Source organism: Bos indicus x Bos taurus, chromosome 3 (genome assembly GCF_003369695.1).
Source record: "Bos indicus x Bos taurus breed Angus x Brahman F1 hybrid chromosome 3, Bos_hybrid_MaternalHap_v2.0, whole genome shotgun sequence".
In the NCBI taxonomy this organism is placed as follows: domain Eukaryota; kingdom Metazoa; phylum Chordata; class Mammalia; order Artiodactyla; family Bovidae; genus Bos; species Bos indicus x Bos taurus.
Window position 1 is genome coordinate 53,363,261 of NC_040078.1, and position 72,089 is coordinate 53,435,349.

At 37.2% G+C, this 72,089-nt stretch overlaps 1 protein-coding gene across 4 annotated transcripts; it reads right to left on the reverse strand.

The window, feature by feature from the left end:
* Positions 1-19,507: 19,507 nt before the first annotated feature.
* Positions 19,508-54,828, reverse strand: ZNF326 (zinc finger protein 326). Of its 4 annotated transcripts, XM_027536568.1 has the most exons (12): positions 54,424-54,828; positions 51,911-51,955; positions 44,026-44,061; positions 43,818-43,929; positions 41,313-41,718; positions 38,753-38,951; positions 32,683-32,794; positions 30,740-30,887; positions 29,486-29,585; positions 25,697-25,827; positions 24,559-24,654; positions 19,508-20,683 (listed from the first exon to the last, which is right to left on the reverse strand). In XM_027536568.1, exons 1-12 carry the CDS (start codon positions 54,437-54,439, stop codon positions 20,345-20,347), a joined length of 1,740 nt encoding a protein of 579 aa, XP_027392369.1. In that variant the 5' UTR covers positions 54,440-54,828; the 3' UTR covers positions 19,508-20,344. The 4 variants fall into 4 exon arrangements, with proteins under 4 accessions (XP_027392369.1, XP_027392370.1, XP_027392371.1 ...); XM_027536569.1 differs by lacking the exon at positions 44,026-44,061 and having other exon boundaries at positions 20,345-20,683; positions 54,424-54,594; XM_027536570.1 differs by lacking the exons at positions 41,313-41,718; positions 43,818-43,929 and having other exon boundaries at positions 20,345-20,683; positions 43,972-44,061; positions 54,424-54,442.
* Between the last annotated feature and the right edge of the window lie 17,261 nt (positions 54,829-72,089).

Below are 72,089 nucleotides of genomic sequence, written 5' to 3' on the forward strand. Positions count from 1 at the left end.
AAGGACAAAAGTCGAATACTTTTATCAAAACTTTGTATAGGAGTGTTCTACCTTAAAGTCTAAGACAGATTAAAATTAAACTAAGAGTCATCCTGAAATCAACTAATCCTGAGGGGAAAAGCTAGGACTCATGACTAAAATCTGAATTGTCAGGGAAGGTTTCAGTGTGACTATCACCTAGATATGGCTCCTGCTCTAGCCTATTGTTCTATGTCTAAATAGAGAACTGTGAGCGAAACTGAAGGATCTGTGTGAACCTCTGGGTTTCCATTCAGCAAATACTCAACCCCCTTCCCCTTCCCACTGCAGGTGTATTTCCCTGCCCTTTGACTTCGGTCTTACCTATGTGTCTTGTTTTTTCAATTATATTTTTGAGAATGTGACAAAAGCAGAAGCTTGAAATATAGTAGCATGATTGGGTTTCCCCTTTTGCACATGTGCTTCTCATCATGAATGGACTCAGGTGGCCACTGATCCAAAGACGAGGAGAGATACTAGGAACAGACTGGATCAAATCATCAGCTTGAAGTCAAACCTTGTCCAGCCCAGCCAATATTATATCAAACCCAGAAAATTGCAGATGTGAGAAAAACAAAATGGAAAACAAAACAAAACATGTGTATTGCTGTACACCATTGAGTTTAGGGTATATTACTCAACATTATCATAAAAATAACCATAAAAAACTATGTCTCCAACAACTCTATAGGATACAGATGTTCAAGTTTCCTGGCTTTGGATCGCTTTAATACAGTGGTTTTCAACCAGGAGTGATTTTTGCCCCCAGGTAGATATTTGGCACATCTAGAGACTTGGACACAGAAGCCTGGCGGGCTGCAGTCCATGGGATCACTAAGAGTCAGACATTACAGAGCCACCAAGCACAGCACAGAGACATTTTATGGGCTTCCCTGATGGCTCAGATGGTAAAGAATCCGTCTGCAATTCAGGAAACCTAGGTTCAATCCCTGGGTCGGGAAGATCCCCTGGAGAAGAAAATGGCGACCCACTCCAATATTCTTGCCTAGAGAATCCCATGTAGAGAGGAGCCTGGCCGACTACAGTCCCTGGAGTTGCAAAGAGTCGGACATGACTGAAGCGACTTAGCAAGCAGCCAGAGACATTTTAGCTTGTAGTAAATTGGGATGGGTAGCATCCAGTGGGTGGATCCCAGGGATGCTGCTAAACATCCTACAATGCAAAGGACAGGCTCCACAGCAAGGAATTATCCTGCCCAAACTGTCAGTAGTTTTGAACTTGAGAAACCTTGTCCTAAAAAAGTAAAATGCTAATAAGGATGACATATTCTTTCCCATTTTGCCACACACCTCACCCAGCCAAAAGAACAGCTGGGGGTGTATATGTGTGTGGCAACATTGACTGAGTAACTAGTTACATGAATAAATACTTAGTGAATGCCTGTCACCATTCCAGATGCCAAGGAACCAGGGTTGAATTAAAAGAAGCAATTTTTATTTTCATGGACCTTACATTCTCCTGAAGCAGACAGGTGATAAACAAGTAAAACAATTTTAGATCTCGTGCTGTCATGCATGCATGCTCAACTGTGTCTGACTCTTTTGCGACCCCATGAGCTGTAGCCAGCCAGGCTCCACTGTCCGTGGGATTTCCCAGTTAAGAATACTGGAGTAGGTTGCCATTTCCTTCTCCAGAGGATCTTCCTGATGATTCAGGGGTCAAACCTGAATCTCCTGTGTCTCCTGATCAGAAGGCAGATTCTTGACCACTGAGCCACCTGGGAAGCCGTGGTTTTAGATCTAATGAGTAGTAAAAGGGTAATGGGATAGAGGATGATTACATGGGAAGACCTCTCTGAGTTTAATGTCATGATGAGGAAAGAGACCCAGTCATGCCATGGTTTGGGCAAAGAGCATTCTGGGCAGAGAAAACACTAAACACAATGGCCATGAGACAGAAGCAAATGTGGTATCAGTGGAGCAGAAAGAAGGCCAGTGTACCTGCGGCATACTGGGTAAGGTAGAAGATGAGGTCAGAAAGACCTCTGCAGATCATTGCTGGCAGGATACCAAATGCAGACTCAAATGAAGCTCTGAGATGCCACGCCGTGGACAGCTCGGTGTCTGGCAGTGACCACAAGCAGTGTGCCCAAATATGCATGAACACATGGGTAGAATGTTTCCCTGGTATATGTGGAAAGCTGGAGTAGGGGTGAGGACTTTACGCTGAACTAAAGAGAATAAGTTAATAAGCAGGTAAGGGTGAGAGCGGGAGAATTTGAATTATTTTTGTTACCGTATCCCACAGCCAGCCAATTGATCCTAATGAAACTTAGGGAGGCATCTGAAACTAGAGCAGAAAGAAAACTGTTCTGCACTTTCTTCTCTCACACATCTTGTGCTTCCTTGGATTGTGCCTCTCCATTCCTGGCAGGCCCTGTGTTCCGAAGACCAGAGCACTGCCTCCTGACTACTTCCCAAAGATAACCTCACAGCTGTTGGCTCCAGATTTCCTCCTCTGGTGTTCTGGAGCGTGGGGAAAGCTAAAAGAAATCATTTAGGATCTCTGAAGCAGAAGGGAAACCCTGAAAGTCTTGAGGCCAAGTTTATCACGTGCCATATATCCAGAGGTGGTTTCTAGGCACACACAATTTTCATTTTTTTATGGAAACCAATGCTGTCAGATAGACCTAAGTGAGCAGATCTCTCCTGAATTGTAATTGCCCCACTTCAGGCTCAGTAAGACTTCTGAGGACAAGGATTATGTCCATTTATTTTTAACTGTATCCTCAGCTCCCAGTACTAGTGTCTGATATCGAATAAGCACTCAGTGTATGTGAGGTGAACAAATGATGCTTCTTGGACTTCCCTAGTGGTGCAATGGAGAGGAATCTGCCTGCTGGTACAGGGGACATGGGTTTGATCCCTGGTCCAGAAGATTCCACATGCCGAGAAGCAAATAAGCCTGTGTGCCACAACTACTGAGCCCACGATTTAAAGCCCCCAAGCTGCAGCTACCAAGTCTGTGTGCTGCAACTAAAGCCACATGCCTAGAGCCTGCGCTCCACAACAAGAGAAGCCACAGCAATGAGAAGGTCATGCACCACAATGAAGAGTAGCCCCTGCTCCCCACAACTGGAGAAAGCCCATGCAAAGCAAACAGGATTCAGTGCAGCCAAAAATTCATAAAATTATTTTTTTAATGCTTCATGAAAATAGTCTCCAACTTATAAAAGTTAGATAACACAAAACACAATAAAATAGCTGGACACATCTATTCTCCAAAAGGTCTGTATATTTACAGATATATACTTCCAAGAGAAAAATAACTGTAACATTCAGTCATACGACCAGTTCATTTTTTTGAGCACCTACCGTGTACAATGCATTGTACTAGAAGCTCATTTTTTTCCGAGACAGGGAAAAAAAAAGAGTAAGTCATAGATGCTTCTGGGAGGCAGAGGCCTACAACACAGAGTGGAGAAAGAAATACCTACAGTATGGTTTATTAGTGAGTAGAGAGGGAAAGGTCAAAAAAAAGCCCACACATGCTCCTTAGAACTGAATCTAAGGCTGCCTTTTTTTTTTAATCTTAATATATTTAAGCAAAATATTTACAGTTCAAATTCCATACCCAGCTGTTTTTAATATATCTAGATCAGTGGTTCTTAACTAGGGAAGATTTTGCCTCCAAAATGACATTTGCCAATGTCTAGAAACATCTTCAATTGTCATGACTGGCAGTATCCTACTGGAATATATGAAACAGAGGCCAAGCATGTCGCTAAATATTTTAGAATGCATAGGACATTATGTTGTGGACAGCCTTCCACAACAAAGAATTATTCTGTCCAAAATGTCAACAGAGCCAAGATTAAGAATCCATGATCTCGAATGAGAGAAAAATTAGGAAGTACCACAGAGATGATGGAATTCCAGCTGAGCTATTTCAAATCCTAAAAGATGATGCTGTGAAAGTGCTGCACTCAATATGACAGCAAATTTGGATAACTCAGCAGTGGCCACAGAACTGGAAAAGGTGTTTTCATTCCAATCCCCCAAAAAAAGGCAATGCCAAAGAATGCTCAAACTACCACAGTTGCACACATTTCACACACTAGCAAAGTAATGCTCAAAATTCTCCAAGCTAGGCTTCAACAGTACATGAACTGAGAACTCTCAGATGTTCAAGACGGATTTAGAAAAGGCAGAGAAACCAGAGATCAAATTGCCAACATCTGTTGGATCATAGAAAAAGCAAGAGAATTCCAGAAAAAACATCTACTTCTGCTTCATTGACTACGCCAAAGCCTTTGACTGTGTGGATCACAACAAACTGTGGTAAATTCTGAAAGAGATCGGAATACCAGATCACCTTACCTGCCTCCTGATAAACCTGTATGCAGGTCAAGAAGCAACAGTTAGAACTTAACATGGGACAATGGACTGGTTCCAAATTGGGAAAGGAGACGTCACGGCTGTTATTGTCACCCTTCTTATTTAACTTACATGCAGAGTACATCATGCGAAATGCCAGGCTGGATAATGCACAAGCTGGAGTCAAGATTGCCAGGAGAACTATCAATAACCTCAGATATGTAGATAATACCACCCTTATCACAGAAAGCGAAGAGAACTAAAAAGTCTCTTGATGAAAGAGCAGAATGAAAAAACTGGCATAAAACTCAACATTCAGAAAACTAAGATCATGGCATCTGGTCCTATCACTCCATGGTAAATAGATAGGGAAACAATGGAGACAGTGACAGACTTTATTTTCTTGGGCTCTAAAATCACTGCAGATGGTGAGTGCAGTCATGAAATTAAAAGATGCTTGCTCCTTGGAAGAAAAGCTATGACAAACCTATACAGCATATTAAAAAGCAAAGACATTACTTTGCCAACCTAGGCCCATGTACTCAAAGCTATGGTTTTTCCAGTAGTCATGTAGGGATGTGAGAGTTGGACCATAAAGCAGGCTGAGAGCTGAAGAACTGATGCTTTTGAACTGTGGTGTTGGAGAAGACTCTTGAGTCCCTTGGACTGCAAGGACACTTGCAAATCAGTCAATCCTAAAGGAAATCAGTCCAGAATATTCATTGGAAGGACTGATGCTGAAGCTAAAGCTCGAATACTTTGGCCACTTGATGCAAAGAACTGACTCACTGGAAAAGACCCTGATGCTGGGGAAGATTGAAGGCAGGAGAAGACGACAGAGGATTAGATGGTTGGATGGCATCACCAACTCAATGGACATGAGTTTGAGCAAGGTCTGGGAGATGGTGAAGGACAGCGAAGTTTGGCATGCTGCAGTCCACAGGTGGCAAAGAGTCGGACATGACTGAGGGGCTGAACAACAACGACAAAAACAATGGAAATAAAAATACAAGTAAATCATTTAATCAAAGTTTCTCTAATATAATTAATGTGATAATAGGATCATTTAATAGCCAACTCAAATGTAAGTCAATAAAACACAAGTAATGAAACAATCTATTTTTTTGTGATAACTATGAATAAAGTCTCAAGATATGTACAGATTAAACATTTAATCAGCCATGTTCCTCGCACTGCATATCAAACACAAGGTCTTAGGAAAACACTGCTTGATTAGAATTCCAAAGTGAAGAATGTCACACAAACAGAAATTGTGGGTTCTTTTATAGCTTTCAGCTTATAGGATGTAAAAGGCTTAGCACATTCCTTTTGAGTTTAAAATTACATTACATAGTCGTATGTTCAGCATCCTTTAGCTGGATACGTTTGTTCCCTGTAGGAAGTTTATAACTTGTAAAAGGAGTTTTATGCAGAATACAAATTGGGAGTATTACATGACTACCTCTTGAGGACACTGAGTTGTGCAAACAACATCGTTTTATCTGACGTAGTGGCTCTGGATTGGTCTGTCTGTTCACCCCAGGGCTGTCTGGAATTATAGATCAGGGACATCACTGTCATACCCCAGCTGCTGCAGAAAGCTACTGAAAGAAAAGGAGATTTATGAGTATTTTGGTTATACTGAACCAAGGATACAGGAGCTATACAACAGGGAGCCTGGTGGCTTTAAATTGTAGGCATTATGCAAAAAGAAAATGCAGAGTTGGGTGTCAAGGGAGCCCTCCAGGAGCAATAGGACATCTTTGTAAAATCTCTAAAGAATAAATTTAACAGTTATTAAAGAATACCACCCTGTTGTTCCAGGCACTGAACTTTATATCCCATGAAGAGATACAAGGGATTTGCAGGCAAACATCTGTCATTTAACAGTGAGATTGACCTCGGCTCTGACAAGCAATTCAAACCCCAGTTGAGGAGAGTTGTTTAACTCTTAGTGGTGGCTGAGTTTGGAGCTCCAATATTAGCAGGTTAATAATATCCTTAACAGCAGAGGACCTCTGATACTGAAGGAAAAAAATTATTAGGAACAACTATGATTGGTTCTGTTATACGAGCCATTTATCATTTCTCTTTATATCAAACTATCAGGTCATAATTAATTTTGCCCAAAGGCCTATGCAAACATTATGGAGAAACGAGTCGATGTGATATAATCTCCAAAACACATGATGAAAGATCAGGACTTGGTTAAAATAAATGTGAAAAAAAAACCCAAATTTTTGTATTAATTTTACATAAAGATTTACCAAGCCAATACTTCCTTTTCTCTCTTTTTTTAAATGAGCAATTTTTTTATTATTTATTTTTTTAATCTTTTGGTCATATCACAGGGCATGTGGGAACTTAGTTCCCTAACCAGGGATCAAACCCAGGTCCCCTGCATTAGTAGCGCGAAGTCTTAACCACTGGACTGCCAGGGAAGTCCCTTCTTTTTCTCTTTTATCTCTAAGTAAAAATAAATAAATAAACTCTGACATTTAGGTAACAGTAAGAAAAGTAAAATGTAAATGCTGAAAGCCAGCTAAGCACCCCAGACAGTACTAGGTGTTAACTTATGCTCATTTAATCTTTGCTTCAGTCATACAAGGAAAATAGTGTCTTTATTTTATATATGAGAAAACTGAAGCTTTTCTTAATTTAAATGTTTTTCTCAAAATAGGCAAAACTAGAACATGGTACTGCTGCCACAGGGGTGGGGAACAGAGGAGAAGAAAGATCTGTTGCATTCCAAGGCTAAGAAGCGGTGTTACACTGTGCTGCCACAAGAAATTATATTTTTTATTTTTGTCAGACACATGAATATTAAACTCATCACTTGAAAGAGAAAACACTATAAGTTGATTATAAGCTCCCCATAGCTCCATGCCCATGTATCCAACTGCTTACTTGATATCACCATTTCAATATCCCACAGGGAATACCAACCTATCATGCCCCCAAATTCATTTATCATCCACCTCACCTAAACTTGTTCTTTTTGTATCTCCTACCTCAAGGAACAGTATTAACATGGTTATATCCTTGTTTAGAAAACAAACAAACAAACAAGCAAATAGAGTTAAAAACAAAAACTTACTGCTTTCCCAATGGAACTTCCCACTTTACATTTAACACTATTCTTTCAGACTTTTTTCTGTGTAAACACATTTATGCATTTCTATACAAATATAGTGGCCACCAGCCACTTTCCTGGTGGCTCAGTGGTAAAGAATCCACTAGCCAATGCAGGAGACGTGGGTTCGATTGTTGGACAGAGAAGATCCCCTGGAGAAGGAAATGGCAAACCACTCCAGTATTCTTGCCTGGAAAATCCCATGGACAGAGGAGCCTGGCGGGTTACAGTTCATGGGGTTGCAAAGAGTCAGACATGACTTAATAACTAAACACCAACAACATACAAATATATAGTTTGGAATTTACACACACACACACACACACACACACACACACACACACACACACACACACATATATGCACACACACACATGCAGTTTTTCCAAATAAAATTCTAATATATCATTATTAATTATCTAATATATCATTAACTGTAACTTGTCTTTGGATATTATTCCATGTCAAAATGTACAGGTCTCTCCCATTCTTTCTAAGGGCTATCTAGTATTCAACTGTCATGATTGTACTATAATTACTCCCCTTATTATTAAATATTTAGGTTGTTTCCCATTTCTCATTATTACAAATAATATTGCAAAGACCATTTCTTTAGATATATTCTGCTTCAGTAGTTTCTAGACACATTTCCCCCCTCCCCCATAGTTTATCATCTCTGGAGCTAGAATGCATTTTACAATTGATGACTTTTCTTATGATTGCTGTTAACCAGGTGGCATTTTTTTGACACCTTCTCATAACAGTAAAAAAGCATCAACCTCAATACATTTTAGATTAGATGTAACAAGTTATCTTTGCATTCATGTGCATTTCAGATTTCAGGAAAGTGAATAGCTACTTATGAAGAGGGCTGGGTCAAATAATCTATGCTTTTTAAATTTTCCAAGTTACTTCCAAATTGCCCTCCTAGATAAGGTGAAACAATTTATTCAGCCATCCACCATCTGAAAGAGGGCCCACTTTCCTCATCCAAAGTGGCTATGATATTTGAATATTTATCAACATAATGGCTGATAAATTGGAGCTCTTTGACTTAACCTTTGATCGCTTATACATATTACAAATATTTCCTCCACTTCTGTCACTCCTTTCAACGTCATTCAGGGTGTCTTTCACTCTGCAAGTTTCTTTCATGTCCCAAATTTGACAACATTTTTCTTAATGTATTCTGGGGTTTATATCTTGCTTAGAAAGACCACCATCCCAAAATTATAATGATTTTCCTACATTTTAACTTAGTACTTGTGCAGTTTTTTTAACTACGTCTGTTTCATCCATTTGAAATTTATTTTATGTATAGAGTGACATAGGTATTTACCTTCCTCCAGTGTGACTGTTCTATACTGTCAGTCTCCAAATCAGTGTACTTTATCTTTTACCCTTGGTTCAAATTGGTATCTTCACTGTACACTATGATTCTATATATTATATGTCTGTTTCTTTAATCCGTTTCATTGATCTACTGATCTATTTATCTTTAATGTATTACTGTAGTTTTGTTGTTCCTCTCTATTAAGAAACATAAGCCAAATTCTTCTCGTTGTTGTATTTTCAAGTTTGTTTTTCTTGGTTATTTACTTTGTGTATGAATTTTTTAATCAGTGTAAATGGCACATGCTGCTAATAGTACCCCAACATCCATTTTCACCTTCCCTATAAAATCTGAATAAAAAGTCCTTGCTTTTTACCAGAAACAATATAAAATATATACAATTCCCCACCTTCTTAACAGGTGTGTTCATGTGGGTGTTTTAAGCAATGGGATTAATGGAAGTAATATTCACATCCTGAGGTGTGGGGAAGTCACTCTACCTGATACATAATTTAACTTGAACTTTAGGCTAATCAAAACAGCCAGTTTGTGGTCTATTAAACATGCATTGTACACCTGCTTCAACCATTTAAGAAAAGAATGCATTTAAAAATCAAAATGGAGTGACTATGGTTCAAACATTCAAAATGGAGCTGGGTGGCCATTGTGGAAAACCCCTTGGGGTGGTAAATTCATTAATTCATTTGAAGATAACTGACATCTGGACAATACTGAGCTTTTACCAACGAAAACATTAAATGTTTATTTTTTAGCTGTTTTACATCCTTCATTAAAGTGTACAGTTTTCCTCACGTGGATCTTATACTTTCCAATTGTTTATTTGTAAATAGTATATACAATACAGATTTTTATTGCAAGTAGGATTTTTTAAATTACATTTCAAATTGGCTCTTACCAACCCATAGAAAGCTACAGGTTTTTGTATGTTCAACTATTAAACAAAGCTACATTTCATAATTTCTAATAGCTTTTCACTTGAATCTCTTGGAGGTACTACCTCCACAATCACATTACCTGAAATGACATTATTGTCTCTCGCTGATATTTCTATCTTTTGTGGTTAAATGATTGTTGTGTAACCAACAGGCTTGATCCTGACTTGAATGTGGACATTTGCTGAAGGTTTTTGGTAGATGTCCTTAGCCAATTAAAAAATTTTTTTTCTCTATTCCTAGCCTGACAAGGCTTAAATCTGCAGGGAGTGTTCAACTTCAGAAAATATTTTTCCAGCATCTGTTGAGATTATCATATGATTTTTTTCCCATTTAATATGCCTTTTATAAAAGTCATAGTGTTGAATTACATTAAGAGTATTTGGTATTCTTTGAATAAATCCTACTTTCCCATGACCGTAGTCTTTCAGACTTAAGTTGCTAATGTTTTTTTCAATGATTACATTTGTTCCTGAGATTGCTTTATAGTTATCTTTGACAGACAACATTCTGGAGTAAGAGTAATGCCAGTCTCAGAGACCAAATTCAGAAGTGTTTCAAATTTCTGCATAATCTGGAATAGCTTAAATAAAATGGAAATTCTTTCTTGAAATTTCATTTTTATTTTAAAGCAAGCATCACAAGGAAAGTTTTCTGATTTGATTTTTATTATTTTTATTAAATAATAAAATAATTATTTTTATTATTATTTGATTGTTATCCACCTGTTAATTTCTACTTTATTATATTGTGATAATAGAATGGAACCTATATGACTTCTTTGTGGCCTGCTTTATGATTACTTTTCATAGTATTTGAAAATAAATATAACTATTAAAGTTTTAGAAATTTATGATACAAAACCTGTGTCCTCAACTTTGAACTCTTCATCTAATAATTTTTGAGAGCCATGTTCAAATACTTAGCTATGATAACAAATTTATTTCACAGTTTTTCATCACATAATTAATTTGATTTCAGGTTATTGAGACATCACTTTGTCTACAAAGGTCCATATAGTCAAAGCTATGATTTTTCCAGTAGTCATGTATGGATGGAAGAGTTGGACCATAAAGGATGAGTGCTGAAGAATTGATGTTTTCTAATTGTGGTGCTGTGGAAAACTCTTGGGAGTTCCTTGGACTTCAAGGAGATCAAACCAATCAATCCTAAAGGGAATCAACTCTGAATATTCACTGGAAAGACTGATGCTGAAGCCGAAGCTCCAATACTTTGGCCACCTGAATTGAAGAGCTGACTCACTGGAAAAGACCCTGAAGCTGGGAAAGATAGAAGACAGGAGGAGAAGGGGACAAAAGAGAACGAGATGGTTGGATGGCATCATTGATTCAATGCACATGAGTTTGAGCAAACTCTGGGAGATAGTGAAGGACAGGGAAGCCTGGCATGCTGGAGTCCATGGGGTTGCGAAGAGTTGGATACGACTGTGCGACTGAACAAACATGTTATTGAGTACTTAGTATGACAGTTAATTCCCAAATCCTTTCATGTTCTAGAATTTCTAAAATGCATTCATTGTGTACTCTCTCAAAATAAGTTTAACTTGATAGAATTCTAAATTCCAAAAAATTTGTCTTCATACCTTTAAAAGTAACAGTTTATCTTTTAGTATCTCAACGTACAGATAACAAGTCTGCTGCTGCTGCTGCTATGTCGCTTTAGTCGGTGTCCGACTCTGTGCGACCCCAGAGACGACAGCCCACCAGGCTCCACCGTCCCTGGGATTCTCCAGGCAAGAACACTGGAGTGGGTTGCCCTTTCCTTCTCCAATGCATGAAAGTGAAAAGTGAAAGTGAAGTTGCTCAGTCATCTCCGACACTAGCGACCCCATGGACAAGTCTGAGACCAGTGTTATTCTTTTCCCCTTATAAGTTTTCTTTAGATACTTCGAGATTGTCATTTTATCCTGGAATTACATAAACTTTGTCAGGATTTATTTTTCACGTCTCCTTTTCCATTATTTTTTCTCAGTACTTTTTAATAGGCTTTTTAATACGAGATCAATCTCTCATCAGAATTTTTTTTTTAACTGAAGGAAAATTGTTTTACAATGTTGTGTTGGTTTTGGTTATACACCAATACAAATCAATCATAATTATGCATATATATCCCTTTCATCTTAAGCAATTAAATTTTTTTTCCAAATTTTTTTTTTCTGTTCTCACCTTCTGGAACTCATACCCATATACATGCATGAATCATTCATTCAAAAATATTTATCACTTACCAAACACCTGGCACTGTGATGTATGCATAGTGAATTCTCTCTATATATGGCTCCTAAGCTTCCCAGGCAGCCCAATGATTAATAATTCAACTGTCAATGCAGGAGACTCAGAAGTGGGTTCAATCCCTGGGTCAGGAAGATCCCCTGGAGGAGCAAACGGCAACCCACTCCAGAATTCTTGCCTGGGAAATCCCATGGACAGAGGAGCCTGGCAGGGTACTGTCCATGGGGTCTCAAAGAGTCAGACAAGACAGAGCAACTGAGCACACATGGCCTCTAAATTCATCAGGTTTTATTTTAAATGGATGGTATTTACCAGGACCTTCTATGTCTCTTTACTTTTCTATTTTTAACCTATTTGATTTTATAAGATTCTGTAATTATTTCTTAGGTCAAAATTCTAGGTCAGTAGTTTGATTTCCAGTCATGTTTATTCAACTACTTGGCCTAAAAGAGAAATTTTTATTTTAGCAACTATTTTTTATTTTCAAGATACTCCTTTTCATAGCAGTTTGCATTTTAAAAATTAGATCTCTCAAATCTCTTTGAAGATTAAAATACATAACACTGTCCAAGGATTACATATAAAGTTCATTATTATAATTACTAATCATTATTTCACATAATACTAATTATACTTACTCTGAAGTTCTTTTTCCCTCCTGTTTTATTTTCCTAGGAATTACTTTTGCTTGTTAAGATTACTGCCTTTCACATTGCTCTTTCCCTTCAATTTTTGTTGCTTCTAGGTTGTTGTCTAATATGAAAACCTAGGGACCAGCAATATTTTTGTAAAGGGCCAGTTAGCAAAGTATTTTAGGCTTTGAGGGATAGATAACTGTCATGTAGTTCATTTTTGCTTCCTGCTGCTGCTGTTAAGTCACTTCAGTCGTGTCCGACTCTGTGTGACCCCATAGTCGGCAGCCCACCAGGCTCCCCCGTTCCTGGGATTCTCCAGGCAAGAACACTGGAGTGGGTTTTGCTTCCTAAAGCCCTTTAAAAATGTAAAATTCATATGAAAACAGGCAGTGGGAGTCTTACAGATGGTAGTCTGCCAACTACTAGATTCTTCACTATTGTTACCTGGTTTATTTTTATTTCGAGGAAGCTAGCATTCTATAAAATTTGTTGAGGAAGGTGGGAAGAAGCCAGAAAGAAAAATGGGAAATGGACAGCCCCCAGGTTTTCGTTTGCCTGTTTTCTAAGTATGAGGAATCAAAGCTTCTTGTGGTATCCACAGAACACATAAGGTGTTGCCACACTTCGATGGCCCTTAGACACAACCTCTGGGAGGCTCCTACATCATAAGTTTCACTTCATTTAGCAAAAGCAAGCTGTGGCAATGGCTTTCACTTGAAGGGTTCTATGAACCAAAGAGCTCTGAGCTTCCCTGTTCTTCACCATCTCCCAGAGCTTGCTCAAACTCATGTCCTTTGAGTCAGTGATGCCATCCAACTATCTCATCCTCTGTCAACCCCTTCTCCTCCTGTCTTCAATCTTTCCCAGCATCAGAGTCTTTTCTAATGAGCCAGCTCTTCTCATCTGGTGGCCAATGTATTGGAGTTTCAGCTTCAGCATCAGTCCTTCCAATGAATATTCAGGACTGATTTCCTTTAGGATTGACTGGTTTCATCTCCTTGCAGTCCAAGGGACTCTCGAGTCTTCTCCAACACCAAAGTTCAAAAGCATCAATTCTTCAGCACTCAGCTTTCTTTATGGTCCAACTCACACATCCATATACGACTACTGGAAAAATCATAGCCTTCACTAAATGGACCTTTATCAGCAAAGTAATGGCTCTGCTTTTTAATATGCAGTCCAGGTTGGTCATAGCTTTTCTTCCAAGGAGCAAGTGTCCTTTAATTTTATGGCTGCACTAACCATCTGCAGTGATTTTGAAGTCCAAGAAAATAAACTCTCTCACTGTTTCCATTGTTTCTCAATCTATTTGCCATGAAGTGATGGGACCAGATGCCATGATCTTCATTTTGTGAATGTTGAGTTTTAAGTCAGCTTTTTCACTATCCTCTTTCACTTTCATCAAGAGGCTCTTTAGTTCCTCTTCACTTTCTACCGTAAGGGTGGTGTCATCTGCGTATCTGAGGTTATTGATATTTCTCCCAGCTGTCTTTGTTCCAGCTTGTGCTTCGTCCAGCCTGGCATTTCCCATGATATACTCTGCATATAAGTTAAATAAGCAGGGTGACAACATAAGAGACTTGACGTCTCCTTTCCCAATTTGCAATCAGTCCGTTGTTCCACGTCCAGTTCTAACTGTTGCTTCTTGACCTGTATACAGATTTCTTAGGAGGCAAGTAAGGTGGTCTGGTATTCCCATCTCTTGAAGAATTTTCCAGTTTGTTGTGATCCATGAAGTCAAAGTCTTTGCCATAGTCAATGAAGCAGATGTTTTTCAGGAATTCTCTTGTTCTATGATCCAACAAATGTTGGCAATTTGATCTCTGGTTCCTCTGCCTTTTCTAAATCCAGTTTGAGTATCTGGGAGTTCTCAGTTCACATACTGTTGAAGCCTAGCGTGGAGAATTTTTAGCATTACATTGCTAGTGTGCGAAATAAGTGCAATTATGTGGTAGTATGAACATTCTTTGGCACTGCCTTTCTTTGGGATTGGAATGAAAATGGACCTTTTTCAGTCTTATGGCCACTGCTGAGCTTTCCGAATTTGCTGCCATATTGAGTACAGCACTTTCACAGCATCATCTTTTGGGATTTGAAATAGCTCAGCTGGAATTCCATTACCCCCACTAGCTTCGTTTGTAGTGATGCTTCCGAAGGCCCACTTGACTTTGCACTCCAGTTTGTCTGGCTCTAGGTGAGTGTGAGTGATAACACCATCATGATTATCTGGGACATGAAGATCTTTTTTGTGTATTTCTTTTGTTCTTGCCACCTCTTCTTAATATCTTCTGCTTCTGTTAGGTCCATTCGATTTCTGTCCTTTATTGTGCCCATCTTTGCATGAAATGTTCCTGTGGTATCTCTGATTTTCTTGATGAGATCTTTAGACTTTCTCATTCTATTGTCTTCCTCTATCTCTTTGCACTGATCACTGAGGAAGGCTTTCTTATCTCTCCTTGCTATTCTTTGGAACTCTGTATTCAGATGCTTCTATCTTTCCTTTTCTCATTTTTACCTCAACCTCATTCCTAAGAGAGGACTATGTTACATGATTATATACTACTATAAAATATAAGATACAAATAAGTATGTTCTACAATAGTGTGATATTGTAAAATATAAATAGAATATCCAGATGTTATAATATAGTCAGGTTATAGTCAAATCTTGGCTACTCTAAAAACCACTCCTGTCTCAAGTAGGATCATAAATTCAAAAGTTTATGGGGAGAGGCAGTTAATATAAATATGTTAAGACTGATATTTAAGGCTGAAGAAGCAGAAGAGGAACAAAACACAGAGTCACAGATGCCACCCTAAAAAGATTTGGATGTTTATTACACTGACTGGTATTGAAAGCCAATGAAGGATTTTAAGTAGGGGAATAACACAAGAGGAACCTCGTTATATGGAGAAACCAGTCCTCCTATTATTATGACTTTATAAAATGCTTCTAAGAAATAATTCAGTAAGAGGAGAAAGAACAAAAACAAGACCCTTTTCTGACTCTGGAGGTCTGTAACAGGTCATTCCAATGCTTTCATAAAATATTATGGAGACTCTCTTAAACTTATAACAGCTTATTAAAGGACAAATGCTCCTCTTTGATATGAGAGTTTCAGTAGATTCACTAAAATTTCTGTAAAAGCACTACAAATATTCTCAAATGCAATCAGTGAGACTACCCACAGAATCACCTGGGATACCTCTTAAAAACACAGCACTGCCCAAATATGACCTAGGATATCTGGGGCACAGGTGCCCCTAAATTCGCACTTTAACAAAAATTAAGAACTACTATCCTTATCTTTCCTCAGAGCAGCCTCTTCTAACATTTAAGGTACCCTAAGGATGAAGTGTCTACTAATGAAAGCTGACAGGTACAGGTTCCAGAAAATGCAAAGTTCTGAAGACAGGCAAGTTTCATTAAAAAACTAAAAAAGGCCATCAGAGCTGGTGGCAAGAATGATATAAAGTCAGAGATCTAAACAAGGCCTGACTGCCATGATAAGGAGTTTGGATGTACAGGTACCAAAAAAGCCCCCAGAAAACTAACATTATCCGAATTACATTTTTAAAAGATTATACTTTTGTGTGGAAAACTGAATCCTAACAAGGTAAGAGTGGAAGCAAGATTAGTTAGTAAGCTATTTCAATAGTTCAGGAAGGAGATGATGGTGACTTGAACTGGAGTTGGTAGCAGCTGAGGTGAAGAGTGAGCAGATAAATTCAGGAAGTAGGAAACGCAGACCTCCTGATAGACTGGAGGTGGTGGTTATTGTTTAGTCACTAAGTCATGCTTGACTCTTTTGCAACCCCGTGGACTGTAGCCCACCAGGTTCCTCTGTCCATAGGATTTCCCAGACAAGGATACTGGACTGGGTTGTCATTTCCTTCAACAGGGGATCTTCCTGATCCAGGGACCAAACCTGCATCTCCTGCTTTGGCAGGCAGATTCTTTACCACTGAGCCACCAGGGAAGCCCAAATGCAGAGTGCATCACACAAAATGCTGGGCTAAGTCACTCACAAGTTGAAATCAAGATTGCCAGGAAAAGTATCAACTTCAGATATGCATATGATACCACTCTAATGGCAGAAAGTGAAGAGGAACTAAAGAGCCTCTTAATGAGGGTGAAAGAGGAAAGTGAAAAAGCTGGTTTGAAACTCAGCATTCAAAAAATGCATCATGGCATCCAGTCCCATCACTTCATGGCAAATAGAAGAGGGAAAACTGGAAGTAGTAACAGCCTTTATTTTCTTGGGCTCCAAAATCACTGCAGATGGTGACTGCAGCCATGAAGTTAAAAGATGCTCCTTGGAAGGAAAGCTATGACAAACCTAGACAGCATATTAAAAAACAGAGATAGCACTTTGCCAGCAAAGGTCCATATAGTGAAAGCTATGGTTTTTCCAGTAGTCACGTACTGATGCGAGAGTTGGACCATGAAGAATACTAGGAGATGAAGAATTGATGCTTTCAAATTGCGGTGCTGGAGAAGACACTTGAGAGTCCCTTGGACTGCAAGGATTCAAACCATCAGTCCTAAAGGAAAACAACACTGAATATTCATTGGAAGGACACTGGAAGTAAATAGTGATAAAAAGAGAATACTATAGGTTAGTCCCTAGGCATCTCGTTTAAACAACTGTGCATGTTGTATATAAATTTCTTTGGTTACAGAACTATATGTTTAGCTTTTTGATAAAGAAAACAAATAATACTTGGATAACAGAAGTTAAAAGTGTATTAAAGTGTTACATTTATGTAATATCACAAAAATATTGAAAATATAAACACTAAGGATCACAAAAATTTGCCTGCAAACTAAACTGCCTATATACAAATTATCTGAAAAGATATACAAAATTTAAACCTCTGAATTAAGCACAACACAATATATTTTATTAATACTTTGCAAATAATCTGAATAAATGTTTTTACATGTTTCTGACAAAAATTACTACTTAGATGTTCTTTATCTCTCATTCTAAAATGTTTAGAAGTTGTTACAAAACTCTTGTTAAAAAGAAATCTTTCCAAAAGTTTCTTATATCAAACTACCTGGGACCCCTTTTTTAAAAAAAGTACTCTACTAGTGTGCCAAAAGAATGCAATACAGTCATCCCTCAGTGTCTGCAGTGGTTGGTTCTAGAACCCTCAGAGATACCAAAATCCAGATGCTCAAGTCCCTTATACAGAATGGACATTTTGTTGTTGTTTAGTTGCTAAGTCAAGTCCTACTCTTTTGAGACCCCAAGGACTGCAGCCCATCAGGTTCCTTTGTCTATGGGATTATCCAGGCAAGAATATTAGAGTGGGTGGCCATTTCCTTCTCCAGGGGATCTTCCTGACCCAAGGATGGAACCCACATCTCCTGCATTGGCAGGTGGGTCCTTTACCACTGAACCAATTGAGAAGCCATAACATGGACACAGTATTTGCATATAACTTATGTACATTTTTTCCTGTACTTTAAATCATCTTTAGGTTACCTATAATACCTAATACAATGTGTTATGTAAAATGTAAATGCCACATAATTGTTGCCAGTGCTTGGCAAATTCAAGTTTTGCTTTTTGGAAGTTTCTGAATTTCTTTTTCCCGAATATTTTTGATCTGCAGTGGGTTGAATCTGGAGATACAGAACCTGTGGATACAGAGGACTGGCTGCAATTCTAATCTAAAGAGATCTAGTCTCCTTTTATGTTAATCCTTCCCCAAAATTTTAAAATAAATGAGAAATAGGAAGATCTATCAAATCCTATAACTTCAGAGCACAAAGGCTCTCTGGTGTCTCTTTAAGTAAATACAGACTCCTAGATAGGATCTAAATTTCTCTAATCTTCAACTAACCTTCTCTTATTTGACACCCAATCCCAGCTTAAAGGAGATCAGTCCTGGGTGTTCATTGGAAGGACTGATGCTGAAGCTGAAACTCCAATACTTTGGCCACCTCATGCAAAGAGCTGACTCATTGGAAAAGACCCTGATGCTGGGAGGGATTGGGGGCAGGAGGAGAAGGGGACGACAGAGGATGAGATGGCTGGATGGCATCACCGACTCGATGGACATGAGTTTTGGTGAACTCCGGGAGTTGGTGATGGACAGGGAGGCCTGGCATGCTGCGATGCACGGGGTCGCAAAGAGTTGGACATGACTGAGCGACTGAACTGTACTGAATCTAGTCCACTACAATAAACCCAAATTGACCTAAAAAAAATCTATTTTTAGAAGTCTGTTGTACACAAAAAGAGAGATTATCTGTGAAATTCTACAAATGCCCATACATTCACCCACTTAATGCCTTAAAATTACATACCCATATGTTCATCTATCCAATGCCTCAAATTTTTCAGAAGCTAATTTCACTGGAAGAATCCCCCTCTCAAAAGATTCCTTACCAGAGTTAAGATTCAAATAAGAGCAATAGTTTTTTCAGTGACACAGTCAGTCATTTGAAGACAGACAATCTATCAATCTATCTTCCCCAATGGCTCAGTGGTAAAGAATACGCCTGCAATGCAGCAGACCCGGGTTTGATCCCCGGGTCTGGAAGATTCCCTGGAGGAGGGCATGGCAAACACTCCAGTAGTATTGCCTGGAGAATCCCATGGACTAAGGAGCTTGGTGGGCTACAGTCCATGGGGTCACAAAAAGTCAGACATGACTGAAGTGACTGAGTACACAATCTATCAATCTCATCTTCTGAGTATGAAGCATATGAGCTATAAAAAGGAGAGAAATAGTCAGGAGAAATAATTCTTTTTTTAAAAAGTGATCGTTTGCTTCTTGGTTCTTCAGCCAAAAGCAGGCATGACAAAAGAATTAACATCACTATGAAAAATTATTTGTATTCAAATGTATTTCCAAGAAGATTTCAAGATCTGACACAGGCACAGAGAAAATGAGTGAATTAAAACAAGTATAAACAGGTCAGTTACAGGCTGATCTCTAGTTAAATTATGTTTAAAAATATTTTAATCATACTTTAAAAAAAGTGAAATAAAATTTTTTCTTTAATTCAAGTCAATTTAATTATTTTAAAACACTCATATACCAAGATGAACTCATATATTAAGGCAAATTCCAATTTTATATAGTCATTTGATTAATTGTGTTTCATTTTAAATTGCTAGTCCAGGGAGAGAAATTTTGTAAAAAACATTTTATTGCTACAAAGGGAAACATGGTCACAAAAAGCCTTTAAGCGTATCTTAACGCAAATTACTATATTCAATGTCCAATGCAGTAAAAAAATACACAGAGCACAAAATACTTGCCCAACTTATCTCTTCTAGGGTAAGTATTCAAAACATTAATGCACACTTGAATATATACTCCCAAGAGCAGCATTTAAGTTCAAATGATTAGAACAGACATACTAACAATACACATCTGTTATCCTCAACACCAATAAAGTAATAAAAATTAAGCTTAAAAATTATACAAACAATTTCTTGAAACTAAGTTAGGTAGCTATAAAAACTAAACTAAAATAGTCTTACCTTCATTTTATTAAACAAATGCCAAACATTTAGAAATTATATAAAACAAATTGTAATGTGTGGAATGCATGCAACATGGGTGTTAACTCTCATATTTTAAACTACTGAAATTCTTACCCTTTTCCACATTGGGACAAAATTTAAAGCTTCTTTTAAAACTGACTAATACCTTATATTTAATTTTCTTCTGCTTGGTCAACAGAAAAGCCGACAGGCTCTTCCTTTGCTTCTTCTTCCTCTACTTCCCCTACCCCCTCCCCTTCTCCCTCCCCTTCCCCCACTGCCCCCACTTCCCCCTCTCCTTCTACATCCCCTCCTTCCTCTGTGTCCCCCACTCCTTCCACTCCTCCACCTTCCCCTACTTCCTCTGCTTCCTCTACTTCCCCCACTTCCTCCTCTTCTTCCTCCTCTTCCTCCTCTTCTTCCACAGGTTCGTCAATCTTTTCCTCTTCCTCCTCATCTCCTTCTATTTGTTGATCTTGAGAATGATCTTGAATTTCAAAGGGATTCTCACCCTAAAAACATGAAAAAAAAAAGCTTTTAAAAGAGCACATTTATTTTTTAATCAGTGAAATTTTTATTTGCTATATCATTAAAAATAAATACTATTTGAAACTTAATTTCAACTTATATTAAATCTATTTAATATTTTTTGAGTATCTATTTCATACCAATGTGGGTATATATATTCCTGAAGTCAGTACTTTATACTCCATAAAACAAAGAAGATGAAGATTCATGTTCTAATTAATTGTATCAGTATTCAATGCACTACTGTTACAAGTTCTCTTTAAAAAATTCAAATGAAAATCAGTACGTTTGAAAATTCAAATGAAAATCAGAAACAAACTATCATACGTTACTTTTACTTTAAAAAAGATAAATTGGTAATTCACTAAACATTCACAACTTTAGTATTTTAATTTACTTAATTATGTATCTGGATTATGTCTCATAAATTAGAGCATATCAGAAGGCTATATTAATAATATAAGAAATGAAGAGACAATGAAGGTTATTAAAACAGGGAAGTATAAGACTGGTGCTACACTTTAAGACACACTAGGTAGGAAGATGCAGGCTGAGTGGCTGTAGCAAGAGAAAAAATATTAGCACTGGGCTACTCTAATAGCCCAGGAAACGAAAGGGTAAAAGTGACACCATTGACAGAATGGGTAAATTAAGATGGGGAAAAGCAGCAGGTATGTACTATATATAATTTGAATTTAAGAGGTCTAAATGTTTAAAGGGCAACTATAAATTTGCAACTCAGAAGAGGAAAGACTTCCAAGTCAGATATTTAGATTTGTGAATTGCTTGCACAGTGAATAGTGAAGCCAGGTCTTAAAAAGGATAGCCCAGGGCAGAGCTGAGGAAATGAGAAAAAAAAAAAAAAATGGCTGAGAATAAAGCCTACTGAAAAAGCTTGTACACAGGGACAGAAGTTAGAAAATGAATACTTAATGCAGAAACTTAGGATTATAAAATATCATCTAGCAAAACAAAGTTTCAAGAATAAATTAATAGATCAACACTGTTATATGACGCAAATAGGTAACAGTAGAAAACAACCGAAAAAGTTCACCAAAGCTGGTAATAATTAGAGCTGAGGAAAGGTACCTGAGGGATTTATTGTACAATCCCCTTAACTTCTGTATGTTTAAAATAACAAACAATAAAATGTTAGAAATTTTTATTTGAAAATTAAATTAAGTCACTGGTAATCTTAGAACAGTTTCAAAAGTATAATGTAAATGGAAGTTGGATAGCAATGATTACCCATGAATGAACTTCACAATTCCCTCTTAAGCTCTCAAAGCACTGGCCCAGAGTCCATAACTCTGTATTAATTTAATCAAGTCCTGAAGCTCTTGCTAAAAGCACAAAATGAAATAATTTCAGACCTAAACCTCTTGAATCAAGTGTCCAGGAAAGAAGTTTGGTAATCTGCATATTTAAGACGCATTTAGAGATATCTTTATCAGAAAAGTTTGAGAAGCCCTAATTCAAAAGGTCTTATAAGGGGCCTGGGTAGCTTTTAATTGATTTTAACTTCACAGGGGATTCTAATCATACACCTCCTATTGGGAAATACTAAAGAGTGAATAATATATAGGAAGTAAAGAACACAATGCAGGGTAAACCACCTTTTCAAGTATGATGGTAAGAGAAGAGATAAGAAGGGCTAAAGTCTAGGAAAAGTTCAGTCATTTTTAGTTTAAGAAACTCATAAACATGTCTCTTTGGGAAAAAGTAGTAAGATAATAAATGGAGGAAAAAAATCCGATAAAAATAAGGCAATAACTGATGAAACAAGAACACAGATAAAGCACAAAGAAGAATATTTTCCTTCGCATATAACAATGAGAAAGAAAATACATAATTCTAAAGGAGAAAGGAGAAAAGTTAAGAGTTCACATCCAGTGGTCTTCAATCTCCCTAGAGCTAGAGAAGAGATAAGAATATGGTAAGTGAAAGGAGTAAGAATAAAATCTGGATATGTGAAGAGTGAAAAGTTTGAAACAGTCACTACAGGAAGCACATTACATTGATTGATAGCAGGTAAAATTATTGTGAACTGCAGTGAAATCTGGCAAACATAATACTGGCACAATTCCATGATATTTTTAGCAGGAAAGACAGTAAAGCTAACCATAAATGGCAGAGCTGAGAACTACTAAGCAGTAGAAAAATTAAGAAAAGAGTTTCAGAATGGCAGCACTGCACTGTTATAAGGGCTGACCATGAGTGTCCAGGCCAGAGTGAAGGCAGAACATATGTAAGTGGAGAACTGGGAGAAATCGATGAACTGATTATTTCACAGGACAAAGATTTAAAACGGTATTTTGTCATTCTAAGCACTTAAAGATCGAAGTGTTTTAAAGCCATGACCAGAGCTGATTATGAGCAGAAGTTTTCTGTGGACTCTAGAACAACAAGAAATGGAGCTGGACAAAAAATGCCAGACAAAGAGCATCTCCGAGTAATGAGACACCAGTGCTTCTTGAATTTTAACATGCGTATAAATCAACTATGATCTTTTTTTAAAATGAAGATTCTTATTCAATAGGCCTGGATATGAACTGATACTCTGCATGTCTAAAGAGCCTCCAGGGTGATGTCAATGCTGCTGATCCTTGGATTGCGTGGAGTAACAAGGTTCTAGAAGATTCTCAGTTAAGTTACTTTCTCCACAGTATATACTTGAGGCAAGATATCCCAACATCTCCCATTCCATGAAGCTACACTCTAAAGTGTAGCTTGAACACCTTACACAGAAATTCTACTTTGCATTCTTTCCTCATTATAAATTACCTTCATACATCATTGGAAACAATTAACCTCTCAAGTTTGTGATATAGCAAGAATAATAAAAATCTAATCTTTCCTAATTTAGCTATGATGCTTTAATCTTTTTGACACCATATCTCCAACAAAATATGATTTCAAATTAGGGCTGTATTCACCTTTTAAAAACAGTGTGCAGTAAACAGTGCCAAATAAAATAATCAGAAAATAGGGCCTTCTGGAACAAGCAGAAAGAACTGAAATATATTCAGCTTGGAAGTCATCTGGTTGAGGAATAATATGTAAAGAAGGATCACTGGAATAATATATGGCAAAAATCCTGAGAAGCAGTAGGCCAAGTATACCTACCTAATTGTTCACCTCTGAGTTTCCTAACTGAAGCAAACCTCCTTCCTTCTGGTCTTGTGATGCTATGAGCAGGAGCTTTGTTTCTGAAGCAAAGTTTCTGAACTTCCTGCTTCCCATCCAAGTGTTATCCAGGAATGACTTATCTAACTGGTATGCTTAGAAGAAGAAATTCCAATTGGATAGGTCATTCCTCTTAGGAATTTCCCTTCACTAGGAACACCAAAAGAGGGGACAGAAGGGATTCACTTGGGCATCAAGACCCTCTTTCATGTCTTCTAAGCAACGGAAAGGGTGCATTCTAGTCTGCTCTGTCATGTGGTCGACTAAGCGAACCCTACTGCTGTCCAGCTGAAGCAGTCACAGAAGTTGGGGGGAGGTAAGTCTATCTAGGAGTGAAATATTAGAAAGTCCACAATAACTATCTAAGACATATCATCCAAGTCACCTTTAAAAAAAAAAATCAAGGATAAAGCTGACATTTGGGTCTTCTATCAAGATTCTTGTGTATCTCTCAAATAACCCAGAGCTAGAAAGGGAATGAGAAAGGAATGGCGTCTTGCTCCTGCCCCCAACAAATCCCAACAATTACGAAAAAAGACATTTTACCTGTATGTATGATATCAAGTAAAATTCTCCTAATTTTGTGCTATATTAAATATCACAAAGAGTTACCATGCTATATTTAACTGTTACAACATTACAATATAACCCAGTTTCTGCTCTCAAGTCTTACCTTAATAAAACGTTCGTATCGTGCCTTCACTATTGGATTATTTAAAATGCTTGTAGCAGTCAAGACACTCTCTCTTTTTATTTGTTCCTTATAAGCCTATGAAAAACAGAACACACTGAGACACTTGAAAACGATGCCATGAAAAATATTTCCTTAATTAAAATGACTGCATGCTCAAATTCTTAGAATTAAATGACTTAATTTCTGGCAAATAAAGCTATAGAACAACAAAAGCTATTGTGACTACAATCCAAATGATCTATGAATTAAAACAATGAAGATTCAAAAAGCCAGTGAACTTCAACAAAAAACACCTAGTCACTAAATGCTCTTTAAGTCCAGGTCTAGTAAACACTTGCTTTCTCTCCTATCTATTCTGGAGCTATCTTTTCCAGCCCCAGCTACTCCAACTATTAATTTTCATGCTATCAAACTAAAGCCTTTAATACTTGAATTTTTAATTTGCTTTTCAAACAAATTTCTCACAAAATAAATATTTTTATTTGAAATAAATTTGACTAAATAAAACGAACCAACATAGGAGCAAAATAATACTAATCAAGAAGAAAATAGTAAAACTTTCCTAGAATTTCTGAGTAAATTCTACTAAAAATGTAACAATAGAAAGTAACTGGCTTTTTATTTTTCCCAATCATCAAAAAACAAGTCTTTCTTTTTTGTTCTAAATACACACATACTCATAAAACAATTTTGCACTACCTTAAAAAAATGTTAACAATAAAAAAAGCAGTTCAATAACAGCTATGATTTCGTGAATACATACTATGTGCCAGGTACTACTTTAGATGCCTTTTACATTGTAATTAAACTAATCCTTAATCACATAAGATTTATCCATCCTCATTTTATAGATAAGGAAACTTAGACAAAGAAAAGTTTATTACTTGCTTAACGTATGTATGTACTGAACCAGGATTCACAGAAGTCTTGCTCTGGAGCCCACAATACTACACTTAACCACTATACTACACTGCCTCTCTAAGTATCTTTACACTAAGTCACTCATGAGATTAATTGGATTGTACACAAGTAGGCAGGTGTGAAACAATAGCCTTTAAGGGCAATAAGGGATTAAATAAATAATTCATTGACTTCATTAAGGTAGATTAAAACTGACCTGCTTTCCTTTGATATGATCAGGAGATTTTAAGTGCTGCTGAACTGAGCTATGTAAAGCAGGGATATACACACTGCAAGCACTGCAGTGAACAGTCTCTACTTTCATCATGTGATCATCTGCAGTAACACCTACAAAAGAAATGCAACTATTAATAAGAAAAGCAATGATTCATATACTTCTGACAAATCAAGTTTTCACTATTTCATTTCCATTATGATTTATACTCCTTCTTCCAAAAAAAAGGACCAGAGTATAGAGTTTTTCTACCGTATCTCATAAATCTGCATAGATTAAAAATGAAAGGATAATTATTTGCTTTCATACTTTATTCAAGATTCCACATGTATTTAGTTGCACTGAGCAGCTTCAGAATGCATGTAACAAAACCTGATAAATTCTCTCTTCATTTTTGTTATAGTTTCCTTGTTATGGCTGCTTAGATACACACATCAATTAAAAGTGGACATTTAATTTCTAAATACATGAGGTTTTTAAAGTATCTTTGATATTCATCTCTCATTTTGATATTAATTTCTCATTTAAATGTTTTCTTCTCTACAATCATCACCTGTGTTTTTTCAGCTTGTGAACTTTATTGAGGCTTTCAATAGCTAAGTCAAAGATCTCTCTTGGTAAATGTCACATTGCACTTTAAAATATGTGGGTTATTTTCAAGTATCTTTTGATATTGATTTCTAACACAGTGACAGGAGAACAGACTAGGATTTCAATACATGACATTTTTACACCTTGTTTTATGTCCTTGGCTTTGTTTCAGTGTCTCCTGGTTTACAGTCTACGGGACGTTAAAAAACTATATCGATAAAAGATTAAAATTATAAAGTATAATTACATTATATTTCCTACTCATCTTATACAATGATTTTCTGAGGCCTGTAAGTTCAACCCCAAAAAATATAATATAAAAATGTTGACTCTGTAGTAAAATAAGAATTTTCATGCTTATGAATGTGGGTGAGTAGAGACGGAAAAAAGAAGTCAAACTTGGATTCATAAAAGACAAAAATATATGTTAGATCTTAAAAACAGTGATTGAGGGTTATTACAAGTGAAGGCTACTTTATATGTTTTTAAAACCTATTTTATTTGTTGATTTCTACACATCTCAACAGAAAGAAAATAACAGCTTTGGCTCCCAGGCTTATCACTGTATCTCTGGTTCCTTGGAACAGTGCCAGCCACATAATAGGACTTTAGTAAATATGTTAAATTAGTAAGTTATATGGCGAAGGCAATGGCAACCCACTCCAGTACCCTTGTCTGGAAAATCCCATTGACGGAGGAGCCTCGTAGGCTGCAGTCCACGGAGTCGCAAAGAGTCAGATATGACTGAGCGACTTCACTTTCACTTTTCACTTTCCTGCATTGGAGAAGGAAATGGCAACCCACTCCAGTGTTCTTGCCTGGAGAATTCCAGGGATGGAGGAGCCTGGTAGGCTGCTGTCTATGGGGTCACACAGAGTCGGATACGACTGAAGCAACTTAGCAGCAGCAGCAGTAAGTTATATGTATGTTCATAGGAATTTTCTTTAAATGCTGCATATGAAAAACTGTTAGGAACACACCAGTTTCCTTAGAATTATATCATTTTTAAAGAATCATGTATTTTTTTATGTTGAGAAAAACTGATTTGGCTCTTTCTTGGGCAACTGAATTTATCATGACATTTGATTAAGAAAACAACAGATAACATGCAGCTTCAACTAAATAAAAAGATCTTCATGATCTTTCACATGTCATTCTTGAAGTAATACTGTAAGGTACTATACGGTGACCATCTATATCTGCTGGTTCCAGCTCTGCAGATTCAACCAACCATGGACAGAAAATATTAAAAAAAAAAAAAAAAAACCTTCTAAAAAGTTCCAAAAAATCAAAACTCCACACTGATAATTATTTATATTAAGTATCATAAGTAATCTAGAGATGATATAAGAAATATGGCAGAAACAATACAATATTGTAATTATTCTCCAATCAAAAATAAATAAATTTAAAATAAGATTGAAGACAATGTCTAAAAAATAAAGTATATAAGAAGACATGCATGGTTTACGCCCAATTTACATAAGGGATTTGAGCATGACAGATTTTGGTATCTGCAGGAAGGTCCTAGAACCAACCTCCGTCAGACCCAGAGAAACAGCTGTCTATGCAAAAGAAAGATCTAAGAGAAAATGGCACTTTCTGGGAACTGCAAGTAATTCAGTATTGCTGGGGCACAGACTAAAGAAGGAACAAAAGGGAAAAAGAGCAGGGCCAAGATCATGAAGAGCTTTGTATGCCATGCCTAGGAATTTGAACTTCATTCTGTGGAGGATACGGAAGCCACTTTATTACTTAAATTCTTCAAGTAATAAAATCATGTAGTAGAATAAGAGATAAGACTGAAAGGAAGGAAACTAATTAGAAAAATAGAACACATAAGATTTAAACAAATTCAGTATTTAAAAAAGACGTAAAGAAAACAGACTTGGTACGTATTCAAAAGATAGAATCGAGAATCGACTGAACAAAAATACTACAGACATAGTAAAGCAAATCTAAGTACTAAGATTAACTGCACAGTTCTGGCATTGATGGGGCCACTTTCCAAGATAAATGAAGGAGATACCTGTTAAATTTTGTCTTGTTTTCTTCATGGGGTGGGGGATACTCAAGGGAAGGATACATTTTTTTAGTATGTTCAATTTGTGAGACTGCTAAAGAGAGATGTCAGTAGGCAGCTAGATGTAGGAGACTGGAGTTCAGAAGAGATATCTGTGCTGGAGATATAAATCTATACGTAATCAACATATAGATGTTGATTTAAATTCTGTATATAAATTAATTCATCAGGAAGAAATATATAGAGAAATGTTAACAGGACTGACAGAATACTGAAAAATATCAACTTCTAAAAGCTTAGTAGAAAAAGAAAAGCACAAAGAGTAAAAATGACAACGGAGTAAAGAGAGGCAGTGAGTACCACAGAAACCAAGGGAGGAAATAGATTCATAAACAATAGAGTTACCAGTGGAAAATGCTGCCGAATAAAACTGAAGTTGGTGTTGGTGTCCTCCATCATAGCAGTTTCAGTACACTAATGAGAGCAGAAACTTGTCCACCGTGCGTAAAGCAGTGAGAATGAAGAAAGAGACAGTGAGGACTATGCTTAAAGAAGTGTGGTTGTTTAAAGAGAAAGGCAGGTTGTAGAGGAATTAGTGTCTGTGTTTTTCTTTTTCTTTAGGTCTTTTTTAATTTGTTTAAGTAAGTGTATAGGCTTCAGAGACAAAATCAAAAGACAAGGAAAAACTGAAAAACAGAAGAGAAGAATTCACGATTTGAGCAGAAGTCTTTAAGGAGATGAGAAGGAATAAGAGAGATAGATGACATATACAAGTACAGGCAGCCCTCTGTATCCATGGCTTCTGCATCTACAAATACTGGAAAACCAACTCTGGGCCTTGAGTATCTGCATATTCTGATACCTCAAGCAGGTCCTGAAACCTCTCTCTCTCAGATACCTAGGGATGACTGTATCTTCCATTAGAGGCAAAGCGGATACTTTCTCTATGAAGGAAATGAAGTGAAAGACATAAGAGAAGGTAGTGATAAACTTGTAAGCATGAGAACAGGAATCAAAGGAGTTCATTTCTGATAACCCACTCAGACCTACCATATATGACTATGTACTGTATCACTCTAATGGGCACCATTTACAATGAAATAGGTTATGGTATATAAAATATATATGTAAATTTCTAAATCAATTTGTTAACTTACCTTCCATAACATCCTTTTCTATTATTTTGACTGCCTCTGTTTGATTATTTGTCTGTTGCTTACGAATAGATGTTTTCTTGAATTTATTTACCATACATTCCTAGAAAACAAAATAGAAAGAATCCAAAAAGTTTTTAGTGAATACGCAGTATAGGCCCAGCACCATGCTTGGCCTATGAAAAATAATAGTACCTGTTATATAAAACTGATGTTTTCAAGGCGCTTACAATCTAATTGAAAGGACTATAATGAAGTACCAGGAAACTACAAAAAGTATTTACTTTTCAAGATGTATTAATATTTTAGGCATATATATATAGAGGGAGATCAAAGACAGCTGGAATAGACAAGAAATCTCAGAGCAAGTGAATACTTATGTCCTAAATGACAGGAACCAGTTAAACAAAATTACAGAAGAAATTTAATTAAGGTACACAATTCTCCAAGGATACAGAGGATACAGGATCACTGTACTTCTAACCTTCTAACAATTCCATCTCTTTTGCCCAAATTAATTGCAAGTACAGTTAGCAGTCCAGCTCCAGCCCTGGCCCAAACTATCCTACCCTTCTCCAAGTCACTTCTACTTACACTATCACTCAGGCCTCTTCTACTTAATAGTGTCATCTGTGTGCGTGTGTGTGTGTGTGTGTGTGTGTTTGATTTCCAATCACTGTTAGTTCACTAAAGGCAATGTCTGTGTCTTCAGTGTCTTCAGGTGCTGTGCCTGCATAGCACCTGCTCTTAAGTATTAGAGAAAAACTGTTGAACTGATGACCACATCCTGATAAAGGACGCTAAACAATCAGGCTCTCTGGCTCTGAATTCAATTCAGACTTCCATTTATTGAAAGTCACTAAACTGCTATGAGCATAATCTTTTAGGATAAAGACGAATTGGTATACGGTTGAAGTGAAATATGAAGAAAAATACCCAGCACAACATCAGGTACATAGAAGCCTGTTAATAGACAATAGCTGATTTGGTATCAATAAACAGCTGTTAAAGGAATTTTCCTGACACATGTCAGAAACTTCTGTAAAAAATGTGAAATGTACTCTCAAATCACAAATCTATAATCTATGAAAGAGGAATTCACATCTACTTCTAAGCTAAGTTTAACACAACTTTTTTTAAGTGAACAGTAAATTGAATTCTTAGAAACATAGAACAGGGGAACTATGGGTAACGATGAAAATCTAAGAAATTCAAATGTCAGATCAAGTGCCTCTCACTTCAAAAATAACTACTTACATGCAAAAACTCCATAACCACTTTATCAAATTTGGTTTGTTTTTGAATATGATCTAATGTTTCCTGATGTGAAGCACTTTCCAGATGGAGTTCAATATCTTTTTCTTCAAATGTTCGAAATTTACAAAATGAACATGTGAATGCCATTCTGTAAAGGGAAAAAAAAAAGTTTTTCTTTAAATATTACCTTATTTACTTAGAAAGCATTCATAAGGCTATACCAATGAAATCAATTTTACCAGCATAAATGATTTCCTCTCCTCCAAGTAATGGCTGATTTAAATTTAGCTCAAGTCAGAAAAAAAATAGCATTTAAGTACCTGTCTGGACAACACTGTCATCATACTAATTGGCATTTCTGGACCACACTGGAGTTACTGGGTATGAAAAACAGAATCAGTGGACCTATTTCATCTAACCCTAACTATCCACTTCAAGTCTAGATCAGAAAGCCAAAGCAAACTTCAAGCAGCATCAAGTTCCAAAGTTCCACTAACGTTACACTCTTCTATCTTCAAGCTTCCAAATCACTGAAGTAGAAACAAAGGTAGGTAGGACACCAGAAAACCATAATTCACTCTATTAGAGCTCTCAGATGATCAAAAATCACTTCAGGGTGAATAACAGGCCTGGAAAAGCTCAAGAGTCACTCCAGAATGAATTGTCCCTTTTCTCCCATTTAATTATTCTTATCTCATATATCCCTGTTACTTCCTTTTTTTCAAATTATGACAATACTCTCTTAATGGGTTTCTTTATCTTGAGTCTCCATTTTCCACCTAATTCCTTAGAGTACTATTATATTTATTTCCCTGAGTAAGAGTATAGAATCTGAAATCTACTGCTGGGTTTATTTCTTAGCACCCTTATGTGACTTTAGGCAACTTAAATTCCCTGGGTCTTAGTTTTCTAATCTTAACGAGGTGAGAACCCTCAAAGAGCATCCTCACATTTTGGTCTTCCAAGGGGTTGGGGATGTGGAGGCTGCGTAGAAGAGGTGGTGATCCTAGAACCAATTCACTATGCATATCAAGGGATGACTGTAAATATCAAAAAATCAAAATCATTCCTATATATCTTTGATCAATCCTCTTCATTTGACTCTCAGGAATTTTTTCACATCCCAATTAATTTATCTGCCTTTTCTAAGAAACATGTTTAGGTGTTTTTTTTATTTGATGCTTAAACATAGTATTTTATTGATTCTAAGACATATTTTTTCTGATCGCATTTCTGAAATCAGTCTGTATCATAAAATTAATGAAACATCACAATCTCTTTTGGCCAGATAGATTATTGCTTGTGCACAAAGAAAAACCAGGAATTCTAGTTGTAAAATCTATATAGAGTGATGGTCAGCGGCTTGAAAGTCTCAAGGACAGTAATAAAGCATTCTTTTAGACCTTGAGGAGCAAATAGTTATGGAGGAGGTGGAAAGTAGCAAACTGAACATATCTGTCGATATCCTTGAGACAGATATCAAACATAGGCTAACTCTACATGACTGTAGAGTAACTGTAATACCAGGTTAAAACACCAACAATAATAATTTTTTTTAAAATACAATCTTTTTTAAAATTTGATTTTTAAAGTCTTTTAAAAAATATAACATTGTATAAGTTTAAGATGTACAACATAATTATTTGATATATGTACATATTATGAAATGATGAGCACTATGATTTTAGTTACTGTCCAGCACCTCACTAGTTGTAATTTTTTTCTTGTGATGAGAACCTTGAAGATCTACTCTCTTAGCAATTTCAAATATATAATACAGTACTGTCAACAACAGTCATCATCTGTACAATATATCCCCAGAACTTATTTACCATATAACGGAAGTATGTACCTTTTGGCCATCTTTACTCAATTTTCCCACCCTCAAATCCTGGAAACAGTTTTTTAATGAGTCCAATTTTCTGACTCTACTAAGCACAAACCTGTATCCATCTCCATATTTCTCACTGTTTTTTTCTCTTCTGCGTCTTTGTTTCTCTCGCCGAGCTTCAATTCGCCGCTTTTCTTCTTCTTCATTTTTAGGATCAGTTTTTGCTAGGGGATCAGACAAAAAAGTTAAAACTAAAAATCACTTCTCCATTCTCCTTTTTCAGTCCCCAATTCATAAACTACAGACAGATGATTTATTTGGTGGTCATTATCTAAACTGAACTCACCAGAAAAATCAGAGTTTGAGATTACTCAGTATTTCTGAAACTTCATTCACATGAATACCTTCCTCATAAATTTTGTCTATTTACTTCTCACCTATGTTTATTATTTGCTGCATTATTTTTCTCTAGACCCACTCATTTTTTCTTTTCTTCATTTTAAGTAATAATATCCACATTACCTAAAATAATTTTGAATTATCCCACCTTGGCAAACATTTGACAAATAACCTGACCTTGCATGAAAGTGGAAAAACAGTGAGCACTAGAGAGAGCGCCTTGGATGCAAAAACTCGGTATTATAGCAGCTTTCTTAAAATTTCTTAAAATGAATAAACTCTAAAAGCAGGTTCTTCCTCTTTTTCTCAAAACATGTCTTAATGTGACTATACAAAAATATGTACTATTTTAGCCATTTCAAAGTGTACAAGTTAGTGACATTAAGTTTATCACAAGGTCATGCAACCATCACTACTATTTAGTTCCAGAACTTTTTAATCAGTCCAAAGAGAAGTCACTAAAGCACCTGGTAAAACTATTAATCTGCTTTCTGTCTCTACAGATTTTCCTATCCTAGATATTGCATATAAAAGGAAGGATACAATATGTGGCCTTTTTTGTCCAGTTTCTTTTATTTAGCATAATGTCTTCAAGGCTCTTCCATGTGTTGTATCATGTATCAGTACCTCCTTCCTTTTTAAAGCTCAATAATATTTCATTGTGCAAATACATCACATTGCCTTTTCATTCATTCATCCGCTGATGAACATCTGGATTCTTTCAACCTTTTGACAACTGTGAATAATGCTGCTATGAACATTTGTACAGTTTTTGTTTGAATACTTCTTTTCAGTTCTTTGAAGTACATATGTAGAAATGGAATTGTTGGTTCAAATGGTCAGTCTACGTATAATCATTAGAGGAACCACCAAACTGTTCCCCACAACAGCCACATCATTTTACATTTTCATAGTAATGTATAAGGGTTCTAATTTGCCCACATTGTCATCACTTGTTATTTTCTCTTTTTTGTTAAGACCATCAACTTCATATGTGATAGGAAGTAATATCTCATTGTAGTAAAGAAAAAAAAGGTTCTTTCTTATAATATAGTTAATTTTAGACTTAAAAACAACTCATCTGCCCTCAAACTTTTCCTTTTATTCACTGTTTATCCTTTTGGATTACCTTTGGAAAAATATCTAATACAAAATCATGAACACCTGGGGATTCATGAACTTAACAATAAACAAATATTAAGTACGTGCTATGCATACAGCAGGATGTCTCAAAACCATATAAAATCAATACCTTAAAATTCAATATCTAGATTATTTTTCATCATTTTATAAGAGGTTAAACATATGTTCCTATTTTATTAACCATTTTCAATATCCTCTTTTGGTTTCCCTCAAACCCTCACTCTATGGAAAAAATTGGTTGTTTATGACCTTAAACTAGAAGCAATTTCATTTTCCTTTCACATGCTAAAGCTGATATACACTGTACCTCTATCCAAATGACTGAATATGATTCCTTTCCTACTGCATTTCAACAAATCATACAGTCTATATATTATAGCGTAGCAAGACTTATTATTCCTGAATACTCAGCAGTTACCATTCAGAATGTCTACCTCATGCCTGACAGTGAAAGCCTGATTTGACTACAGAATTTTGGTTTCATTCTTAAGTTATATACTACACTACTCTCAAGTTTCATTAAAAAGAAAAAAAAAGTTAAGTCACATATATCTGCTTTAGTGACAAATAAGTATCTATATCAAATTTTGTAATATTTAACTATACCTGCAAAATACACCTTTGAAATCTATCCCAAGAAGATCAACTGAATTGCCTATTCTAGTAATAGTTAGAGTACACAATTCAGTAAATAACAATCCATCAAGTAACAGTATAAAACTTATTCCTACTAACACACACTCTAATCAGGTTTCCAGAATTCCAGAATATTGTTTTTTACTAAATAATATAGATGTCCAATGCAAAGCATGGCAGGAAAGTAGATTTAAAAATAATATTTAAAGTGTTACTGAGTTTTAGATTATAATTCATAATTTTGAGGAAAAATCCAATATTTGCCATTTCAAATACCATATTTTTGATGTGATACATTAAAATGTCTGTAATGTTGTAATTATAAAAAAAAGTTGTTTTAAATAAGGATAATATAATACAAAGTAATACAAAGTAATTTTCCATTATAATCACATGGAGCTTTACCTGAAGGGTCTCTAGAGTAAGACTTGCCCCGAATAAACCCTGGCTTTGCCAGTTGTTTGACCCAGGCAGCAAATTTATCTGTTCTGTTCCTGTGTTTTTCAGCTGTAGGGGGTTTGGTACACTGCCTACATCTGAGCAGGCTGATGTGAGAATTACACAAGCAATGCCTGTTATGCCCTTTAACACACTGCTGCCTAGTGTGCAGTAAGCATTCAGTTAAGTGCTAGTTTACTAACAATCGATACAATCCTTTTGTCAACTTGGATACATTTATTAATCCTGAAGCCATTTAAATAGAAATGAAATTCAAAGAACAAAACAAATATACTGTCAGTATCCAAAAATATACAAAAAACATATTTTAAAGAGGACTTATCCAGGCCTCCTTGCTTCTTCCCTTCCACCTTCTTTTTTAAACAATTATTTGAAGCCTATCATGACTTGTTTGGAGAAGGCAATGGCACCCTACTCCAGTACTGTTGCCTGGAAAATCCCATGGATGGAGGAGCCTGGTGGGCTGCAGTCCATGGGGTCGCTAAGAGTCGGACACGACTGAGCGACTTCACTTTCACTTTCCACTTTGATGCATTGGAGAAGGAAATGGCAACCCACTCTACCGTTCTTGCCTGGAGAATCCCAGGGACGGGGGAGCCTGGTGAGCTGCAGTCCATGGGGTCGTAGAGTAGGACACGACTGAAGCGACTTAGGAGCATGACTTGTTTAGCACCTCCAACATCAAAGGAAGTAATAAATTCATCTTAACAATTAATGTATCTTATTTTTTAAACTGGATGCAAAGATGTTTTAAAAACTAGATCACAAAAATTTGAAAAATTCATTCATTGCAATGATCTTCACCTTGCCCAGGCCCAATAATTATAGGTAATCCAATATTAATTCTAAAGAGGAGAGAAATTTTTAATCCCTTGTAATGTCAATTTGGAAAGATAAAATACCTTCCAATCATCAAGGCAAAAATAAAATAAATATAAAAAACAAAACATAATTCAGTGTACAGTCAAAAATAGGTAAAGTTGTTTTCACAAAGAATGCTGAAAAAGAAATTTCCTTACCTTTTATTTATGTATATTCTTGACAATCTATTTTGATCAAATACACTTGATTTCATTTAGAGATATATTACAAAGTTAAATAAAATACAGTAACAGAGAAAGTAACAATAATCCAGCTCAAATGTTTAAGATTAAGACATATTTCATACCATATGATTCACCCTTTTGAAGTATGTAACCAATGTTTTTCAGAACATTCACAGATATGCGCAAACATCACCTCAATCAACTCTAGAACACTTTCATCACCTCACAAAGAAATCTGGTATCCTGTTATTTATTTCTCCCTATATACCCCCACAGCCCAAAGCAACCACTAATCTACTTTCTAACCCTATAGATTTCTGTATTCTAGACTTTCAAATGAAAAGAATCATATATGTGGACTTTTGGGACTAGTTTCATTTTATTAACCTTTTCAAGGTTCATTTAAGTTCTAGCATATATAAGTAGTCCATCTTAAGGCTGGAAAATATTCTACTGTATGGATGAACCACATTTTGTTAAACCATTCATCCACTGATGAGCATTTGGGTTGTTTATACCTCTGGCTACTCTGAATAATGATGCTATGTGTATCCATACATAAATTTTTGTGTAGACATATGTTTTCATATTTCTTAATACATACTTAACAGTGGAACTACTAGATCTTATGGTAATTTGTTTAATCATTTGAGGAATTGTTTTCCAAAGTGCCTGGACCATTTTACATTCCCACCAATGGTATATGAAGATTTCTCCACATCCTTGCTAAGGCCTGTTATTATCTTTTTGATTCTAGTCATTCAGGTAAGTAAAAGTGGTCAATCTCACATGGTCTTGATTTTATTTCTCTGCTAACTAACTAACTGTTGAGCACTTTTTTATGGGCTTATTGGCTATCTGTATATCTTCTGGGGGAAAAAATGTCTGTTCAGATGCTTTTTTCAAATGGGCTATTTGTCTTTTTATTGAATTTAAAAATTCTATATATTCTAGATACAAGTCTCTTAGAGGTATAATTTGCAAATGTTTTCTCCTTCTCTGTGAGCTGTCTTTTCACTTTCTTAATGTGTCCTCTGAAGCACAGAAGTTTTTAATTTTGATAAAATCCAGTTTCATTGTTGTTTGGTCAGTTTGTGTCCAACTCTTTTGCGACTCTGTGGACTGTTGCCCACCAGGCTCCTTTGTTCATGGAATTTCCCAGGCAAGAACACTGGAGTGGGTTGCCATTTTTCTTCTCCAGGGGATATTTCTGACCTAGGGATCAAACCTGCGTCTCCTGCACTGGCAGGTGGATTCTTTACTGCTGAGCCACCAGTGAAGCCCAAAGTCCAATTTACTTGTTTTTCATTTGGTTGCTCTTTCAGTGTCAGATGAATTTCTTGCCAAATCCAAAGTCATGAAGACTTACTCTTGTTTCCTTCTGAGAGTTTTATAGTTCTAGCCCTTGCATTTAGGTGCTGTATGTTAGTTTGTGCATGTGGCTATCCAGTTGTTCCAGCAGCGTTTGTGAAAAAGACTATTCTCTCCTCACTAAATAATTCTGACATCTTGGCTAAAAAAAAAACCAAACATTTTACCATAGATTTATGAGTTTATCTCTGGACTCTCAATTCTATTCCATTGATCTATATGTCTGTCCTTGTGCCAGTACCACTCTGTCTTGATTACTGTGGCTTTGTAGTTAAGTTTTGAAATCATGAAGCAGTAGTCTCTCTGTTTTCTTCTTTTTTTAGGATTGTTCGGCTATTGTAGGTTCCTTGAAATTCCCTATGAATTTTTTAATCAACTTGCCAATTTTTGCAAAGAAGTCAGGTGACATTCTGACAGGGATTGGGCTGAATCAGTAGATCAGTCTGGGGAGTATTACCATCTTAACATTAAGTATTCTGTTCTGTGAACATTTATTTAGTATCCCATTTATTTAGATCTTCTTTCTTTTAACAAGGTTTTATAGTTTTCAAAGTGTAAGTTTTGTACTTCTTTTGTTAAATTTATTCCTGAGTATTTAATTCTTGATGTTACCATGAATTGTTTTCTTAATTTCACTTTCAGACTGGCTCTAAAATTTTAACAATGTAAAAATGGAAGTATGATTATCTCTAAGAATAATGTCCAGAAGACAAAAGGCAAATTAATTTTCTAGAATACATATCTTTTCCTGGCCCCAAGGGCAATAAAAAATTTCTTGCCTTTGACCTCATGAAGGCAATTCTATGTAATGTAGCATACCACTTCCTCAATAATTACCCAACAATAAATATAACACCCATGAATCAAAATCATGTGTAAGATCTTTTTAAAAATATAGATGTTCTGGTCCCACCCTAAGTCAAGATTTAGGGAAAAGGGGTGAATCAGGGCCTGTGAATTTATAAGTATCTTGGTAATTTTGATATCCATGACTACAGATCTAATTTCTACAACTGTAATTATTGTACAATTTGTCTACAGAAACATGAAAAAATTACTTAAATGCACTGAGTTAAAAAAAATAATGAAAACTGCCTTAAAGCACAGCAATTATGTTTTCCAACTTACTGGGTGATTTGCTGAGGCTCATCTTCTCCACAGGTTTTGCTAGCTTGGGTTTCTTGATAAAGGTTCCACCAGGCTTATTAAATGGTTGAATCATTTTTCTCTTTATTCCTCTTGCAGCAGCAACTGTCACATTGGTGGGTTTATTTTGATAGTCAACAACAATTCCAGGTCTATGAATGCTTCCAAAATCACTCATATGCTGCAAATTTGTGAAATCAATAAATATTAGCACAATATCCAAAGAAAAAGTATGAATTCATATATAGATTACATTTTATCTATCTAGAATTTTTCAAATGAAAATTCCTCAGAATGTAACTAAATTTTACAAGTCCACTCTAAATGCACTGAAAAACTCTGTAAATTATTACAGGAACTCAAATCCAGTGAATCAGTATTTTTATTTCCAGAAGAACAAATATGGATATTTCCTATTGTTTGATTATGATTCAAAATTACTTGAGATCATAAACAACGTTATGTGCCTGTCAGAATATTACCACTTGTACAACTCTCTGACAACTCCTCTTCAGAGTTCCTAATCGATGTTTTCCCATGAAAAGACCTTAAAAGAAATCTTTACTTTACTAAAACCTGGCTTAAAACTAAAATACACAAAGAAGACCATATCTGAAGTTTGAAGTTAAAAAAGATCCAGAAATGATTTAGGATTTCTCCCTGTTGAAAAAGGGATGAGAAGGCGAGATGGAACATTAGTATGAAATAGGAGAGTTAAAGCATAACCATGCATCAACTTCCAAGACACACTTCAGATCAAGAATTGCATCTGACGTTCCATTCACATTCTTACCTAGAGAAACATATTCTCACCCAGAAGCCCAAGAAGCAAAAGTTTACAGACGAAGAGTCATGCAACCAAACGACTCTTTGTGTCCTTTCTTCTCGTCGTTAACAAAACCCACTACACCAAGAAGCCACATGTTCATACAAATTTATTCTACTAACCGTACTTTAGAAGATAAAGATTCAGGAGTAATCTGAAGAGAAGGATCCAATGGGAATTGTACAAGTGAAGATTAAAAAGGAAAGACCTATTGGTTCATCTATTTCATTAACAGGAAGAAAGAAAGAAAAGTCCACTTCGACTAGAATGGTGGAAACAATACCTGTTTTTCTATCATGAAAACAAAATTGGTATTTGAAGTCTCTTTGAGGAAAAAATCATTTGCCTAAAGTAATACACAGCATGGAAAACATTAAGAGTTTTCCAAATTTTCAAACTGGAGTAGATTTTTAATTTCAAAATCCAAAGCCTATTATCCCAACTATTTTCAATTAATCTACAACCATAAAGCATGGTAGAACAGCAACATATTAGTTGCTTACATTTGTATATTATGCTTAGGAATACCTATCTAACCTTGAATAAATTAAGTGTTTCCAGGTGATTCAAATAGTCATATCAGAAAAATCTTTATTAATTATCCATTAAAGGTGCAATGCATTTTACATAAGTAAAGAGTAACTATTATAAATGCAAAATTTCTACACAAGTATGACAAACTATGCTAATGTACCAAAGATTAGTGAGCAGTCAAAAATATGTGCCCTACTACATTTTTCTAATAGAAGCACTTTCCTCTGCAAAGAGAATATTAAGAGCAACTGACTTCAAAAAAAAACCAAACCAACAATTCTTACATGATGGCAAAAATACAATATTCTTTATAAAATCAAACTACATAATAACTCCACAATCTATGTACACTTCCTAGGTAAAATTTCTTGTCGGTCAAGTTACCTAAGAATGTAAAGGCATAACCTTTATACTACATATCCTGAAATCAAATATTTGAAGACTAGCATATTTATTCATTTAAGCAGTAATTTACAAAATATTACTTCCTGGGAAGAAGCCATAGACATGTTTCTATAGGGAAGAAATTATTTCTCAATAGTAAAACTAGTGACAGAGGTAAGACAGAACACCCAGCAACAGAACATACTGTAAGAGAGTGAGTTAGCAAAATTATACTGACCACAAATCATCTACAATCTACTATACATATCAACTTCTTCACCATGTAAACCTGGCTAAAGTACCCTCAGCTATCACCAACTGTTAGTCTCTCTTGTGTTTAATGTGAAATATGAAGCTTTGAAGAAATTCTATGTGCTGGAGTTTAGCAGCGAAGTATATACGTTTTATCATACATTGCACCTTTAACCTACTCAGAAACTCCAAAAGGGTTCATTACCTTTAAAATAATCCATGAACTGTCCCACTAGCAAAACTGCTAGTGTTTACAAGGAAAAATGCAACTCCTTTTAACCCCTTTTAGACCAAACCTAATATCCTCACCTTTTTAATAAAGGGAGATTTAGCAAAACTATATGAACAGTCATCTCACACTGCCACGTATTTTCTGAGGTACTGGGAAAACTTTTACAGGCAACCTAAAAATTATGCTTATGACTCAGCTTTTGCTTCAAAATACACTGGGATGAACAGTGTTTATTCTAATTGAAAACCATGGTCTTGAAAGGGTTTAAAAGAGTGACTAGTGAAAAGAATCTGAAAAGATTCTGTTGTACTTACTCCTCGGCCTCGGCCTCTGCCTGTTGATGGTCCTCCAAAAGCATCATAGTTTCTGCTTCCAAACGTACTTTCAGGATAAGCAGGCGTTCCTCTCCCCCGAGAGCCTACAGGTGCAGGCTTCATATGGGGTGAAGAAAAACTGCTGTAGGAAGAGTAATTCTCTCTTCCTCTGTCCTCCATAAACCCAGGCCTCAATTTTGAACGGGAGTAAGGTGCTTCCCAGCTAGACCCGCCCTGGTTTCTACCTCCGAAAGAGTCAAGGCTATTCCGGTAGGAGCTCTCAAATCGACCACCATAACTACCTCCGAAGCGGCTTTGTTCGGGTTCATTAAAACCATAGCCAGATCTGTACAGATCTCGCCCACCCAGAGAAGACCTGGAGTCGTAAGACTCATAAGGTCCAAACCTGGAAGAGTTGCACAGTGAGGGAAAAAACAAAAGTAAGCTTACTAATGTTAGACAATTCAAAAGACAAATTATCAGATGACATTTATCAACTAAAATTCATTTATACCATACTGGTTTGCAGTTCTACTTTTATTCACACTTGATTAGGGCTGGGCAGTTCAACATGAGACCAGATAGAAAGCTATCTGAGTCAGTGTTTAAATATGAATTGAGTTAAGTAACCTTAGCTTAAATATCTGCTTTTTGGCAGCTTTCTATTTTATTAGAAAAGATTTGTCTGTCATTATTTAAGCCCAGCCCTAGTCTTGGAAAAAGTCATTTGTTAAAGTTCACAGACTACTCAAACTTTCTTTTGAACCCATCTCTAATACTGTAAAATACAAAATATTTACAACATTTTGGCTTTCAATAGGGACACAAATTGAAGACTATAAGGATGTAGGCTACTTGTGACACAGAAGAGATCCTTTTGCACCCCCAATAATCTATATGACAAAACTGCTTCATTATGTCTACAGCAGTCAAAATTGGGAGAATTATCTGGTTATAAAATTTAACAACCTGCTAAACTTTGGTTAACGTTAATAATCAATTCTTAGTCACTTTTCACTTGTATACTAATAAATCTACAAATCTAGAAAAATAAGCACATAAAACAGAACATAAAAGACCACCAATATATACCCTTTGCATATGAATTTTCAAGGCAGATTAGAAAGAATACATTTTATAATGTCTTCAATTATTTGAAAAATTATTCCCTATTATCACATGAAATTATCACATAAAGCTATTCTAAAAAAGGGAGCACACAGTCTCCACAAGGTTTTAATAGAGTCAACAGAAGAAACAAATCATACTTCTCACCAAAGCATGGATTACAAAAGTTGCTTATCTTACAACATAGTTTTATAAAGGCCCACAATTACATGAGATAAATTATAACATCTACATAGTTCACACACATTACATTTACAATGTAACAGGGCAGCAACTGATAAAGTAAAATATTTAAATGTTACATTACTTCAATTATTTATCACTAAATAGAAGGCACTTTACTTCTGAATCCTAGTAACCATATAAAAATCATTCCTCCTTTCAACTACATTTTTCAAAACATCTATCACATAAGCAAAATTATTGATCTATTTTCCTGATTTTTCTCTACTATAAACCATAATGGCACACTTAAGCAGAAAAAAGGAAAGTAAGCATCATTCAATCCATCCTTAAGGAAACCAGATCCTTCCATTTATGAAGAAGGACAATACTTTCAAAAAGTTTCCTAGCTAGTTTTACTTATATCAATATTTCGTAGGAATCTCTGCACCTCAAAAATCTCTGTGCCTCCTTGGCCTAAAATGTGGTCAACCCTAAAGCCTACAGCAGTTCAGCTAGGTTTAAGCTTTACACAGCATCAACAATGAAACATAAGTACAATCAAAACTATACTGCATTAAAATAAACAAAGATACTGTACTCATTCATGGCTTTAATATAAAGCTCCTAGTCTAGACCACAAGTGTTTCTGGCATAAGTAGAACCTGCCAATAAATAACCTAAACATGATTTAAAGAATATTTTTATTATTACAATATGCTCCTGTAACTCACATTAAAACTAAAATTAAAAGAATAACTATCTTAAATGTTTCTTACAAATTGAGTGTTGCTAGACAGATTTGGTTAACTTCATTCTAGTCAAAGACTGCTTTGCTACTCTATAAAGCACTCTACATTAGTGAATACATTTTTGAAAAATCATAAGAAAAAGTTTCACAAATAATATTTCCAATAATATTTTTATATCATTTGTTTAGGGCATTTTGACTGACAAGGAGTTAAAAAAAGTCACTGCTAAAGACAGAAAATCTTACTCTAGTATAATGAAATAATGGTTTTCCTGAGGTTTTCCTAAAGTAATGTCTGCCAATGATGTCAAGACAGTTTTTATAACCACTAACACCTTTAAACATTTAAGGTGATTATTCAGTTCTAAATATAGTTTAAATATCACAACATGCCTAAAGAAAACTTAAATTATCTAGAATCTTATAGTCATCTACTTATTTGGCCAAGTGATGAAGCAATTTACCTGCTACCCCCACCACCACCACTGTGATTGTCCATGCCATATGACTGGTTTAGGTAGGAGTCCATGGATCTTTGACCCCCATAGGATCCATGGCCATAGTCACGATCCATCCCTATAAAGAGTTTAAAAAGAAAAAAAATTAAATGATGCTCACCTTTAGTGGCACTCAAAAGAAGAATTTTTAGATAAATATCCTTGAATGCCAGACCTCCGTAAGATCCAGGGCCATAATCACGATCCATTCCTAAAAGACAGTCAATAACAAAAGGTCAATAAAATACCATTCTCTTCAGGAATCTTTGTATAAAACACAAGATATTCATATCAGTCACCTGAAATGATAATTCATTGTTAACATTAGCTAAATTCACACTAGACACTGAGGGAAAAACCATACAGATTATAATCTACTGAAAAACCAGATCTGCTAATGAAACCTAATTTTTTTTAAAAAAGGTATCAACTAAAAAGTTCTACATTAAAATTATCTTCAATTTAGCCAATATTTACACAACAAGGGTACTACCATAGGGTCCTATGTCATATAATCTACTGAAAAATCAGATTTGCCAATAAGACCTGATTAAAAAAAAAACATCAACTAAAAAGTTCTATATTAAAATTATCTTCAATTTAGCCAATATTTACATGACTAGGATACTACCATAGGGTCCTATGTCAGGTGCTACAATGGTAAATAGTTAATAATTCCTATTCTTAAGAAAATAAAGTATTTAAAATATTAAAAGGAAAGAAAATTTTATAGTATCATTTTCTGCATCTGCTGCTGCTGCTGCTAAATTGCTTAAGTCGTGTCCGACTCTGTGCGACCCCGTAGACGGCAGCCCATCAGGCTCCCCGTCCCTGGGATTCTCCAGGCAAGAACACTGGAGTGGGTTGCCATTTCCTTCTCCAATGCATGAAAGTGAAAAGTGAAAAAGAAGTTGCTCAGTCGTGTCTGACTCTTCACGACCAACATGGACTGCCGCCTACCACGCTCCATGGAATTTTCCAGGCAAGAGTACTGGAGTGAGTTGCCATCGCCTTCTCCTTTCTGCATCTAACTCCTCTCAAAACATCTAAAAATCCGAGGCAGCCTCATTTTAAATCTGCCCAATTGACATCAGTTCATACACTAATTGAAATAGATATTTTTAAAAAGTAAAATCAGAATGGGGCCATTATGTGGTACTCTGCATATAAATAATGACTCAAATATTTAAATCCTCAAATACTTTGAATAAAGAGAAGGAATGTGAATTCCAGCAATGTAAACACTAAAAAAATTAAAATATAATCAAAGCACTAAGTGTATTTTATTACAATTCCTGTAATTCCATCTACATCCCCACCTCTCACATGAAAGAAAAATACAACAAAAAAGGTAATAAAATGAATTTACTATGATTATAAAACTGAAAAAATTTAAAAACCGTTTACAGTGTGTTTCCTATACAGTCCTTTAAAAGTCTTCATTTATCACCCTCTCCAAGTTTTATGTACTAAGAGTATACACAAAGCAAGTACATTTATTTTTATTTTTTAAAAAACACTAAATTTAAATTATAATTACATAAATATTCTGGTCCTAACAACAAAATCTTGCAACTTTAAACCTGAAAGCAACCTAAATGATCAAATTTAACCTTTTCATTTGATAGATTGTGGAACCAAAAAGATGAAATGATTTTCCCAAAGTCTTATAAATATCCACCACTTTAGCTTCGCACTGTTGCTTCTACATGAAATGCTCTCTCTACTGCCCAAATAGTAGCTTATTGAAATTCTTTAATTTTTTAAAGTCCATTTCAAATACGAACCCTTACTGATGTTGTCTCAAGTGATTATCTCTTTCTTTTGAATATCTGCAAAAGTCTGTAGTTTTTACATGGTGTTTATGATACTCTGCCTTATACAGTATTCTGCTATCTGTGGCCTCATTTATTTAATCTTCTTTTTTTTTTTTTGACTGCACCACGCGGCATGCGGGGTCTTAGTTCCACAACCAGGGATCAAATCCATGCACCCTGCAGTAGATGTGTGTAGTCTTAAACCACCGGACCTCCAGGAAAGTCCTGTGACCTCACTTTAAATGTACACTAGTCTGTGGTCAGGGTCTCTTTTTTACTAGTTTTTTATGTACCCCAGGCCTGCAGGTTTCAATAGCCTGTTGACCACTAGTTGCCAGGACCCTTTCAGGGGATCCACAAGGTCAAACTATTTTTATAAACACTATTGATACTAAAACATTATTTGCCTTTTTCACAGTGATGAAAATTTTTTTGCATTGATGATACAAAACCACTGGTTGGTAAAACAGTTTTTGCTATAGTACACATCAAGGCAGTGACACCAGATCACACTAGTATTGATAGTTGTATTACACACTTGCAGTAAAAAAATAAAATACAAAATAAAAATAATAAAATAATCTTCACTTAAAGAATGTCCTTGATGAAGAAGTAAAAATTGGCAATTTTATTAAATCATGACCTTTGTGTATACTTTATGATATTCTGGATAGTAAAATGGAAAGTATACATAAAGCAATTTTGCTGCATATCACTGCATAAAGTTTCATTAAGTGCCATAGTTCTCTTTAGGAAAAGCCACTGAATTAGCCATTTTTTACAAGGAATACTGTTTTTACTAAAAGGAAAGACTGACATTCAAAAACTATGGCTTTCAGACTTGAGCTTCTGGCAGACACTTTCTCAAAAATGAAGTGGAACTGTCACTTCAAAGAAAACAAGTGATAGTACTTGTTGCCAAAGATAAAATTCAAGCACTCATGTGAAAATTAAAATTTAAAACTTGAGCTTGACAGTTTCCCAATACTTAAAAGGCTTTTCTGATGAAACTGACACTGGTATTACTGAATATAACTTTTTAATTTCTACAATAAAATCTGCCAATATTTGAAAAATCTGAATAACTCTATAAACCAGTATTTTTCAAATAACTAATACCTGATATTACAGGATTACACATCATAAAAAGATCCATTCAAAGTACAAGGCATACCAATGGATTTTAATGACAAAAAGTTTACCAATATACAAAAAGTACTAATGAGATATTCTAAATGTTTTTTGTCTATACTAAGACTTCAAATCAAGTTCATATTAAGACAGCACACCTCAATTCAGACTATCCACACTGAAAGTACTCAATAGTCATACATGGCTAGTGTCTACTAGTGTCTACCACATCAGATAACAGTTTCAGACTAATAAAAGTCATTTGTCTTTAGAGTTGATAAGTATACAATATAAGTTGCTCATAACTCTCAGAGAACAATTTCGACATTAAGATGAAGACTTCAAAATAAAAAGCTTTCCTCTAAAAAGTATTAAAAAGTAATTTTAGAGTTAGGTTCAGTTAGGTACACAAAACAAAAAAACTTAAATTGCTATTTCTGCTAATTTCTATTTTCAGTCAGCAGAGGCTGCCTTTGGATACTAAATCCTTCAGTTTTTTGATTCTGTATATTTTTACTTCACTACAAAGTCATAAATTACTAACATTTATGGAACACTCACCTTTTCCCAGGCACTAGAGAGTACACAAAGATTAATAGAGCTATCTTTACACAGAATGTCTTTTGGTTTATTGTTCATAGTACTGTCACTAATCAGTTAGTTAAAAAGGAAAAGAGTAAAAGTCTTTGTAAGTACTGCATATAATCAGTGTTGATTATAGGGATAGAGTCTATAAGAGGACCATGACCATTTACATATAAACTATATTCTTCCAGGTTACTGAATGAATTTAAAAATCACTTTAAAAATAAAGTTATTAAGACTATAACATATCTTTACTGTTAATAGTAAATGAGAACAAGGATATACTGTACAACACAAGGAATACTGCAGTATAACCTTCAAAAATTGTGAAACACTGTTATACATCTGACATATTTAGCATTCCATCAATTATCCCTGAATAAAATATATATTAAATAAGAAAGCTATTCACTCAAAATTAATCTGACATATTTTAAATCAAATCTACTCTACTGATTTGATTACACCCTTCTGGCTGAGCTGGTAAAGAATCACAATGCGATAGACCTGGAATCAATCCCTGGGTTGGGAAGATCCCTGGAGAAGGGAAAGGCTACCCACTCCAGTATTCTGGCCTGGAGAATTCCACGCACTACAGTCCACGGGATTGCAAAGAGTCAGACATGACTAAGCAACTTTCACTTTCACTTTTCATAAATGATAAGCTCAACAAATGTTAAGTTCACTTATAATTAAATCACACGAGGTGTGGAGTAGTATGAAAAAAACAACTGACATGATCAAAATAACTAACAAGTTGGGTAACACTAAGTAGCAAATGAGACCACTTTTTATCACCTCCACACTACTATCATCACGGTACAGGCCACCAGCATATCTCACCTACATTACTGCAACAGCCCCTCAGCTGATTTTCCTGTTTTCATTTCTGCAACCTTTCTGTTCATTCTCAAGAAAATGGCTAGAAGAATTTTGTTAAAGTGCAAGTTAAATTATGTTCAATGCCTAGTACCTTCCAATGGCTTCCGAACTTACTCCAAGTAAACAAGCCTTTAGATAATCTATAAGACCCTATATCAGTGGTTCTTAACCATGGGCAATTTTGACCCCCAGAGGGGGTCAAACAATGAAAACATTGTTGGTTGTCACCAAAATGAGTAATGGGTGCTGCCTGTATCAAATGACAAGAGACCAAGAATGCTCCTAAAACATTCTACAGTGCATAGGACATTCCCCCACAACAAAGAATTATCTAGTCCAAAATGTCAACAGAGACAAAGTTGATAAATCTTTCCCATCACCTCTTAACTTGATCTATTTCCACTTAATTTCATCATCTGTGATCTCCCCTTATTCACTTCACTCTAGCTGTACTAGGTCCCTTGCTGTTCCTAGAGTACAACAGGTATACACCCATTTTTGCCCCTACTATTCCCTCTGCCTGGAATGTTCTTCCTCTGTATCTGTGTTGCTCACACCCTCAATTCTTTAAGGTCTTCACTTTCTATTACTTCTTGTGTGTTAAGCAAATTGTCTTTGCTTTCACTGACTTCCGGCTACATACACCTCCCTATTCTAACCCTGTTTTAAGATCACTCAGCAAAAATCATCTGCTGTAGTCAAGCCCATTTTCTTAAGTCACTCTGAAGCACAATGCACTCAGCCCTACCTGTGTTCCTGCTTTCCCTCTATCAGAAATGCTTTCCTTTTTTTTGTCTATTTATATAAGAAGAAGGAAATGGAGACAATGGCATGGCTTGCACCTTCATCTCCCTCAACTCTATGCTCAAGTTACCCTGTTAGTGATTCTTTCCCTTGCTAATCTCTTTAAAATTGTAACACACACACACACAAAGCTGTCCTGTGTTATTATTCTCCTAAGCAATTGCTGCAATACAATAAATATTACTTCTTGTTTACTATTTCACCCAACTAGACTGTACACTTCAAAGGCAGGAATATTTGTCCATTTCATTCACTACTGTATTGCCAGCTCCAATAACACTATCTAATACAAAACACTCAGTAAATATCTGTTGAATGAAGTCAAATTACATCCCTGAAATAATTTTTTATAAATTATTCATTTATAAAATGTAGATAACTCAACCCTCAGTGTTGTCAAGCAGTGTTCTTTAACCAGAGGTGCATTCTAAAATGATTCAAAGTATCAATAGTTCTTAAAGCTGACACAATTGGGACCATTTACCCTAAAAATTAAGATTCAAGAGGACTAGAGTATGACCTAAATAGATACATTTTGAAAAAGCTCCACAGGGGAGTCTAACAATCACCCTTAAATGAAAACCACTATTGGAACTAAAATTAAGAGAAAAAAAAAGTCTAACATTTAACTGTTAGAAAAAAATCTAACTTGAAAAGATACATGCACCCCAATTTTCACAACAGCATTATTTACAATAGCCAAGATATGGAATAATCTAAGTGTCCATCAATAGATGAATGGATAAAGATGATGCAGTGTGATATATATGTATGTATATACATGGATATATGTATGTATATACATGGATTACTACTTTGCCATGAAAAAGAATGGAATCGTGCCATGTGCAACAACATGGATGGGCCTTGAGGGCATATGCTAAGTGAAATAGTGAAGTAAGAATGATAAAAACTGTATGATTTCATTTATATGTAGAATTAAAAAAAAATCAAAACAAAACAAAGCAAAACAATCCAAGCTTGTAGACATAATGAACAGACTGGTGATTGCCCGAGAAGGGGTTAGTGGTTGAAACAGGTGAAGGGAGTCGAAAGGAAACAACTTCCAGTTATAAATAAGTCATGGGGATGTAATATACAGCATAGTGACTATAGTTAATAATAGTGTATTGCATATTTGAAAGTTGCTAAGAAAAATAAATCTTAAAAGTTCTCATTGCAGGAAAACTATATGTGGTGATCAAGGGTTACCAGACTTACTGTTGTGATCATTTCACAGCATATACAAACATGGGATCGTTATGCTGAAACTAGCGTGTTAGATGTCCACTACACCTCAATGCACGTGTTTTCAAAAGAAGGTCATAACGTCAGTGACAGAAATATTTTAAGCTTTTTTTTTTTTTTCCCGCAATCCTGTATGTTAAGAAAATAAACTTCTGACCCTCTATGATTCTGTATTTCAAAGCCCTATATTTAGGCATAAACTCAACTCTCTGGTACATACTAATGGAAATCATGGCCTTCTATCATTCCAAATCTTTTTGGTAAAAGTACTAGTCCTGCTCACTCCAGTTTCCAATCCTGGATTCATTTTTATGCATCCCTCTCAATTTTCTACTCACTACTAGGCAGCCTGAAAGTTCTGCCAACTTTCTCAAGAAACGGCTTAATATTTTTAAAATTACTGTCATCACCTCCCAAGGCGTAAAATTCTTACACCTGAATTTATGAAACTTGGTAATTTTCCAGTTTTCAATATAACCTACATGTGGATGAAAATTAAACTTCTTTTGGTAACTTTATTATATCACTCTCCTGCTCAAAAATATGTTTTCCAGCACTCAATATATATTGACTATACCTATATGTTTAACCTTTTTAGCTGACATCAAATTTGAAGTTTCTCTAAATTCCTACAGATGATAAGTAACAATTAACTGCATGGTAATTATTCTCATGAAATGACACAGTCTTCTTTGTTTAGTAGTACATTTGCTTCAGTTTTATTTTGTGAATATATTACATTCTGTACAACAGTTGAAAGTTGCATTTTTCTGGCAATCACGGAATTTAATTCCACTCTCTGGGGTCCTTCATATAATGCTTTTATAACCTCTTGAAACTGTTCCATGCTCTTCTTTATGTTCTTATCCTGTCTGGCAAATCCTTAACTCTAATCTAACTTATCAAAACTCCACCCCAATTGTATTCTGTATATGTCATGATTTTATCTAGCTCTTTAGTTACTATGATGTTATATTGATAAGGCTTCTTTACATACTCTGCTGCTGCCAAGTCGCTTCAGTCATGTCCGACTCTGTGCGACCCCATGGACTGCAGCCTACCAGGCTCCTCCATCCATGGGATTTTCCGGGCAACAGTACTGGAGTGAGGTGCCATTGCCTTCTCCCTTATATGCTCTAGACAGTTCTTAATATACTAACACATTTGGACACATTAAAGCAAATGACCTCAAAAACAAGGTCAAAATGAATTATGAAAGCAGCAATATAAAACCAAGCCAATAATCCACTTAATCTACATTACTCAATACCAAAGCCTCTAATTCAACAAAAATAACTCAGCTAGTTTCTTATAACTCATCACTCAATACAGTCAGGGTCTTTTGGAATAAAGAACTCAGAATTCAAATAAAGAGTCAAACAAATCTGAATAGCCCTAAGGTTTTCTGATTCCAAATTTCCTAACTTAAATACTATACATAGTATGACAACATTAACACTAACACATCCAAAGACTAAACAATGACTGAAACAAGGCAGAATTTCCTTTTTACATTGGTACTTAAGATGGGTGACAAAAAACTGAGATGCATTCCCTTAATGTATTTTAGATCAAATGAAAGAGGATACTCACCATTAAAGCTCTGATAAGTATTTCTGCAAGCAGAGTGTGTATAATCTATGAAGACACATTTAACAGAAAGGAATTAGTGCAATATTAGCAAAAATCTTGAATTATATACCCCTTTACTAAAAACAAACACAATTTTTAAACTGCCATTAACTCAGCTATCTGCAAAAACAGGGCGTTAATAATTATATATAATTCATAGAGGAAAATATATATCCCTTTCATTTCACTATCTCCCCAAATGGCAGGTTTATCATCCAAATCATAGTAATGTAAAAATTAGTTAATAAAACCTGATATATAATTACAGCCAAAAAAGGAGATCCAGTACTGATTTACACAGCATAACAAAAGGGAAGGCAGATAAATTATATATCAAACAATGCAAAAAACAGGGACATGTGAGAATTTATTCTATATATTTTTTTCCCAACTTACTATTTCTCTTAGCACTTAATTTGCTCTCTGAAGAGTTCAAGATCTTATTTGAGAAATGCACATGCATATATGTGTACACCTGTGTGTGCTATTTCTATCCAGGATGTGGCATCATCACCAAAGATCATAATTTCTTTGTCAAAACTAATTTGGCAATTGTTAAATCCTTTAGTTAATTCTACTAACAAATAGGAATTTAACAGAGCAGTCCTTTGGATACAATAGACTCCAACTACACTATATAGGATTAGAGTTCAACATATTGTCAGGCAAATTCCATCCCCCAGATAAAGCAGTAGGGGTAAGGAGGGAGCATGAGAGAGGGAACATTTTATCACTGACATTGTTTACAATTTTATGCTTCACACTGTTTAGAACTGTGAGCAGATGGTGCTAATAAAAAGTAAACATACTAAGACAATGGGTTCCTTCATGGGGGGAGGGGACCATTCCCGTCACTCCCTCCTCCCACACTGGTAGTTTCTGCTGCACCTTGGGTGTTGGTACTGTCACCAAAGTTTAGTGTGAAAACACAGCAACATATTTTTAAAATTCATTCCCAACTCTGGCATTTCAAATATTCAGTTTAAAGGTAACGATATCAAAATGAGTCAAAGTTCAACTAAAACAAACACTAGAGTGTGCTACTGTTAATATCTGAACTTCCTATTTCAAAGTAATTTAAAAGTATCCACAAAAGGTTATTCCAGTCCCCTTTCAAACACTTAGCTTCCCTGGTAGCTCAGACGGTAAAGCGTCTACCTACAATGCGGGAGACCCAGGTTCGATCCCTGGGTCGGTAAGATTCCCTGGAGAAGGAAATGGCAACCCACTCCAGTAGTCTTGCCTGGAAAATTCCATGGACTTTCCTGGTAGGCTACAGTCCATGGCGTCGCAAAGAGTCGGACAAGACTGAGCGACTTCACTTTCATAGGCTTAGCAGCTTTAATTCTTTGAGGCATGAAATCAAATCAAAGGTCAAAAGATCATTTAATCAGGCTCAGCATATTCAAAGTTAATGTTCTTGGTTGGGTTAGAGGCTTACGACTAATTAGTGAAGCCATTTTATTCAGAAACGCCCGGTAACTCAGGACTAAATTCAGTTTATTCACATCCCTTTTCATGTCTCCCTAATGCTGTCATTACGTACTCATCTTACCCTGACACCAATCACTATAAAAGTTGGGCAAGATTTGAAGACAATACGAAAACCAAATTAATTTTATTTCGTGAGCGTATGAAACGGTATAAAGAACTGGAGTAAGAGACGACCGAAAGGTACTGCTCATTTAATTAAACAGCAGTCCATCCCAGGCGGCTGTGTGTAGGTCTGAATTTGAAGGGCACGTGATGCTGTGCCAGAATTTTGACTAACTTAACACACTGTCCAGAGAAAACGCTTTGGTTCACAGAAGCATTTTAAATTTAGGGATTAACGCCCGGGCACTGTTTGTTGGCGGATAAACATCCCACTTTACTAACCAGAAATACCTTAATGTTCCATTCTGGATAGAGATCTACTATACTTAATCACTTACAGACGCCCTTTAAACTCATCTTAAAAACTAAGACACCAAGGAACACGATCATGAACAAGCCTCAGAAAATCCTATCGGGCGAGTAGTAACCTGGAGTTGGGGATTTACTAAAAGGATGATCTGGGTCGCTCGCTGCCCATCTGGCGAGCGCAAGCCGCGGCGGGGGAGGCCCGCTCGCCCTCTCGCCCAGAACGGGAAGTTGGAGGCTTCCTGGCAATTTGCTCGCAGCGGGGCGGGGGCCGATCTGGGGACTCCGGAGGCCGCGGCGCTCTGGGAGCTTCCTTCCCCGCGCCGAGGCCGGAGCGGAATTCAGGGTCGCGGGCCGCAGCGGGCGCCGGGCGGGGCGATCCGGGCGACCCGCCGCGCGGGTCCCCACCGAGGCCGACTCCAGGCACCGGGCCCGAGGCGGGCAGGCGGGCGGACGGCCTCTAGGCCCGCAGAACAAAGCCCACACGGCCATCTTGAGACGGTAAACAGACCCCGGGGGCAGGCCACCCCGCCTGCCGCCCGCCGCGGTGACCAGCCAGAGGCCGCGCTTACCGTCCTCGAAGTCCATGGCAGAGGCTCGGGGCCAACGGCCTCGGCGGCGCTTGGCTAATCTGTGGCCGGAGAAGAGCACCCGTGACCCGCGGTTCCACACTACGAGTCAGCGCGACCAAGAGCGGCGCTACCGGCCCGGGAGCCGCAGGCCACAGTGAGGCTCGGGGGCGGGCCCGGCCGGCGCTGCCAGCCGCCGCAGCGCCGCCCGCGACTGGCTGGCGCGGGCTGGTGGGCGGGCCCTCGAATGGGGGCGGGAAGCAGGTCCGCTGTCACGCTCCCAGGTGCTGACCCTCTCGGAGCCGCCGAGGGGTAAGGAAGGTTAAAAAGGAGCCCCAAAGACTGGCCGGGCTCAAGGGAAAGAAAGCCGGGTTTTCTGGAAGGTCGGGCTGAAGCCCGCCATGTTTGATTCTGGCAAGAGCGAAAGGATCTGCTTGGAATACCTTCCCCCTGCCCAAACTAATATACCACGTGCCGACCTTTCCCTTTTTATTGGCTGATAATGACTGATCGGAAAATGTAAAAAAAAAAACAAAAACCTTATGGAGTTTCTGCCGTGGAGATTCAGAAGGCCAGGATATTTTTAGACCGCTGTGAGCAGAGAACAAATTGCTAAATAGGAAAGTTACGAGTGTGATCCAAGACAGAACACAGTCGAGTTCTGAATTTCAAGGTGCAAAATGAAAGTGTTGTAAAAGTTAACAAAGGGGAGATTTTTGGAAGGAGTCATCCAGAACTTGAAGAACAACCACAGGCAAACACATATCAACACATATTGATACATATTAACACTGTATTTGGAGAAGGAAATGGCAACCCACTCCAGTATTCTTGCCTGGAGAATTACGTGGACAGAGGAGCCTGGCAGGCTACAGTCCATGGGGTCACAAAGACTTGGACACAACTGAGCAAGTATCACTCAGCATTGTATTATTGTCACTTTGGAAATAGTGTTGAGGACAGTGGGAAAAGTCACTCGCCCATAAGACAATGTGGGAAAAGATAACTGGTCATTCTAATCGTGGAGCAGCTTGAACTCCAGGTTAGATAATATTTTTTCATAGAGCAAATCGTGTCAATGATGAGTTGATCACAGGATAGGAAATCATGAATCAAGCCGTTGGCCCTTCTTTGAGGTCCAGTGAGTTTCCAGAACCAAGTTCCAAGAAAACAGTCTCTGGAAACATGACTAAGGAAAAACTCACAGGTATACTAAGGTGTATGACTGTAGCCCCCATGGTGCAGAGGTAAATAATCCACTTGCCAATGCAGGAATCACAAGCAATGCGGGTTTGATCCCTGGGTTGGGAAGATTCCCTGGAGTAAGAAATGGCAACACACTCCAGTATTCTTGTCTGGAAAGTTCCATGGATGGAGGAGCCTGGCGGGCTACAGTTCATGGGGCTATAGTTCATGGACACGACTGAGCACAGCCCCAGATCTGGGTAGGCCACTGTTCCTTCCTCATCTCTTTCCTTCTCCACCCTCATTGATTCACCCAGTTCTCCACCCTTACAGTGTTTTCTTCTTTTTTTTTCCCTCCTATGCATGTTTTCTATTCACCAGAGCAGAACATGTTGAAAACTGAACTCATAATTTCCTCAAACCTGTTTATCTTCTTTTATTCTTTCATCTGTGAATAATGCTGTTTGAGTGGCATCATGAGCAACCACCCACTACTAATTCAGTCAAGACTCAGCCCTCTCCCATTCTCTCATCCTCAATCCATACTGAAGTCTTTCATCTGCTTATTACCTCTTAAAATGTCTTATTAATAAGTTTTCCCGTGATCTCCAATTCACTGCACTACCTGAGTTAGACTCTCATTATCTTTCTCCTAAAGTGTTGAGATGGCTTCCTGAGTAATTTCTCTGCCTTTCCACCTTGACCTTCTCAGGCTCCTCAGGGCCTCAGTGATATGAAGGCAAATCTGAACGCATCATGCATCTCTATCACAGATTAGGTGAAGGCAAAGCTTCTAACATAAAGCACAACCAGCAGGGTCTGGCCTCTGCCTACCCTGCCACCTTCCTGCATTTCTCCATCCTCCTCTCTCCCCTATTCTTTCCCTATTGATTGGCAATTTTAAGCTACGTACAGTTCCCAAAACACCCCAATAGTTTTTCATGACTCTGAACTTTTGTTTACGGTTTTCTCTCTGCTGCTCAGTCGTGTCTGACTCTTTGTGATCCCATGGACTATAGCCTGCCACCTCCTCTGGCCATTGGCTTTCCCAGGCAAGAATACTGGAGTGGGTTGCTGGCCATCTCCTCCAGGGCATCTTCCTGACCAGGGATCAAACCCGAATCTCCTGCTTTGACTGGCAGATTCTTTACCACTGAGCCACCTGGGAAGCCCCCTGGTTAACCCTGCTGCTGCTGCTGTTGCTGCTGCTAAGTCGCTTCAGTCGTGTCCGACTCTGTGCGACCCCATAGATGGCAGCCCACCAGGCTCCCCCATCCCTGGGATTCTCCAGGCAAGAACACCGGAGTGGGTTGCCATTTCCTTCTGCAATGCATGAAAGTGAAAAGTGAAAGTGAAGTTGCTCAGTCATGTCTGACTCTTCACGACTCCGTGGACTGCAGCCTACCAGACTCTTCCGTCCATGGGATTTTCCAGGCAAGAGTACTGGAGTAGGGTGCCGTTGCCTTCTCCGTGGTTAACCCTACTCATGCTCAAAACAGTTCAAAACTTATTTCCTCTAAGAACACTTTCACATCCCACCCCTGCTCCTAGACCGCTGCCACCGCTAAGTTGCTTCAGTCGTGTCCGACTCTGTGCGATTCTATAGATGGCAGCCCACCAGATTTCGCTGTCTCTGGGATTCTCCAGGCAAGAAGGCTGGAGTGGGTTGCCACTTCCTTCTCCAATGCATGAAAGTGATGAAAGTGAAAAGTGAAAGTGAAGTCGCACAGTCGTGTCTGACTCTTCGGGACCCCACGGACTGCAGCCTACCAGGCTCTTCCGTCCATGGGATTTTCCAGGCAAGAGTACTGGAGTGGGGTGCCATTGCCTTCTCCTGCCCCTAGACCAGTGCTTCTCAAATATTAATGTGCATATGATTCACATTCAGTCAGTCTGGGTTGAAGCTGGAGGGTCTGCATTTCTCACAATTTTCCAGGAGATGCTGCTGCTGGCAGTCAAACTATACTTGAAATAAGAAGCAAGGCCCTGGGCTCTATTAAAAGCCACTCCTCTAAGTTTCCTGGGACAGCCTCTGCTCTAGCACTATCTCCTTTGCATCAAATACTATGTCTCTCCACGTTAAAAGCCTTTTGAGATTAGATCCAAGTCTTGTTGGTACCCTAAGTGCCAAGCACATAAGTTTTACAATTAAAACTGAGCTCTCTCTGAGACTTTTACCTTTTTTTCTTGTTATCAGAGTAAAGAAGTGATTTTATAATCCAAGGTCTTCAGGTCTTGGCATGAGTGGAAGAAAATAAATATTGGGTCACTTCGTGAATCATGTGCATGTATGTGCGCATGTGCGCGCGCGCACACACACACACACACACACACACACACACATCCCTTATTTCCCTGAAAGAGAAAACTGCCAGATCAGAAACTCATAACTCCAGGAAATACCAGAATACATGGATCTTTTCCCTCCTTCCTTCTTCCTTCCCTAATACAAAGTGTTCTTGCAGAGGCAGGTGGCAATACCTGAGGTACTCCATAATACTCAGGAGACTATCAAGTCATTCCCTAATTCATTTATTTGGGGTTCCCTAGCAATTAGGTGGTAAAGAATCGTCTGCCAATGCAGGAGATGCAAGTTCGATCCCTGGATTGGGAGGAGCCCTAGAGAAGGAAATAGCAACCCACTCCAATACTCATGCCTGGGAAATCCCATGGACAGAGGGGTCTGGCATGTTACAGTCCATGGTAGCGAAAAGAGCTGGACACAACTTAGCACTAAATGACAACAACACCAATTATTTATTGTACAAATCTTGGTTAAGCACCAGCTATGTGCCAAACATAGTTTTCTCTATTTGTTATCTCTTTCCTGCTCCCCAGAGTCTAGCTAGGCTATCTGGTCTTTTCTGGCTTTGCTAGGCTCAGATTTTTACCCTGAGGGGCCAATGTTTTAGGCAAAGTCTTAACATTGTTTCATCTTCCATCTATTTCGCAAGAGATACAAGGTTAGTAAAGATCAGACCAGCAGAGTCCTTTGGGGGAAAAAAAGAGAATAGGGGTTTTTAAATGCAGAGGTTAAAGGATGTGTGGGCTGAGACTAAGGAAAGACTTCAGGGAGAAGGAGGAAATGAGGGGCCACATCTAAGACTGGATCCTGAGGGAGCTGTCAGAGAAGCCCCACCATCCCACACTCTCCAGAACCTGAGAAGAGCCAGGTGAGTGGACTTTCTGAGAACCCAGGGACCTTTGTTCTTCATCTCCTAACCCTCCACCTACATACCTTCTGCTCCAACAACATAGGATCATCTGCTGTCCCTCATGAGAGTCATGTATTTTCACATTTCTATGCCTTTGCTTATCTTGTTCTCTCTGCGTCTATTATGTTTCCTCTCCTCCGCCATCCTAAAGGTTCAGTATCCATGTTATCTCTTTTTAAATCCCTCCTTCTTAGTAAGAATCCCCTTCCCTCTATGTTACCTTAATAGCAGTTAGTAACATTGAATTTTAGTTGGAATTCATTAGTTACTTCTTTGTCTAGCTACTTTTTCATACTCTTAGGTATCAGTTCAGTTCAGTCACTCAGCCATGTCTGACTCTGTGACCCCATGGACTGCAGCATGCCAGGCTTCCCTGTCCATCACCAACTCCCAGAGTTTGCTCAATCTCATGTCCATAGAGTCGGTGATGCAATCAAACCATCTCATCCTCTGTCATCCCCTTCTCCTCCCACCTTCAATATTTCCCAGAATCAGGGTCTTTTCCAGTGAGTCAGTTCTTCCCATCAGGTGGCCAAAGTATTGGAGTTTCAGCTTCAGCATCAGTCCTTCCAATGAATATTCAGGACTGATTTCCTTTAGGATTGACTGGTTTGATCTCTTTGCAGTCCAAGGGACTCTCAAGAGTCTTCTCCAACACCACAGTTCAAAAGCATTGATTCTTTGGCACTTGGCTTTCTTTTTAGTCCAGCTCTCACATCCATACATGACTACTGGAAAAACCATAGCTTTGACTAGACAGACCTTCATTGGCAAAGTAACATCTCTGCTTTTTAATATACTATCTAGGTTGGTTATAACTTTTCTTCCAAGGAGCAAGCGTCTTTTAATTTCATGGCTGCAATCACCATCTGCAGTGATTTTGGAGCCCCCCAAAATAAAGTCTTTCACTGTTTCCATTGTTTCTCCATCTGTTTGACATGAAGTGATGTGACCGGATGCCATGATCTTAGTTTTTTGAATGTTGAGTTTTAAGCTTACTCTTTCACTCTCCTCTTTCATTTTCATCAAAAGGCTATTTAGTTCCTCTTTACTTTCTGCCGTAAGGGTGGTGTCATCTGCATATCTGAGGTTATTGATATTTCTCCCAGCAATCTTGATTCCAGCTTGTGCTTCGTCCAGTGTGGCATCTCACATGATGTACCCTGCATATAAGTTAAATAAGCAAGGTGACAATATACAGCCTTGATGAACTCCTTTCCTGGTTTGGAACCAATCTGTTGTTCCACGTCCAGTTCTAACTGTTGTTTCTTGACCTGCATACAGATTTCCCAGGAGGCAGCTAAGGTGGTCTGGTAATCCCATCTCTCAAAGAATTTTCCACAGTTTGTTGTGATCCACAGAGTCAAAGTCTTTGATGTACTCAATTAAGCAGAAGTAGATGTTTTTCTGGAACCCTCTTGCTTTTTTGATGATCCAACAGATATTGGCAATTTGATCTCTGGTTCCTCTGCCTTGTCTAAATCCAGCTTGAATATCTGGAAGTTCATGGTTCACTTCCTGTTGAAGCCTGGCTTGGAGAATTTTAAGCATTAATTACCTTGCTAGCCTGTGAGATGAGTGCAGTTGTGCGGTAGTTTGAGCATTTTTTGGCACTGCCTTTCTTTGGGATTAGAATGAAAACTGACCTTTTCCAGTGCTGTTGCCACTGTTGAGTTTTCCAAATTTGCTGGCATATTGAGTGCAGCACTTTAACAGCATCATCTTTTAGGATTTGAAACAGCTGAACTGCAATTCCATTACCTCCACTAGCTTTGTTCGTGGTGATGCTTCCTAAGGCCTACTTGACTATGCACTCCAGGATGTCTGGCTCTTTATATTATATATACATATATGTATACATATATATTACATAATATATGTATATATATTATATAAACTTGTTTAATATTCATCATAAATATTTTATAGTTGTGCTTGTGTCCATTGGTGTATGGAGTCAACTTTGTAGGCCCAATGTCATCATCCAGGTTCTCAGGTTAAAAAGAGAGGAGAGGAGTTTGCTAATGTATCATCTGCATCATTGTACATAGTGTGGTCAAAGAAACTACAAATCAAAAGAGGTGATCATGGGTGTTTTAGAAATTCCTCACTTTGTTCTATGCTTTTGGCTTTTCTCAGATTAGAAAAAGTCCATTCTTTTCATAGGCATTTCCTTCCCCCCAAATGGAGGTAAAATTTTAAATGCAAAAGTGCTTTCAAAATGTAATAATTACCTCCCTTCCTTGGGTACATATTACATGAAGTTTACATTTCTAGAAAATGAGGTCTATTCCCTTACAGGGGCTCAATTAAGCCTCTGAATTATTACTACTCACTTTATCTATTAATGTGTGATGGGCCATCATAAATTTTAATTCCCTAAGTAAATCAAGAACAAGCTGTCTGTGACATCTGTTTATCTGGCAATCAGTTGCCAGAATCGACTTGGTAGATCTGCCTTGCTGGAAAGGTTTCCTCTTTCTTCCTGGATGTGCCACACCTGTCTCTCTCAAAACTGTGCATGCCATTTAAAAGGCTGATTTTCCTAGACAGAGCAGGGACAAGGGTCCTTAAGGAGTCAGCTTCTTCTGCTGGAATAGCCAAAGCATGTTAGATGGTGATCCTGCCTAGGATAGATAATGAGCCACTTGAAGGTGAAGATTTCAGCTCGTCTCCAGACCGCTAGTACAATACCCCTGGTAGACTCGAAAATGTTTGTGGAATAAATAAAAATGAAACAGACCCACAATCAAATTCAGAATTTAGGTAGCTTCAATTCTACACTAAGGCAACACATATTAATAAAAATACAGACATGCAAAAATCAAACGTGCACACGTACAATTGAACACCCTTCTGTAGAGTCGTTGAAAAAGTAGTGAAAGTGGTAGTTGCTCAGCGGTGTCTGACTCTGTGGCCCCATGGACTACAGCCTGCCAGGATCCCCTGTCCATGGAATTCTCTAGGCAAGAATACTGGAGTGGGTAGCCAGTCCCTCCTCCAGAGGATCTTTCAAACCCAAGGATCATACCCGGGCCTCCTGCATTGCAGGCAGATTCTTTACCATCTGAGGCACCTAGGACCCAAACACAAAGTTTAAGAATAGAAAAAAAAAGATACAACCCTGGGAGAGCCAGTAGAGGGCGCCACACACCAAATATAGTCAAAATTCAGCTGCAGAAGCACATGTTCTACAGTGCTGGTCTGAGTGTTCTAAATAGACATAGAGACAGTTCCTCTGGGCCTGTGCTCTACAGGTACCTGAATTTCTATTTTGGTTTAATTGTGGATATAAATTTCCCTGTTTGCCTCATTTCACTAGATTTCATTTTTAGAGATGATATTTGAAGGATGAATCAAGAAAAAGCTTATATTGGTATATTTCAAAACCAAGATACAAAATTGTATGTGGAATTACAAGAGAAACGTCAATATTTTTTAAAAAGACAAAACATGAAAATAAAATGGAAAGAAAAATCCCAAAACATTAACAGTGATTCTTTTTGTGATGATTTTTCATATGCACATAGAAATAGATATTTACTCTTCTATCCAAATTTCTTTAGCACTTCTATCATGTAAAATATAAATTTTATTCAAGATCAAATATGTATTAATAATTAGTGTTTTAAATAAATTTTATCCCTAGCCGAATACTGTATTTCATTCTCATTGTAGATTTAGTTACTGTTGGGGGTAGGAAAAGAAGCAGCTATTTTTCACTGAAGTCAGTAGTCCTCAAGCCTGGCTTTACTCTAGAATAATCTGGGCACTTTTACTAAATTCCATAATCCAGGCCTCACTTTGAAGATTCTGATTTAATGATGAATCTAAAACCGTTATCAATGTTGATTTTCAAGACACTTATAAAAGATGATATCAGAATCAGTTTTCTGTTTCAGTAACTTGTATTTCTCAAGGAGATGCTGAGTCTAGAAAAAAACTTTATAGATTGAATAGCCACACATTTACTGATCGATCCCTGTGTGTGAAACTGTATAACAACTACACCCTGAATCAGGGCTGGCACAGACACATACACATCTTTCAGCTCTAAAATCTGGCTTGGTTCCAGTATTCTCTCTAACTACCCTGCAGCCCTTGGGAGGTAATTAGCTAATGACTGTACAGAGCTTTTAAACTGAAACATGTTGTATTATGCTAAACACAGGAAGCACACAAAGGATTCCACCGTCTGCCAATACTTTTCAACCAGAAACAGTTGATGTATCTTTCAGAAAGTTTCTCTTGCAACTAAAATCTTCCTAATCTGTTTCTAAACAAAAGGAGTTCTTTTTTCAAAAGTGCCCTTCCTACAAATCAAAGACCTAAGAAAATTACCCCTTTGCTCTCTCAAAAGTAAGGTTCCTGCCTCAACAAAACATGATACAGTAGTATGGTTTGTGTGAATGATGTTTAGGCAGTTGCTAGGTTTGCTTGGATCATTGAAGGCAAAGGGAATCATACCGAGTGATCTAGTATTAGTCCTGACACCACCCTACACACTGTCTTTGGCTTTAAAGCACATAATTTGTGCACATGGTAATCAAGTAGTATAAAAAAAATTCCAGTGAAAAACTATAACATTGTCTTCTCTTGCTTAGTTAGCTTCAATTCTCTCTACAGAGGAAAAAGGTTTACCTGGAGTTAGATCACTCAGTCTTTACTTTTGCTGCATTCTTTCTCTCTCTTCTTGGATTACCAACTTTGTGTGTGGGTGTGCTTAGTCACTTCAGTCGTGTCCAACTCTTTGCAACCCTGTGGACTGTAGCCTGCCAGGCTCCTCTGTCCTTGGGATTCTTCAGGCCAGAATACTGGAGTGGGTTGCCATGCCCTTCTTCTGGAGATCTTCCTAACCCAGGGTTCGAATCCATGTCTCCTGTGTATCCTGCATTGGCAGGCGGATTCTTTACTTCTGAACCAATGGGGAAGGCCACCAACTTTAGTCAATATCAATCAATTTCACAGTATGAAAATCAGCATGTATCTCATACTACTCTTCTCTTCACAATGTTTAACAACAGTGATAGTGTTTTATATCCTCTACTGGAACTAAATGTTTACATTTTTAAATGAAGACTCAATTTTCGATTTTTTATAATGTATGGATTTCCTCTGGTACCATCACTTTATGGCAATGGGGAAACAATGGAGACAGTGACAGACTTTATTTTCTTGGGCTCCAAAATCACTGCAGATGGTGAGTGTGGCCGTGAAATTAAAAGATGCTTGCTCCTTGGAAGAAAAGCTATGACAAACCTAGACAGCATATTAAAATACAGTATCAGTTCAGTTCAATTCAGTCGCTCAGTCGTGTCCGACTCTTTGCGACCCCATGAATCGCAGCAGGCCAGGCCTCCCTGTCCATCACCAACTCCAGGAGTTCACTCAGACTCTTCACAGTCCAACTCTCACATCCATACATGACCACTGGAAAAACCATAGCCTTGACTAGACAGACCTTTGCTGGCAAAGTAATGTCTCTGCTTTTGAATATGCTATCTAGGTTGGTCAAAACTTTCCTTCCAAGGAGTAAGCGTCTTTTAATTTCATGGCTGCAATCACCATCTGCAGTGATTTTGGAGCCCCAAAAATAAAGTCTGACACTGTTTCCACTGTTTCCCCATCTATTTCCCATGAAGTGATGGGACCAGATGCCATGATCTTCGTTTTCTGAATGTTGAGCTTTAAGCCAACTTTTTCACTCTCCTCTTTCACTTTCATCAAGAGGCTTTTTAGTTCCTCTTCACTTTCTGCCATAAGGGTGGTGTCATCTGCATATCTGAGGTTATTGATATTTCTCCAGGCAATCTTGATTCCAGCTTGTGCTTCTTCCAGCCCAGCGTTTCTCATGATGTACTCTGCATATAAGTTAACTAAGCAGGGTGACAATATACAGCCTTGACATACTCCTTTTCCTATTTGGAACCAGTCTGTTGTTCCATGTCCAGTTCTAACTGTTGCTTCCTGACCTGCATACAAATTTCTCAAGACTAACGCATATATATGGAATTTAGGAAGATGGTAATGATAACCCTGTATGCAAGACAGCAAAAGAGACATAGATGTATAGAACAGTCTTTTGGACTCTGTGGGAGAGGGAGAGGGTGGGATGATTTGGGAGAATGGCATTGAAACTTGTATAATATCATATATGAAACGAATCGCCAGTCCAGGTTCGATGCATGATACTGGATGCTTGGGGCTGGTGCACTGGGACAACCCAGAGGGATGGTATGGGGAGGGAGGAGAGAGGGGGGTTCGGGATGGGGAACACGTGTGCACCCGTGGCGGATTCACCTTGATATGTGGCATAACCAATACAATATTGTAAAGTAATTAACCTCCAATTAAAATAAATAAATGTCTATTAAAAAAAAAAAAAAGCAGAACCATCACTTTGCTGACAAAGTTTCGTATGGTCAAAGCTATAGCTTTTCCAGTAGTCATGTATAGTTGTGAGAATTGGACCATAAGGAAGCCTGAGCACCAAAGAACTGATGCTTTTAAACTGTGGTGTGATTCTTGAGAGTCTCTTGGACTGCAAGAAAATCAAACCAGTCAATCCTAAAGGAAATCAACCCTGAATATTCATTGGAAGTACTGATCCTGAAGCTGAAGCTCCAATACTCTGGATACCTGATTGAAGAGCCAAATTATTGGAAAAGACTGAATCTGGGAAAGATTGAGGGCAAGAGGAGAAGCAGGCAACAGAGGATGAGATGGTTGGATGACATCACTGACTCAATGGACATGAGTTTGAGCAAACTCTGGGAGACAGTGAAGGACAGAGAAGCCTGGCATGCTGCAGTCCTTGAGGTTACAAACAGTTGAACATGGCTGAGCAACTGAACAACAATAACAAAATGGATTTCCTCTATAAAAACGCAGGTACTAGACTTCTCTGGTGGTCCAGTGGTTAAGAATCCACTTGCCCATGCAGGGGACATGGGTTCAGTCCCTGATCCAGGAGGATTCTACGTGCCATGGGGCAACTAAGCCCATGCAATGCACTACTGAAGCCTGTGCTCCGCAGCAAGAGAAGCCACCACAATGAGAAGCTTGTGCAGCACAAGGAAGAATAGCCCGTGCTTGCTGCATCTAGAGAAAGCCTGTGCACAACAACAAAGACCCAGTGTAGCCGTAAGCAAATCGTTTCTTAATGCAGGTATTGATCCTCCATCCCATTCCTCCATTTTTCTTCTCCCTTTTATTTTTGTCAGCAACACTTTACCACTAACAAAACTGTTAATATTTGTAGTCTTTACTTCAACCACAAAAAATTCTTTCCTACTTTATCTCTAGGTTGACTTTAGAAGTTAATAGTCTATATTCCTCCTTTCCAAGGGGACGGCATGAAACAGTGGGGGCAAGGGGAAATTTTACACTGGAGAAACCTGGCTAACATGACCTCAAACAGGTTATCAAGTCAGTAATAGTGATGCCATGTTGACAAGGTATACCATTGATTTGATGTGACAAAAATGGCACTTGACCTTTGTGATCTTCACTACAAGGCCCATAACCCCAGTCTAATCATGAGAAAAACACCACACAAATCCCAAATGAGGGACATTGTACAAAATACCTGTCCAGTATTTTTCCAACTTGTCAAGGTCATCAAGAATAAGGAAAGTCTGAGAAACCATTACAGCCACAAGGAGCCTAAGGAGACTTGATGACTAAATGTAACGTGGTATCCTGGATTGGATCTTGGAACAGAAGAAGACCTTAGATCAAAACTAAAGAAATCTGCACAAGATATGGATTTTAGTTAATGGTAATGTATCAATATTCATTTATTAATTGTTAACAAATTGATGGTATATAAGATGTTGATAACAGGGGAACTCTGAAGTGTCTTTACAATTTTTCTGTAAATCTAAAACTGTTCTAAAAAGTAAATTTTATTGAAATATAATAAACAATGGAAGCAAGCCAATTTACTGTATGTATTTTATTGTAATCAACATAAACATTGTTCAATGTTAATATGCTAGGATGATATTTTCCATGGACCCAAAGTTATAACCCTTGGGTCTCTCAAATGAAACTTATTTCCAGCATTAAGGGCAAACAGATTGCTTTTTCTTACAGTCTATTAACTGCTTAGATTCATGCCTAGTTGCAGTTTACTTCATATGTGGTCTTGACTTTGTTGTTCTGAATTTCCTTCTCTCTCAAGTTTCTAATTGTCATTTTATCTTATATATTCTAGACTGTAGGATTTTCAGCCAATCCAACCATTAATCTTCCCCTCTTTCTCTTTTTATCTTTTAGAAATTTGTTGAAATCTCCAGTCCATGAGTTTCTACTGATTCCAAACACCTACTTTGGGGTAGTACTTGTTTACTTTTATTTCAGCAGAGTAATGGTGGGAAGTAGGTACATATAGGCTTTCTCTCCTGTCTTTTAAAAAGAAATTTACATTTCATACAGTTTCATCAATCCTTACTAAGAGCATACTAGCTAAGCTCTGGCTCAAAGAAATGAAAAGCATATGGAATGGTACTCTGGCCAATATGCAGTCCTTTAGGAGAAATAAGTAACCTTCCCTTCACAAGATATTTCTAGAAGAATATTGCTATGATCAATCCAGTCCTCTTATATTTGTTTTTAAAGAAACACGTGACTGTAGGAAAATGAGTTCTTTTAAAAGAAGGGTGCCAAGGTCTTTTTTTTAGCAGACCCCTAGAAAAAGCACATGCTGCTTTGCATTGTCTTAAATGGGGCAAGCGTTACTAAAAGAATTACAGAAGGGACTCACAGTGGTCAAATCTTGAAAGGCATAGGAGATCATCTAGCTCCAATCCAAACCCCTGATTTTTCAGATGAGGACAAGGAGGCCTAATGAAGTTCAGGTACTTATCCAAGGTCACTCAGCTAATAAATAGAAGCAACAAGACTAGAAAATTAGTAAGTCTAATCCAAGGAGCTTTCTGACACATCCCTTACCCTGAGTCTTGAATAGCTGTTTTCCGATTGTTTCTCTACAATCTCCCCCCTCCAACCACATCCTTTCAGGAACTCTAAAAAGAGGTACAGAGAGAAGGGCAGGATGGAGTGGGAGGAGAAGAGGATTACAGCTGGGAAGGGGATCTGTTCCTACTTTTTTCCCAGAAATCTACTTGCCCTGGTTGGGATCAGTGAACAAAACTCTGGGTATATTTTCTTCCCCCTCCACTCCTTTCCTTACCCCAGAACTGCCTGGGAGAGAGAAAGTACAGATGGCATGATCTGGCTCTAACCGTTTTAACAAAATATGTGCTCTAGGCCTGAGAATGAATGATCACTCTCACAGAGGTAATGGATGTTCTATTTACATAGTACACCATTCTCCCCAAAGTTTTCTTATTGTCTATGTTCCTGCCCACATGAATGACTAAAGGAAGAAAGGTCATAATGTTATGACATTTAGTTTGGTAATTAATATGAGGTAAAAGGAATTTTTTCATACCCTTTCATTCCTTTGATGTTTTTTGATTCAGGAAACTGGAGAGGAGGAAAAAAATGTTCGTAGTACATTTGACTGTTTACTTAGTTTTTAAAGCACTAAGTGCTGAAAAAGAGGTCCTACAGCTGTCTGCTGTAACTCTACTCAGACATTTCCCCCCAGGGCAACTCTTAGAGAGGCTCAGGAGGATGCAACTGGAGAGCCTAATAGCAAAGCCATATTGGGCCATAAAAACCATGACACTGAGGTACTATCACCATCCCTCTGAATTCCACAGTGAAAATGCATTGCTCCTCAGTCGGAGCCAGCTCTACGAGGCACTGAGACCTCACCTCCACATGCCTCCACTGATTCTCATTAACTTATCTGAAAATGAAGAACAACAGCTGTGACTCAGCAATCTCTCTTATTTATGAGGTACGGCCCTTGTCTCCCATAGCAACTTCTCTTTCCTTCCAGATTCTTGTCTTTTGAGCTGTACCTTGCCAGAGACATAGAACGGTCAATACTAGAATCTTCTAATTTTTTACTGAAGAATATTGGCAAATGTGACTTCAAAAATTAAGTTTCTACATTGAAAAAGTTATTTTTGAGGTTGAAATGAAACATTTGAGAGTCTCAAAAGTTTACCCTCAAAACTAATGAATACCAAAATAAGGATGATGACACAGGTCATTGTCATATATAAAAGCTTTTATATGACATTATATAAAAGCTATTTAAAAATAAAGACTGTGTGTTTGAGATGCAATAGCTGGTTATTATAAACCCATAAATAGCATGGAACATTAATGTTCTATGTGTTAAATATTGACATAAAAATATTGGATGACATATTTGGAAATCAGAGCATAGATTGGGTAGTGAATAATATTATGGTGCAACAATTTAGATACACGGTAAAATTAATGTTATTGATGGTGTACGATACATCTCTTAATGCGCAGAAGGGAACACAGAGAATGAGTGAAGTGTGGGCGGCAGTCAAGGTATACAGGCAAATGTCATCTGGGGTTTGGATCTGTAGTAAGTTGAACTTGAATTGTTTCTTCATCTATAAAGAGGGGATAAAAATTATGACCAATTCATAGGGTCGTGGTTGTGAGTATTAAAATTAAATAAGCCATTTAGCACAGTGACTGACATAGTAAGTACTCATTATATGTTTTCATTATTGCTCTTGACATACTTTTGTACATTACTCATTGAGGGAAAAAATAATTCTGATATAAATGTTCATCAGATATCTGATATATTCCTTTTTCCTTGCATTTCTCAATTAAGTCCCTTTTTAAAAAAAAGAATTTAAGATGGCATTTAAATTTCAGAGTCACTACATGAGGACACATAAATACAGCAAATTCTGTTACCCAAAGCAATAAGAAAAAGGGGTGTTTTGATTAACACAATACTCTAATTAACATAGTTAACTATTTCCAAGGAATTGAAATACTGTATGCACTTAATACCAAAAACAACACTAACCACCATTTAATTTCTCTCACTCTCTCTCTCTGATGTTAAAAAATAGTTTGTAATTTGTGAACCTTATGTAAAGTTAAAAACTTTTGCTCTTTGGAAAACACCATTAAGAAAATAAAAAAGGGCAAGCCACAGGCTGGGAGTAAAAAAATTCCTGAAGCACACATCTAACAAAGGACATGTATTTAGAATATATAAGTAACTCTTACAGTGAAGTAAGAAGATAACCTAATTATTTTAAATGGGCAACATATTTCAAGAGTTGTAACATAAAATAAGATCTATAAATGATTAATGCTTGTGAAAAGATCGAAGCGAGAAATGCAAATCAAGACCATAATGATATACTATGACACTTCCCATAGAATGGCTAAAATTAGAAAAAATAACAAGGCAAATATAGACAAAAATATAGGTAGCTGAAACTCTACCACACTGCTGGTAAGAATGTAAAATGGTACAACCACTTTGAAAAACAGTTTGCAGGATTTTTTTTTTATTAAGGTTCGTACCCTAAAAAATGAAAACAAATGTCTACACTAGGACTTTTACATAGTTCATATAACTTTGTTTATAATATCCAAACATTGGAAGCCATTTGTGCATCAGCAAATGAATGGATAAGCAGATTGTGGTATATTCATATAATGAAATAATACTCAGCAATATAAAGAAAAGAACTCATGATGCAGGCAACTACACGAATGAAACTCAAAAATATTATGCTAAGTGAAAGAAGCCAGATTCAAGAAAAATACATAGTACATAAGCCCATCTATATAAAACTCTAGAAAATAGAAGCTAATCTATAGTAACAGAAGGCAGAGCAACAATTGCTCAGAGCCAGGGGGTACTGGTGACTGAAGCGACTTAGCAGCAGCAGCAGCAGCAGCAGCAGCAGCAGGGGGTACAGGTGGAATGTGAGGAAGTTTTTTGAAGTGATAGAAGTGCTCTATAGTTTGATTGTAGTTTTTGTTACGTAGGTGGATTCTTGTGTAAAAATTCATGGAATTGTCCACTTTTAATGAGTTTATTGTATACAAATTGTATTTCAATAAAGTTAATTTTAGAAAGAAATGGTAATATAGTTTATCTCTAAAAAATAATCAGAGAACTGATAAGATGTTATTGCAGAATTTAAAATCACAAAGAAAAGGAAGAAACTAAACATTAATCAACAGATATTTAGTAAAATCAAATGAAACTATAGTATAGGAACTGTGCAAGCATTAAAATATTGAGATAGTGCTGTATTTTTGATATGGACATTTATGACTAAACGTGAAAAGGTAGGTTACTCAACAGTATGCAGAGTATGATCTAATTTACATAAATATATTCTATATACACACGTGTATTTGTATGTACGAAAATTTCCTAGGGAGTTACACTACTGAGTGTTTTACTAGGAGGTTAACTATGGGATGAGACATTTACAAAGGGATTTTCCACCTTCCCATTTTTCAATGTTGAATCTTTATAGTAAGCTAGTTTTACATGCGTAGTCAGCAGAAACAATAGTGATACTTCCATTGGGAAAAGCAAAAGCATTTGGGGATGGCCTGGAACTTTCAGGGCATCATTATGAACACCAATCATATTGTCTCCTCCAAGTAAGGAAATGCTGGCTAAAGGGGGATTTCTAGCTAACCGGATACCAGTAAGCATGGATTTTACTATATGTTAGGAAGCAAAATATTCTGCTCTTTTCTTCCACCAATAAGCCAAATAAAACATGTCATTGAATTTGTGGAAGGGAAATATGATGACCAAACTTGGTGAAGTAAAAGGTTTCCATCCTAATCACTTTCCTAATTCTCCAAAGGAATCAATCAACTGTGAGAGCATCTGCCTCTGCCACCCTTCATGATGACTCGCTCTGACAGCAAAACTGAAAAAGAGCTGAACACTGAGGTACAACTTTCTCTGCCGATCCTTGGACTCCTCTTGAGAAAACGAACATTTCAACAACTCTAAATGCTCAGACAAAACATCCAAGATTCCCCTTACATAACAGACAATGTCACGGCAATCCCGAAAAACACAGCTCAGTATAGCAGCGTTCTCAGAATAGGATTTCAAAACCCTACCGTCTTCATGTGTCTTCTCAGCTCTGCAATTAAATATATTCTTGCTGCTCCCCATAGTTCCCCAAGTCTAGACACTATAATTATCATGACAATTTCTCCAATGTCCTAATTAACGGAGAACGAAAAACCCTGGAAGAAGAAAGCCAGGACCCCAGGACTTCGATTCAGCAGTCATATCCCCAATGCCAGTGAGGGAATTAGTCAAGTAGAGAACAGAATGATTCGTCTATTTCTTCTCTTCCA

Excerpts from the sequence above, each read along its gene's own strand:
- ZNF326 (XM_027536568.1), bottom strand. Across the intron at positions 43,930-44,025 it reads TGGCCCTGGATCTTACGGAG|GGATGGATCGTGACTATGGC; the intron begins GTCTGGCATTCA and ends AACTCTTTATAG. Across the intron at positions 32,795-38,752 it reads GAGCCTCAGCAAATCACCCA|CAAAAACTGATCCTAAAAAT; the intron begins GTAAGTTGGAAA and ends CTGATCCCCTAG.